At 40.8% G+C, this 72,089-nt stretch overlaps 2 protein-coding genes and 1 pseudogene across 8 annotated transcripts; all 3 read left to right on the top strand.

The window, feature by feature from the left end:
• The first annotated feature begins 12,814 nt into the window (after positions 1–12,814).
• On the top strand, positions 12,815–40,837 carry LOC117656638 (lebercilin-like protein). Of its 6 annotated transcripts, XM_087895172.1 has the most exons (10): positions 12,815–17,814; positions 20,936–21,028; positions 24,758–24,885; positions 25,972–26,126; positions 27,535–30,130; positions 33,745–34,226; positions 35,111–35,622; positions 35,832–35,969; positions 39,986–40,107; positions 40,699–40,837. In XM_087895172.1, exons 6-9 carry the CDS (start codon positions 33,803–33,805, stop codon positions 40,019–40,021), a joined length of 1,110 nt encoding a protein of 369 aa, XP_087751298.1. In that variant the 5' UTR covers positions 12,815–17,814; positions 20,936–21,028; positions 24,758–24,885; positions 25,972–26,126; positions 27,535–30,130; positions 33,745–33,802; the 3' UTR covers positions 40,022–40,107; positions 40,699–40,837. The 6 variants fall into 6 exon arrangements, with proteins under 6 accessions (XP_087751298.1, XP_087751292.1, XP_087751296.1 ...); XM_087895166.1 differs by lacking the exons at positions 39,986–40,107; positions 40,699–40,837 and having other exon boundaries at positions 35,832–36,300; XM_087895170.1 differs by lacking the exons at positions 39,986–40,107; positions 40,699–40,837 and having other exon boundaries at positions 24,748–24,885; positions 35,832–36,300.
• On the top strand, positions 40,121–41,404 carry LOC132712486 (lebercilin-like protein). Its single transcript, XM_087871543.1, has 2 exons — positions 40,121–40,140; positions 40,732–41,404. Exons 1-2 carry the CDS (start codon positions 40,121–40,123, stop codon positions 41,273–41,275), a joined length of 564 nt encoding a protein of 187 aa, XP_087727669.1. The 3' UTR covers positions 41,276–41,404.
• Positions 41,405–51,198: 9,794 nt separating this feature from the next.
• LOC148113377 (lebercilin-like protein) lies at positions 51,199–58,761 on the top strand (annotated as a pseudogene). The gene is made up of 6 exons (XR_015734476.1): positions 51,199–51,572; positions 53,970–54,451; positions 55,334–55,835; positions 56,045–56,182; positions 56,818–56,911; positions 58,136–58,761. The product of XR_015734476.1 is annotated as a lebercilin-like protein (transcript).
• Positions 58,762–72,089: the final 13,328 nt, after the last annotated feature.

Raw genomic sequence — 72,089 nt, 5'->3', positions numbered from 1 at the left:
CACAGTAAGACTGAACTGCAATTTAGCCGAAGGACTGCCTGTGTTAAAAAGTAAAAAGAACAAGGCAGAGAAGGCTTGCAGGATGGCTGTTGAATTCAAGGAGAGCCCTCTGCCTCAACTGGGACAGAAGAATTATATCATTTGGGCTGCAAAAATGGAATGCTTCCTGAAGGTTGAGGAGCTCTGGGATATTGTTGGTAAATCACCCCAGGGGCCATTAGCAGCAGCAGATCAAAGGCAGCACGATAAGGCACTGGCCTACATCATCTTAAGTTTAGAAGATGAACAATTCCTGAATGTAGCTAATTTAAAAACTGCAAAGGAGGTTTGTCTGAAATTGAGAAGTAAGTGCATCAGCATGCAATATTGTGCAATTATCGAGACAATTATACAGCACCCATTTGCAACCACGAGAGAGTGTGGAAAGGCATTTGCTGCATATACAAACTTTATTTATTGAGTTGGTACACTGTGGCATGCAGATCCCTGAATCTCAGAAGGAACTGTTGGTGTTAAATAGTCTTGATGGAACATGGGACCTTGTTTCAGCTGTTTTTGAGTGCAAAGCAGAACAGGACTTCAGAATGGAAACTCTTACAGCCTGTTTGATTTCAGAAGAAAACAAACAGCATTTTATAAAAAGCCATGAGGAGAAATTCCTGAGGTGGGGGCCCAAGGAGCAGAGAGAGAGCAGCAACAGACAGCATGTCTGTAGAGACATGTCTGCAGAGACCAGAGTAACAGATGAGACCAGATTACAGTCCAGCAAAGATTTTCTATCAAGAAAGCAACAGTACAGCGGTGTCTCATCTGTGATGATAAGACTCATTTGAGGAAAGACTGTTTACAAAGAAAAGATACAACAGATGGGCAGGCTGCTGTTGCAAAAGTTAGCTATTGTAATAGCAGAGACAAATAGTTAATAGATAGAGGGTTAGTCAAAGAATTGTTAATAATTCTAAATTGTTTTTCAGAAGGGATCCAGCTGGAGGAGATGCAGTAGCCTTGGCGAATGGCCAGACAGCTAAAGTCATTGGAAAAGGCAGTGTGGTGATTCAATGTCTGAAGGAAAAGTTGAGCAACATATTATGTGTGCCTGAAATGGAGCATAATTTACTGAGTGTCTCTAGTCTAGACCAAAAAGGGTTTGAGACCACATTTGTAAATGGGAAGTGTCTCCTAAAGAGAAATGAGAATGGATGTGCACAGGGCATAAAGCAGGATAATATTTATGTGTTGCAGGGAGAAAAGGTTCAATGCGCCCAAACATTTGGAAATGTAGCACAACATGATTCATGTGTTCATTTCTTGCACAGAAAGCTTGGCCATGCCAGCTTCAGAGTTTTGCAAAAGATGCAACAGTTTGGAGAAAGGTTGAACTTAAAAGGGTGTAGTCATCAAAGTCCAAGGCATTCCCAGTAAGCAAGAGTAGCACAAGGCAGACAACAAAAGTTCTAGAGCTGGTACATGCAGAGTTGGTGGGGCCAATGCAAGCCAGTTTGGGAGGAGCAAAGTATGTGCTGGTCATTGTAGATGACTACAGCAGATTTTGTTTCTGCTATTTATTAAAGAGTAAAATACAGGTGCTACAGAAATTTAAGCAATGGGTAAGCTTCGTAGAAAGAAGGTATAAATAACAGGTATTTCAGCTGCAAACTGAAAGAGGTTCAGAATGCATGTCAACAAGTTTTCAACAATGGTTGGGACAGTTAGGAATAAAACACAGTCATAGAAATCTGTACCCAGCAGCTGAGAATGGTGTGATTGAGAGACAGAATGGTGTGTTACAAACAATGAAGGACTCACTGCTGGAGGATTATGGTCTGAGGAGGTCATATTGGGGAGAAGCCATGTTGACCGATAATTATTTAATCAATTGGCTGTGGAGTTCCTCAATTAATGATATTCCATATGCTGTTCTATATGGGAGAAAGCCATCTCTGGCACACTTAAGGGTTTTTGGAAGCAATGCATGGGTGCATATTCCAAGAGCAATCAGGAGAAAAGGTCAACCAAAGGCTAGAAAGCTCAGGTTTACAGGCTATGAGCCTGACTCAAAGAGCTATTGATTTAGCGATGGGAGCAAAAGAATAGTCATTTCCAGGTCTGCTAGCATTGCAGAGCAAAATTGGAAAAGAATTGATGCAAGTTTTGGAATGATCCACTTAGTGACGGTAACTCACTTAGTGATAGTGTAAGTGTTCAGGGAGGAGAAACTAAAAGAGAGCAAGAAAAGGAGTCAGGAGAAGATGATGACTCGGATATGAAGCAAGAGCGGGTTGAAACACAAGAGCAGTCAATGCCACGCAGGTCAGAGTGATGGAACCACCTGACACCTGTTCTGCTAATGAAATTTGGGCGAGGACAAAAGTGAAGCCTGTGATCAAGAGATATCTCCGTCTGAAATAGGGAGCTTGTTATATCTGTCACAGTGGTCCAGACCCGACATAGCTTGTGCAGTAAGCATCTTAAGTCACTTTACTGCTGCTCCAATGCAATTGCACTGCATGGGTATAAAAAGAGTTCTCAGGTATTTGAAGGGAACTGTGAACTTGGGTCTTCAAATACAGGTCTCTGAAGAATTGTAACTACAATGGTAGATTGAAAGTGATTATGCCAATAATGTAAAAACCAGAAAATCTAATTCTGGGATTGTGGTATTGTTTGGAGGCACTTTAATTGGTCAGAAGTCCAGAAAACAAATAACTGTAGCCATATCTATGGCAGAGGCAGAATTAATTGCTCTGTCACCTTGCCAGATTAAAAGTTCTGAAAAACGTGAAAAATTCTTTTTTTTTATCGTAGATTGCCCAATTAAGTGTTCCTTTAACATATATTTGACTATTCTTTCTATCCTGTATAAATTTATACCTTTCATAAATTTACCCCAGAACAAATTTCATTGTATTGGGTGGAACCTACACTAACATAAGCATGCATATCTTTACATACTTTGTTTTGGCTTGCCTGATAGGACAGATATTTCCCAGCACAAAATATAATATTTCTAAAATCCTCTAAAAATTGTGGGTTTACTTCTGTTTGTTTTTTTATTAAATCACGGAAAAGGAGCTCGTCCTCTTTCACAGCCCCAGATTGAGGAGTGTTTTGCTCAGTAGAAAAACATAATTTATGGAATGAGGAGTGTGAAGGAAACTGGAGATGATGGAATGATGAAAACACCTCCCTAACATCTGCCATTTTACCTTTTCCTTCCATTCAACTTTGCCCTACAAGTCCCATGATGCTCAGAGACGAAGTTCTCTAGTTGCCATAGTAGCAAAGATCTAAACAGCCACTTCTTTGCCAATGAAGCCCAAGAACCGGTAACGTGAATAAACGGACCTCGGGTAGAAGCCTCTGTCTGGGCATCGTGGGGAGGAAGTTTAAACCCTGCGTGCTTGGCGGGAGCTTCGACTTCTGTTCTCTGGGCAGTCGAGGAGTGCTTGGTTCGGGTTGTGGGTAAGCAAAGAAAGCAACAATTAAGGGGAAGCAAAAACAGGTGGAAGATAAAGGCCTGGTGGAAGAGCTCCTCTAAGGGACCCGGAAAATGAAGCAGCTACTTTTCCCTTCCAAGTTGAATTGTGTTGCCAACTTCCATTATGTACTGTTTTTATAGTTCATTTCTCATCAATGGTAACTGAGCCCTAACTGCACAATCTCTGCCTCAATTAGTTTTCTTCCCTTTTCTCCAGGGCTCTGGAGGCGTTGCATTCTGTGAATGAGAATGCTAAGAAAGTAGCATATTAATTAATCAACACATCAGTTCTTCGAGAAGTGAATAATATAATGCTAGGAACCAAAATTGTGGTGATCTTTTTGGTACAGAATCAGAGCAAACAACTTTTAAATGTATTGGATGAAGGCTTAAGTAAATGTTTACATCATACATTGTTTCTTTTTCTGACTACAGTGCCATTTCCTTTGGGAAATAAAGTATAATTGATAGACTTCCCTGCCATTGGTGGAATGATGGCTTCTGATCATACAGCCCTTCATCATATTGTCCAAGAGGATAAAACGTCTCGGCAATGCAGAAAAAGAGGAAGCTCAAACGATTCTCCAGGTAGGCTTAGTAAGAGCACCAACAGTCAAGACAGTAGCTGTAGCAAACATTCCAGCAAGTCTGGAAGTGCTCAGTTTACCTACTCTAATGACTTTCATGATAATGCTTCAAGAACAGCTGTCAATGGCAGCAAGAACAGCATTTGTTCAGAAGAGAACATCTGTGGAACGTCTCTGAACTACTATCACGAAGATTTTCAATCGGATGCCTCTGAAACCTCCATAAGTGAAGAGAGTGGCAGCTACATCATCCCATTGCCCGAAACACCAAAAACTAAAGAGCGGAATTTAGCGATGGATGTAGTTCACCAGTTATCATGGTCATACAGATGTCGGTGTCACATGGTTTCAATAAATAAGCCAAGGGCCAGGGAATAGGTTCCAATATTAACAAAAAAAAAGAAAGAAAGAAAGAAAAGAAAAGAAAAGAAAAGAAAAAGTTGGCAAATTTTAATGGTCACACTTCCATTCGTTTCAGTCTATTACATTCATTATTTTATCATTATTTGGATATGGTATGTACGCATGCATATGTATATCTATCCATCTGTCTGTCTAGGCAGTTTGGTATAGTAGTTAGGCTGCTGGCTAGCAATCCTGCTTTAGGCATGTCTGGCTGAGGAATACTAGGAGTTGAAGTCAATGTATCTTAAAGCTCTCTAAATACTGTCTTAGCATATTATGTGAGTATAGCAGTTATGTCTTACGGAAGCTAATATCATGAGAGTTCAGGTATGATTTTTCACAATAGGTCAATCAACCAATAGTTGTAACAGAGATTGTCTCAAGATATTACATAACAGGAAGTGAATCTATGCCGTGAATACATACTTGAGCATTTGGCTCTGAAGCTTATGTAAAATGATCTGATTCTTACTTTGCTCAATCTTATATGCCATCTTCCAAGAAGCTGAGAGAAGTTCAGGCAGAACACTTGAAAACAACGGATGCCTTGCGGTCATTGCAAAATCTTTGTGAAGACAAAAAGCTTGAAGAGAGAGAAGAACTTCAGTGTAAATTAACATCATTTACCCAAAAATTGGAAGATAGGGATAAGAAAACTCAGGTAACATGCAACATAGATTGCTTAGAACTACATAGCAGGGCTCTGTGTGACTGTGAAAAATTGTGAGTATTATAACTGAGATTGAGGATTCTCACCTTTTTGGCAACATTTGCTAATATTTCAGTTGCCTTCCTCTAATTTCTAATTCAATATTATATGATTGCAAATATTGAATAATCTTATTGATGGTTTATTTCTAATGTGTTTAGGATTTGGAAAAGCAGCTTTCATTGAATACTGATTCTTTTAGACATCAATTAGCAGTTGAGAAAAAAAAGACTACTGAAGCTCAGTCAATCACAGAAAATTTACACGTAGAAATCGAATCGCTGAAGCTAAAACTTAAGGTATTTAGATGCTTAAATTACATTTCTCTTACCGCAGAAGGCATCCAAGATGCTATTCACTAAAGGCTCATTTGAGGTGAGCCTATCTTGTTTTGTGGGGCTTTCTTTCAGCCTATAACTATCTAAACTCTAGTTTGCAGAAATGTATTAATTTATTTTAGTCCATTTCCACATTACCAAGAACAGACGCTTTGAAAAGTGTCTCCCAACATAAAAACGTATTAATCAAGGTCTGTATTGATAGAAAATTGAGAAGCAGTTAATATTTACATTGTAATTATAGTACATATTTAATACTGCATACTTGGTTAATGTCATAACTATTTTGTATCAAAACATTTCGGAAGGACCTTTAAGGTCAAATTTAATTAATTGTTTATGAATTCTAAAAGTAAAAAAAAAATTGATCACAAACTTCACAGTTCCAGAAAAAAAGGATATTTATCTTTCAGAATCTTTAGAAAAAGAAGTATTTGACCAAATGATGCCTAATGATTTTTCCCCGTCCACACACACACACAAACACAGCCAGCCGAGGGTTAAGAAAGTACTTGGCACGCACACAGGTCGTTATCTCAAACTTGGCAGCAATATAATCACCGTCTGCCAAGAGCTTTTACTGCAACAGATAACACAAAATTACATACGCATTGCAAATAGTCCAGCAAAACAATATTCCTTTCGGCAGCTTCAGACATTGTTCAAGTGACTAGCCAGAGTTAGTTTTTGTTCGTCACGGAGTTTTACCAGCCACCACCCTCTCTTATATAGTCTCTGGGGTGTGGTCCAGTGACTCAGTTCTAATCCCTAGCACGCCACCTTAACTGCTGCAACCGTTTATCACGCCTTCGTTGGCGTGCGTCCAGGAATGACGGCAATCCTTCGCTCTCATCCGAGACACCTGGCTCCTGGCTAATCTCCTCTCCCTCGGCCGGCACCTGAGACAGTGCCAGAGGGGAGGGGCCTGGAGAGGGAGGCCTGGCTGACTCCTCTTCCTCATGTTCGGAGCTTTCTTCCTCCGATGAGGGCTCAGAGGGCGGGGCCACAACACCTAAGCAAATATTTAAAATACAAATAAATAAAATGAGATACTGGGGGGAGTTACACGGTGAAATGTATGATCTCTGAAGAACTGACATTAATACAATAAACTATATTATCAATATAAATTTAATAATGCATTTCGTTGGGAAGAGAACGAGAACTAAGCATTACAAATATTTATGCACACTGGATGCGCAAAGGTCAGCCAGAGAAAGCCAATTCATGTTCTTCTCCAAAAGGTAGAACAGGGTTTGTATCCTACTTTATTGTGAAATAAGAAATATGATAATTCTTTGACTTGTCAAAAATATTTCAAATCCTTGCTCTATTTTCTTTTTTTAAATGGCAATACTGCATTTTGTGAACTCTTTATGTAGTCATGAGTCCTGATTAAACAGGATCATTCTCATCGTTTTCTCTAGATGGGAGAGATAAGGGGATAAGAGTTTTATGGGTATTTACTAAGAAAGCCCACTAAATTCAAAAGTCCTTTGTTACAGGATTTTAGTGTATATGTCTGTTATATAGATCATAGCTAAATGATACCTAGATATAATCTCACTTATATTTTGATGACTTCTGGAGCCATTAATTTGGGATATAAGCCTGGCTTTGGAAATGAAATTACTTTATTCCCTCATGCCATACTGCCATTATAAAAATGAGTTAAATCATGTATTTTGAAGCAAAAAGTATTAATAAGAGGCAAATTTATTTATATTTTTGTCAAATTTATATAACGTAGTTGCCCATCTCTCTAGAGCTACATGCTCAAGATCACATTATTGCTGTTTCTTCCTCCAAATTTAATGCCATGGTCATTTTTCCCCAATCCCGCCTCCCTCATATACATATGTCATATAGACTGAATTAATAAGGAGAGTGTATGTCTCACCCCTTGGTGTACCTCTGTATTTTTGAAGGAAATACAGGAGTGGTTTACCATTGCCTGGTCCCATGCAGTATGAAATAACCCCCTTGTCATTGCCACTGAAGGGATTACCTAACATCTTCCCATCATGCTGCTGCTATCCAACATACACAGTCCTCAAATTATGACTGTAATAGAGCTCAGAATTTCCATTGTAACTTATGATGTTTGTAAATAAAGGCATCCCCTGACCAACCTGATTTTACCTCAATTGTAATACAGATGCTGCAATCATTAAGCAAATATTCTGGTTGTTAAGCAAGTTAGTGCATTCTGTGCCAAAATCTGATTCCTTTTTCATCAAATCGAACTGGCTATTTGCATTACTAGTGATTAAAATGCAATAAAAGTGATATGACAGCATACGTACTAAATCACTTAAAATATGTAAGTAAAATAGCACTTGCCTTTCAGTAATGTCAGTCATGAATGTATCATGTTTATTTATTTATTTATTGGCTTTTCATAGTTTTCAAAGTCAACAAAGCAATTCAGGTAAATATCAGCCAAAAAACCACAACTCTTTGGAAGCCTGAGCCTTATTTAAGTCCAATGATCTTCCACGAGGTATGGAACAGCTGAACAATACTTTTATCATTCTTAACTTCTGATCCTTTGTAAGCTTGGTTTCTGCTGATAATTGCCTGCTTGTAACATGCATCTTATACTAAGATTTTATAACTTTGTTATAAATATAACTTCGTTACTGAAAAGGGAACTAAAGGATACAACTTTAAATTTTATTATTGTATTAATAGGAAATCCTTGTTAAGATATGGGACAATGTATGGATTATGATAATATTTTATACTGATCCATGGCTTAATTATGGTTTGCTGAAGAAATAATGGCTAGTTCACCCAACATGCCAAGAGAAGGCCAACCACAAAAAGAGTTGAAGCAATTTTCCAAACAAAGCTATTTCCAATCCACTTGCGTGCCCAAGTATAGATGTTGATGGAGGGTTTTGGCGTACCTGCCATTTTTTTGAGGAGCTGGGAGTCTGGCAGTTCTATCTTTATTAACTTTTGGGAATCCTTAAAATATGGTTTTGTCAGTGGGCTTGGTGATCCTACAGAAATAGGGAACGGGAAATGGCTATATTTCATGTAAGATGTTTAAATGAACTCCCCAAAGACTTTGATAATATTTATAGTTTTTTAGTTTTTTTAATGGCTTATAATGGCTTGGACTGAATTTTGTGTGTTGCCCAGTCACATGCATGACATAGGCAGCTTAATAAATATGTTAAATAAATAAATTAAACATCCCTGCAAGTATTCTTTCTCTCTTTCCTGGCTTGTCTGAGATCCCGATAGGGCTTATTGTGCTAGCAATGGTTGCATTTTTCCTTTCTTTATAACTTTGTGCTTCTTTTGGACAAGGTCTTGGCGACTCCATTCATGAAGGTAGTCAGAACGATATCTGTATCCTATTAAAGTTTGCCTGTTTGTCTCTCTGTAAATTTTAACTGGGCAGAAGTGTGCATCATAGGGCAATCATTTTTCAACCAAGGTAGCTGAAATGGGTTTACTTAGTCCAAAATCCGGAACCCATGGCTTCTGTGGAATTGAAATTGGACAAATTTCATGACATAAAATTATAATAAGACAAAAAGTCAGAAAATATTTCCTGGGGTCAGCTGTTGATTTTTGACCATTGTATACAGTTCAACCTGGCTATTTTCAAGGCAGATACATGTTTGAATATCTTCCTGAATTGTTAGGAACTTTTCTACTGAAGACAGTACATTAGAAGCACTGTTATTGTTGAAGGCATTGAGGAATGTGGTAAGGTGGTATCTCTGAAACAATGACCAAAGGAGTCGTGGGTTCTCTGGTATTAATTAAAATGCTGAATACCTCAAGGGAATTCTAGGTTCAAGTCCATCTTGACTCGCAATGCCATAGGCAACTTTGCTTTAGTGACTATTAATCAAATAATATGGAGTTTCTATTGTAAAGAAATTTTGGAAGAAATATGGAAGACTTGAAGGAGATATAAATCTAAGAAATAAATAAAACAAAGCCCTTATTTATTGATGTTTTCCTATTTTGGATTATAATTTAAAACTATGTTAATTCAATATTGGGAGACTTTAGAGAGACACTTTATTAGACAGAGAAAAACGAAATGGAAGGGAGCATATTAATGGAGATTTAACAACACTTTATCACTTATACACGTAAAAGGTAACATGCACTTACAGATATCTGCTTTTTTTCTCTGACCTTTTAGGAATTGAAAACCAACAGAGAGGTGAAAGAATTAGTTAACATGGCTACAAAACTTGTCCCTGAAACAGGAGTTCATCTCCCTGAAATATTACCAGTGCACAACATTTCAAAGAGGACATTCATGGGTAAAAACCATAAATTATTATAAATATTGAAATGTAAAAATCGCAAGACATACCTTTTGCTTAAGGAGTCAAACATCGTGCTATAATGCTTTATTTATAACTGCTCTGTTATTGTGAATAATGTCTGCTCTTCAGAAGAAATACAGAATGTGGCATGTTTCTTGGACAGTTTATTTTAACTGAAGGTGCCAGTTTAAATAATTTGTGACACTAGATAGAATACAGGTAGTCTTTGACTTACAACAGTTCATTTAGTGACCATTCAAAATTACAAGGGTACTAAAAAAAGTAACTTATGACTATTTTTCTTACTTAGGACCAGTGCAGCATCCCCATGGTGACATCATCAAAATTCAGATGCTTGTCAACTGGTTCATATTTATGACTGGGGTCATGTGATCCTTTTATGCGACCTTCCAACAAGCAAAGTCAATGCGGAAGCCAGATTCACTTAACAACCGTGTTATTATTCACTTAACATGGTCGTATGTCAAGGACTACTTGTAATATACTTTTGTCACTGTTATTTTCTCTAACAAATAATGTATGTTTCTAAACAGTTACTGTTGAAATAACACTTTTTCCAGGATTACAAAGTGAAGAGATCTGCCCAAGGGTAGAAAAAAATACCCAGTATGAAAATATAGAAAGACACAGGAACAGGACAGAAAGGCAAGGGAAGAGCCTGTAGTACAGTGAAGTAAAGCACTGTTATTAACATCTGCTGCTTGCAATTACCGCAAGTTCAAATCTCACCAGGCTCAAGGTTGACTCAGCCTTCCATCCTTTCAAAGGTAGGTAAAATGAGGACCCAGATTGTGGGGGCAATAAGCTGACTTTGTATAAATATACAAAAGTATGAAGGCTATTGCTTAACGCATTGTAAGCCGGCCTGAGTCTCCGGAGAAGGGCGGCATATAAATTAAAGCAAAAAAAAAAGGGGGGGGTTGGTCCTATTGAATGCAGAATTTGAGATATTAAAGACCAAACCAGTTGAAAAACAGGAAAATGAAGAAGAGAAAGTGGTAAAAGAAGCTGTTTGTGACATATTAACAATAGAAAGGCAGAGAACACCATCTGCCTCTAAAGAACAGTAAGTATATTCAGAGGCCATTCAAAATTTACATCAGGGATATCCTTCAACAGGTCCAAAGATAACGTGCAATAGAAGACGAAGGAACAGGCAACAGGGTGATATAGCTGACTTTTTAGGTGATTCTGTCAACAAGTATAAGCCCTCATTTGCCAAATTGCCCAAGAAAAGACAAAAAGACACCGCTTTCACTCCCAGTGAAGAAACCAGTCCCGTGATATTGCCGGAAAAGAAAAGGCTTCTTTTGGAAAAACTGTTTGGTCCAAATCGCATCTTGAGTAGCAATGATCCAAACTCTAATTTAAGCACGGAGGATAAGGAAAAAACAAACATTTGCCCAGTAAAAAAACCCCATGATGACATTTGATACAAAAATGATGGCTTGCATTGGGGGATTCCAGTCAAGCCCATAGAACTAGTAAATATTAGATGCTGGATAGTATTAGTACTAGGAGATATTAGATAGCAGATGTTAGTATTAGAACTTGGATATAATAGAGAGTAGATAGTATTAGAACTAAGCAATATTAGATAACAGATACTAGTATTAGAACTAGCATATATTAGATAGTAGACATTAGATATTATTAGGACATAGTAGATTGTAGATAGTGGATAGTATTAGAACTAGGCAAATTAGATAGTAGACATTAGAACTTGGATATATTAGATAGTAGATATTAGATAGTATTAGAACTAGAATATATTAGTAGTTTCACTTTAGATTGACCGGTTGTGAGGGGGGAAAGGGGTGCTCAGCTGGCAGAGGAGGGGAATCATTTCCTTAAGTGTATTTTGCATGTTGAAGCAAAATGTGCTAATATCACGCTCATTTGTTTATATATCTGTCAAATGGATATAATGTAGTTGCTCATCCCACTAGAGCTATACAAGATCAAGATCACATTACTGCTGTTTCGTCCTCCAAAATTAAAGCCACACTCATTTTTTTCTAGTTCCACCTCCCTCGTATGCATTCAACATATAGGTTTCTCACCCTTTTGTGTACCTCTGTATCTTTGAATGAAATAAAGGAGTGGTTTATCATTGCCTTGTCCCATGGAATATGTAATGCCACATCACCAACTTTATATTACAACCTTTTTTGTGGTATTTGTTAAATGAACACCTCAGTGGTAAACAAACAATTAAGATTAATATTAAAAAAATCATTAAGCAAAGACTGTGGTTGTTAAGGAAGTCAATGCATTCTTATGGCCATTTTTTGGCAGAAACCGACTCAAAACATCAGCTGCCTATATTTGACCATGCTCTACTGTCATGGAGGTTAAATCAATGTACCGTAAAACCTTATCTCTATAACAATCTACTATAACAAATGAGACTTACTAGCAGTTCACAATAATCTGTTTTTACTTACATAATAATAAAAACAATATCTATTCAAATACTAAATAGTATGTTATTCTTTTTCTTAAATATCCTGTCAGATATATATACAGTATGTAATCACTCTATATGACTATAGTTCTGGCAATTCTTCCTCAGAAGAAGGAGTCTTTTAATACATCAGATCTACCTCTGATTCCTAATCAGAAACCTCCTAACTGCCAACTTACTGATGACTGTTTTCAGAACTGCCTTTCAACTGCATACTGACTGGAGAACTGCCCTTTAGAACTGGCCTCTAACTGCCCTCTAACTGACATTAGAACTGCAGAACTGCTCTCTAACTGACAACTAACTGACTACTAACTGATAACTAACTTTCTGTCAGGAATCTCCTTTTATACTGTCCCAGTGAAAGTTAGGGGAGGGAATATAAAAGCCAGAGAGTTTCAAACCCATTATCCGCTTTCTGATTGGCTTATTTACTTGTCCATTCCAAATGCCATTAATAGGCACAGCAAATGAGAAATAACTTTTCTCTAACATATACAATTCAAAATACCTATTTTCAAGGCAGATACATCTCTGAATATCTTCCTGAATTGTTAAGAACTTTTCTAGTGAAGACAGTACATTAGAAGCTCTGTTATTGTTGAAGGCATTGAGGAATGTGGTAAGGTAGTATCTCTGAAACAATGACCAAAGGAGTCGTGGGTTCTCTGGAATTAATTAAAATGCTGAATACCTCAAGGAATTCTAGGTTCAAGTCCACCTTGACGCGCAATACCATAGGAAACTTTGCTTTAGTGACTATCAATCAAATAATATGGAGTTTCTATTGTAAAGAAATTTTGGAAGAAATATGAAAGACTTGAAGGAGATATAAATCTAAGAAATAAATAAAACAAGGCAGATATTTATTTATGTTTTCCTATTTTGGATTATAATTTAAAACTATGTTAATTCAATATTGGGAGAGTTTAGAGAGACACTTTATTAGACAGAGAAAAACGAAATGGAAGGGAGGATATTAATGGAGATTTAACGATACTTTATCACCTATACACGTAAAAGGTAACATGCACTTACAGATATCTGCTTTTTTTCTGTGACCTTTTAGGAATTGACAGAGAGGTGAAAGAATTAGTTAACATGGCTAAAAAATTTGTCCCTGAAACAGGAGTTCATCTCCTGAAATATTACCAATGCACAACATTTCAAAGAAGACATTCATGGGTAAAAACCATAAATGATTATAAATATTGAAATGTAAAAATCGCAAGACATACCTTTTGCTTAAGGAGTCAAACATTGTGCTATAATGCTTTATTTATAACTGCTCTGTGTTATTGTGAATAATGTCTGCTCTTCAGAAGAAATACAGAATGTGGCATGTTTCTTGGACAGTTTATTTTAACTGAAGGTGCCAGTTTAAATAATTTGTAACACTAGTTAGAATACAGGTAGTCTTTGATTTACAACAGTTCATTTAGTGACCATTCAAAATTACAAGGGTACTAAAAAAAGTAATTTATGACTATTTTTCTTACTTAGGACCAGTGCAGCATCCCTATGGTGACAACATCAAAATTCAGATGCTTGTCAACTGGTTCATATTTATGACTGGGGTCATGTGATCCTTTTATGCGACCTTCCAACAAGCAAAGTCAATGTGGAAGCCAGATTCACTTAACATGGTCGTAGGTCAAGGACTACATGAAATGTATTTTTCTCACTGTTGTTTTCTCTAACAAATAATGCATGTTTCTAAATAGTTATTGTTGAAATAACATTTTTTGCAGGATTACAAAGTGAAGAGATCTGCCCAAGGGTAGAAAAAAATACCCAGTATGAAAATATAGAAAGACACAGGAACAGGACAGAAAGGCAAGGGAAGAGCCTCTAGTACAGTGAACATTTTACTTCCACTGAAACTCACATTGTTGTGTACCAATTGTCCTGTTAAAATTCGGTATTTCTAACACACCAGGAAATATAGACAAATTTCTCACAGGCTACTGCTGTTATTTGGTGGACCTCAGGCTAGAAAAAATCAACTGCCAATCTTCTTTAATCTAGTCTTGCCAACTGTTCTTCTCTGGAAGCTTCTTGAGGTTGTCCTCATGAAAGCCAGCAAGCAATGAAATCAATTACGTGTGACTGCAACCAGTTTGTTTAGACATCTCACTGTGACAGATCGCAAAGCCAGGATATTAACATAGGAAAGCTTAAAATAACCTTATAAGAAATTGGAGGTAACATGTGTATAGCTGTAGAAAGAAGCCCCTTAATGTATCCACTGCATATTTCTATTAAGCAAAAGTGTTTTCTCCACTAAGGTAATCAATCGTGATTGTTATTCTCTTCCAAACATGTGATTAGCATACTTCAAGCAGTCCTTACCAAGGTTGCTGAAAATAAAATACTAACATGCTGTGCATTTTCCGTCTGTATGAAATAAATATTGTGTATTTTCACTACATGGGGAATTGACAAGAATTGACAAGCTAGAAAGAAAATACTTCTCCAATACTCTGGGCATTAACTTTGGTTGCAAATATGGCCTAACAAGGCTGCACCCTAGGAGAATTTCAAAGTGTGTGTGGAGGGAGGGGGGAGAGGGAGGAAAGGAGGGAGAGAGAGAGAGAATTGGGAACACATCTTTTATCATGGGCTCAGACCTCGGAGCAGCATCATGGCCATCTTGAAGAGCAAGCAAGCAAGTAGCTTTGGAAGACTCTTCTACGGAGAAGCATAAATCACATGCATATGTTGTCACTTTAGATTGACCAGTTGTGAGGGGAGAAAGGGGTGCCCAAGAGGGGAGGAGGGGAATCTATTTCTTTAAAGGTATTTTGTACGATGACCTCCCTCCTATGCATTCAACATATACCGGTAGGTTGAATTAACAAGGAGTGTGCATATAGCCATGTCCCACCTCGTGTATCTCTATATTTTTGAAGGAAATATAGAAATGGTTTACTGTATCATTGCCTTGTCCCATGCAGTATGAAACAATCCCCTTGCCATTGACACTGAAGAGATTTTCTATCTTCCTATCATGCTCCTCAAATTATGACTCTAATGGAGCTCAGAATCAAGTTATGATGGTCGTAAATCAAAGCACCCATGTGACCAACCTGATTTTGCAACCCCTTTTCTGATGTTTGTTAAGTGAACTCATCAGTTATAAAGCAAATTACTATTAAGATTAATATTTAAAAGACCATTAAGCAAATATTGCAGTTGTTAAGCAAGTCAATGCATTCTTATGTCTATTCTTTGCCAGAAACTGGCCCAAAAGTCTGACTATAAGCAAAAAACATTGTAATTGGCCATAAAGAGAGTCATGTGACAGTGGGGGGGGCAGCATCAGAACTCTGGAATTGGCTCATAAGTACTTTGGGAGGAGCATCATAACTCTGAAGGCAAAGCAACTATTGGTTAAGTGAGGAAAATGTGAGACTAGGCCAAAGCCATGTAAGCAGTATGGAGAAAAGCCTGGAAAAGGAAAGAAAAGGACAAAAGTTGGCCCTGAGCGAAGCTCCTCCCAAGTATGTATGACTTTTTATCCTGTATGACTTTTTACACAACTATGTAATGAGGAAGATTTTGGTGATTAATTACTTCTATCAATCAATGAAATCAAAATCTCTAGATATAAAAATAATATTATTGGAAAAGAGGTCTATAGGAAAACAAGGGGAAGATTATAATTAGACGTGTGGAATTGTGTATTAAAATTGGTATGGGCAGCGTAGCTAAGGTAATTTCTTATGAATTTTATTTTCACCATATGATCAGAGATGAATGTTGAAAAACACTACCTGGGTGTTTTGAATGGATGTTGAGCCAAACTTGTTGCTTTTCACACTTCTTTTCATTTTTGCATATTAGACTCAGTTTTATAAAAAATTGAGATGTTGGGAAAAATGACTCTTCCTTTAACTAGTCAGTTGAAATATTCCATCACTAATGACATGAGCCTAGGCAGCACATTGAAAACGATATAATTGCTAAACCAACCTTACTTAGCATCATAGAAGGCAAAAAATAAAGCATATTAGGGCTTTATTAAAATTGAAATGAACCAAATTTCACTTTTGTCTTCTCCTCCTCCTTCTCCACACAGTTTTATGTCAGCATTATGTTTATCATCTGAAGAGTACAGTAAAACTTCTAATGTTGGTATATTAAATAAAAAATACTTCTTTGCTTTATTGTTATGATGAATAAAATCTAATGTTCTCTTATTTACATTTATCGACTATAGCGATCTTAATTTAAGGATTGGGAATAGTTATTTCTTCCACCAATAAATAGAAATTAAAAGTATATATTGTAACTTGCAACTGGATCTCTATCTATTTCTTTTCTCCTTAATCTGCATAACATTTTGTAAGCATCATATGACATTATTTTTGATTACACAGATTCTTTTCTCAGTTTTTCTTTCAAAATGTGGGCCTATATCTGTTTGAAAAATTTTGAGTATTATAACTGCAATTGAGGATTTTCATCCTTTTGGAAACATTTGCTATTTCTAATTCAATATTGTATGTTTGTAAAAATTCAATAATCTTATTGATAGTTTATTTCTAATGTGTTTAAGATTTTGAAAAGCAACTCTCATCGAACACTGCTTCTTTTCGTCATCAATTAGCAGTTAAAAAAAAAGATCATTGAAGCTCAGTCAATCGCCACAAATTTACAAGTAGAAAACAAATCACTGAAGCTAAAACTTAAGGTATTTAGATGCTTAAATTACATTTCTCTTACCACAGAAGACGTCCAAGATGCTGTTCACTAAATGCTCATTTGAGGTAAGCCTATCTTGTTTGGTGCATCTTTCTTTCAGCCTGTAACTATCTAAACTATAGATTGTAGAAATGTATTAATTTATGTTAAGCTATTTACATGTTACCATTTCTAGAAACAGATTGAAAAGTGTCTCCTAACATGAAAATAATATGCTTTTGAAACATGTTAATCAAGGCCTGTATTGATAGAAAATTGAGAATCAGTTTATATTTTACATTGTAATTATAGTACACATTTAATACTGTATATTTTGCTAATGTCATAACTATGTGTTTTGGAAGTGTCAAAGTATTTTGGAAGGAACTTTAAGGTCAAATTTAATTAATGGTTTATGAATTGTAAAAATAAAAAATAACTGGTCAAAACCTTCACTTCCAGAAAAAAAAAGATATCCTTCAGAATCTTTAGAAAAGGAAGTATTGGCCAAATTATGCATAAGCAAACATTTAAAATACAGATAAATAAAATGAGATACTGGGGGGACTGATGGAGTGAAATGTATGATCTCTGAAGAACTGAGATTAACACAATAAACTATATTATCAACATAAATTTAATCATCCATTTCTTTAGGAAAGAGAAAGAGATGTAAGTATAACAAATATTTATGCACACCAGATGCGCAAAGGTCAGCCAGAGAAAACCGATTCAAAGTAAACACTATATGAAAGTTCCTGGATGGCTATCCACAATGGAGGCGATGATACACCCCAAAACCCTGGCAATTCAAAAATGGTAAGATATTATGAAATATTAGATCCCCAGGCAATACTAAAAACACAAGAGGAACTCGGAGAGCAAGGAATACAGATAGACTGGTGGCCCTATTTACAGATAAAAACAAGATACAAAAAAGACCAAGAGGAAGGAGGAATTGAATTAAAACCAAATTGGAAGAAGCAGAAGAATTAGTAAAGGGACAAATGATAGCATGGGCAAGAAACATTGGACATAACATAGAATTGGAGGACTGGGAAAGAGTGTGGGAAAATAATTATATTATAACAAAATCAGTGGTTTATAAAGAGAACCAGTATAAAATGTGGTATAGATGGTATCTGGCCCCTTCGAGATTAGCAAAAATGTATTTGAATTTAAGTCCAACTTGCTGGAAGTGCAAGCAGGCACAGGGCACTTTTTTCCGTGTCTGGTGGCTTTGCCCCAAAATTAGGAAGTATTGGGAAAAAATAAGGATTTGGCTAATAGAAATAACATCGGAAAAAATAGAACTCAAACCAGAAATTTTTCTACTAGGGATGATTAAAGAAAATTATAAGAAAGAAATAAAGTATTTAATACTACATATAGTCACTGCAGCCAAATTGGCGCTAGCTCAATTTTGGAAAACTGATCATCTGCCAACCGAACAACTGATAATTCAAAAAATCTATAATTGTGTGGAAATGGATAAATTAACATTCAAATTAAAAGATAAGGCAGACTCAAAATATTATATAGCATGGAATAGATGGTATGATTGGATAATTCGGAGAAATGAGGGCAAATGTAAAATTCTGAATGATAACAAAAAAAATTTTTTTTTAAATGTACCGTCAATAAGATAACGGATATGTGACTAAAGTTACCTTTTCTTTTTATGTAGTGTTGTTTGTATTGATATATATGTTTTGTGTACACATGGTGTAGTATTTTGCTTGACTTCTAGAGCCTTTTAATTAAACTGAATTTAAATGAAATTGTTTTATGCTCTCATGCCATGCTGCCATTATACAAATGAATTAAATCATGGTTTTTCATTGCCTTGTCCCATGCAGTATGAAATAGTCCCCCTGCCATTGCCACTGAAGAGATTATCTAACATCTTGCTGCAGCTATCCAATATACACAGCTGTCAAATTATCTCTGCAATGAAGCTCAGAATTTCATCATAAGTTATGATGGTCGTAAATCAAGGCACCCACAAGACAAACCTGATATTATAACAGTTTCTGTGATGGTTCTTAAGTGAACGCCTCAGTTGTAAAGCAAATGCAGTGATCATTAAGCAAATACTGTGGTTGTTAAGCAAGTCAATGCATTCTTGTGGCCATTTTTTTTTCTAGAAACTGGCCAAAAAGGCTGGTTACTAGCAAAAAAATCCCAATGCAATTCACCATAAAGAGAGTCATATGACATTGGGGGGGCGGATGGCATCAGAACTCTGGAATTGGCTCATAAGTACTTTGGGAGAAGCATCATAACTCTGAATGCAAAGCAACCATTATGCAGGGAACATGTCAGACTAGTCACCGAAATGCCTTCACCACTTTCAGATGTTACATGGCGCTCCCATGTAACACCTCTCCTACATGAGCTACACTGGTTTCCGGTGGTCTTCTGGGTGTGCTTCAAGGTTTTGGTTCTCACCTTTAAAGTGCTCCATGGCTTAGGGCCTGGATATCTACGAGACTACCTTCTGCCACCGATAACCACCCACCGGCCAATACGCTCACACAGAGAGGGTCTCCTCAGGGTCCTGTCGGTCAAGCAATGTCGACTGGCGACCCCCAGGGGAAAAGCCTTCTCTGTGGGGGCACCCGCCCTCTGGAACGAACTACCCCCAGGGATACGACTGATCCCGGACCTCCGTACTTTCCGCCGGGCTCTGAAGACTTTCTTGTTTCAGCGAGCCAGGCTGGCTTAAGATTTTAATTGATTAATTTTATGGGTAAGGGGTTTTAAAATTGGGAAGACAAATTGATTTAATTATTTTTTAAATTATTTTAATTTTCATACTGTATGTATTTTAACCCTGGCTGTTCACTGCCCTGAGTTCTTCGGGAGAAGGGCGGTATAAAAAATTTAATAAAATAAAATAAAATAATAAATAAATAAATAAATAAATAAATAAATAAATAAATAAATAAATAAATGTATGTATGTATGTATGTATGTATGTATGTATGTATGTATGTATGTATGCAGTGTGGAGAAAAGCCTGGAAAAGAAACTGAGTCATTAAGGAAAGCAAAGGATAAAAGTTGGCCCTAAGCCTATGGCAAGCCCCTCCCCAAGTCTCACCAACAAAGGAGTTGGGCCTGCATGGGAAGCCCCTCCCCACCAACACTGGGGGATAAAGCCTGTCCAGCCTATTTTTGATCCCAGATTTGGTGGCTTCCATCCCTGGGCTAGTGCATGGTAGCAAAGCTGTGGATGTTGCCTAAGTGTGGATGAATGTATGTTTTGATCATCTTGCCTTAGGTGGCCTTGCTGGAAGTATAGACTCTTCGTTTTTTTAACTCATCCCTCCCAGGAACAGTCTCTCCTATCACACGCCTTCTTTCTAGAGAGTGACTATCCTAAAATTCACCAGTTAATTTCTGAGCCAAAGTCTGATGCCTCATTCACCAACTCAAACTAGCTATTTGCATTAGTAACCAATAAAATTCAATAAAAGTGATATAACAGCCTAAGAATTAAATCACTTAAAACAGAGGTGTCAAATTGGATTTCTTCGAGGGCCAGATCAGCATTGTAGTTCTCCTCCATGGGCTGGCAGTGGGGCGGGGAGCAGTGGGGGGGGGGAATCGGACGGACGCCTCCTGCAATATGCAGCTGGCCAAAATGGGGCACGTGGGGCCTTGCATGGCCCATTTTTGGCCTCCTGCAGCACTCTGCTTGCCAAAAATGGGCCATATGGAGGGTGCTGCAGTAGGCCGTGGAGGTCGAAAACGGGCCATACACGACCTTCCGCGGCCTGTTTTGCAGGCTGGCCCTTTGATATTTCCAGGCCAGCCTTGTGGGCTTTGAGTTTGATACCCCGACTTAAAACATGTAAGTAAAATGCCACTTGCCTATCACTCATGTCAGTCATGAATCTGTCATGTTTCTTTGTTTATTTTTGGGGGTTTTATAGTTGTTAAAGTCAGCAAAGCAGCACAAGTAAATAGTAGCCTAAAAGACTCTGTGGAAGTGTGAGCCAGAAGGAAGTCCAATGACCTTCCATGAGGTATGGAACACCTGAACAATACTTTTATCATTCTTAACTTCTGATCATTTGTTAAGTTTTGTTTCTGCTAATAATTGCCTACTCGTAACATGCATCTTATAGTAACATTTTGGGAGGGTTTTTATAACTATCCTTATATACTCGAGTATAAGCCAACCCAAATATAAGCCGAGGCACCTAAATTTACCACAAAAAACTGGGAAAACTTATTGACCCGAGTATAAGCCTAGGGTGGGAAATGCAGCAGCTACTGCATTTCAAAATTTCAAAAATAAAAATAGATACCAATAAAGTTACATTAATTGAGGCATTAGTAGGTTAAATGTTTTTGAATATTTATTTCAAAGAAAAACAGTAAACTAGCTCTGTAAGTGGAAAAGAGGGTCAACAAAAACAATATGGTATCAAAGCGTCTTCTGAAGCCACATCTAGTGCCAGGGTTTGTAGTTCCTTCCTTCCAACTCATTCTTTCTTTCTTTCTTTCTCTCTCTCTCTCTCTCCCTCCCTCCCTCCTTTCCTCTTCCTTCTTTCTTTCTCTCTTTCTTGTCTCTCCCTTCCTCTCTTTCTTTCTCTTTCTCTTTTTTGTCTCTTTCTTTCTTTTCACTCTCTCTCCCTTCCTTTCCTTTTTCCTTTCCTTCTCTTTCTTTCTTTTTCTCTTTCTTTCTTGACTCTCCCTTCCTCTTTCTTTTTTTTCTCTTTCTCTCATTTTCTTTGTCTCTCTCTCTCTCTCCCTCTCTCTCTTTCTTTCTTTCTCTCTCTCCCTCCATCCTTCAAAATCTAGGAGAGTGAGACTGGAGGCCTGAGATAAAATGCCTGGCGGCGGCGACACCAGCAGCAACAGCACCCAAAACAGGAGCTTCAGGCGGAGGCAGGGGTGGAAACGGGAGCTTGAGGCAGCACTCCCCGAAACTTTTCCTGCACGGCTTTTGCTGCGGCAGGAATCTGCGGCAGTGGTGGCAGGGAGTCCCGGAACTCCCTGAAACTTTTCCTACGCAGCTTTTGCCGCTGCAGGCATCGGCGGCGCCGGGGAGTCCTGGAACTCCCCGGGACGTTTCCTGCGTGGCTTTTGCGGTGTCTGCCTTCCTTTACATGTGGTGCACATGTGCAGCAGCCCTGGGAAATCCGCTTGCCTTGCCACAGCACCGCTGCTGCCGCTGCCCCCTCAACCCCATCGCAACGGCTCCATCTCCCCGAAGGGCCGCCCACCCACCCACTGGCCGGGCCGGGCCAGAAACAGCACGTCTCCCATCACAGGCCCCATGTGTGTCCTGACCTTGGAAGGCAAAGGCGTGGAGGACTGCCGGGAAGGCCACATGGAAGGCAGGCAAGCATGTGAGGCCGTAGGGAAGGGAGTAGGCTGCCATTTTACTTTTTCTTTCCATTCAGCTTTGCGCTACAAGTCCTATAATACGCAGAGAAGAAGTTCTCTATTTGCCGTAGTAGCAAAGATCTAAACAGCCACTTCTTTGCCAACGAAGCCCAAGAACCGGTAATGTGAATAAATGGATCTCAGGTAGAAGCCTCTTCCTGAGCATTGTGGGGAGGACGTTTAAACCCTGGGCGCTTCGCGGGCACATCAGATTCTGTTTTCTGGGCAGTCAAGGAGTGCTTGGTTCAGATTGTGGGTAAGCAAAGATAGCAACAGTTAAGGGGAAGCAAAAACACTTGGAAGACAAAGGCCTGGTAGAAGAGCTCCTCCAAGGGACCCGGGAAATGAAGCAGCTACTTTTCCCTTCCAAGTTGAATTGTGTTGCCAACTTCTATTATGTCCTGCTGCCAGTCAGCAAAGTAGGGATTTGTACCACCGAAGCATTATCTGTGGACATAATTACACGGCTCATTGAAACCATGTGATTCTGATAATACATTTTCTTGTCAGACAGATTTAATTAAACGAAGTCAGAAATATGTCAAAATGTTAATGTTTATCAATATTATATAACAAAGAATAGTTGGAAACTATTTTTATGTTTTTTTTTCCTTCTTTCTAGTTTGTATCTGTGTGTGAGTGTATGTGTGTGATCTGCATTTTTAAATAACAAAGTGAAAGACTCGGATCTTTTTCCATGTTGTTAAAATAATTTAATGTACTGTTTGTCGAGCGGCACGACGCGATCGACACCAACCGCACAGCACTCGAGTCCAGCCGCTGCAGCCTGAGTGGCGCGCTCGATGGGGGGGGGTGGACATGGGTCACTGGATGCTGGTGGAGGGGTTAGCGTACCGGCTAGGCGTTCCTGTGCACGGGGTCTTGATGGGGACGCGTGGGCATAGAGAGCTATCTACAAACAACACGACTCCGGCGACACCCGGGATGAATGACGTCATCTCTGCGCGGCCGGAATGACAGCTGCGGGAACTTTGAATCGCCCCAGCTGGGAGCACTTGGCGCTCGCTCTATATATGGACACTGTTACAAGCTCCCAGCAGCCGCGTCTTTGTATGGTTTGCAATCCGGTTTCCACCGAGAGCTGTTGTTGCTGATTAAACCAAGATACTCCGATTCAGGCTCGAGCGTGCTTCTTGTGCATCAGCAAGCCAGGGTCCGGGGAGGCCGAGAGGAAGACGCGGCTGCTCTTACTCACCGGGTTTCTCAGCAGCAGAGCGCTATGGCAGAGGGCGCGGACGCCCTGCCTGAGGAGACGTTCCCTGAGGGGAAGGAGGAGGAGGAGGACGAGGGGGCCACCGCCGCCAACCCGACGGAGACCAGCGAGCAGCCGGTGGTCAGGCCGAAGCGACCGGAGCCGCGGAAGGAGGGCACTGGAGCAGTCCCAAGGAAGGGGGGTCAGGAACCACAAGGCTTCGAGACGACTACTCAAGTTAGTGCGGGGCATTGGTGGCACAGTTCCGCCCTACCTGGGACGCGGGTGCAAACCCCACCCCACTCTGGCGCTCAGTTCCAGGGTTGGAGGGAGCGGCAGTGGATTGAAGAAGAGGAAGGGGACTGGAGTTACTCTACGGGACCAGGAGCGACTACCATGGATGTTCTACGAGATAGGTTCGGGGAGGCTAGCTTTCGGGACGCACCCTCCTGGCAGCCATGGGCCCCCGGCGGAGACCCCTCTGAGATGTGGCAGGGGGGCGGGGCCATAAGCAGTGGTTCTGGGGCCATCAGACCCCGCCTCGCCAGTCCGAAATTTAAACTGGAACAACGTGCGAGACGGGCCAGCGGGGAGCGCCAACCCCCAGGGAGAGGCAGTACCATACAGCCCGCCGGGGGGGAGGGTCTCCATGCACCTCTTAGAGCTCCTCCACGACCCGGTAGGGATAGGATAGTGGTTCACGCCACGGATAGTCAACATGATCAGGGCGATGCAAGGCAAAGACCAACCCAACCCCGCCAACCGGAGCCATTGCCGATGTGGGGACCCGGGGTGTGGACCCCTCAGACCCCCTGGGGGCTACCCCCCGTACAAGCTACGTTTGACGGGTCAGCAGAAAAGGTGGCATTGTTCCTCAGTCAAATAATCAGCCACATGGATCTGTACGGGCGGTTGTACCCCCGCAATGGAACTGAGGAATTTGTTCCATTCCCCAATTCATGATTAAACCAAGATACTCCGATTCAGGCTCGAGCGTGCTTCTTGTGCATCAGCAAGCCAGGGTCCGGGGGAGGCCGAGACTGTTTTTTATAGTTTTATAGTTAATTTCTCATCAATGATATCTGAGCACTAACTGCCTCAATTAGTTTTTTTTCCTTTTTCTCCTTTCATTTGTAGAATAGAATAGAATAGAATAGAACAGAACTGAATTGAATTTTTTTGGATCAAGTGTGATTGGACACACAAGAAATTTGTCTGGGTGCATATGCTCTCAGTGTACATAAAAGAAAATATACCTTCATCAAGAATCATAAGGTACAACACTTAATGATAGTCATAGGGTACAAATAAGCAATCAGGAAACAATATCAATATAAATCGTAAGGATACAAGCAACAAAATTACAGTAATACAGTCATAAGTGGAGATGGGTGGTGGGAACGATGAGAAGATTAATAGTAGTGAAGACTTAGTAAATAGTTTGACAGTATTGAGGGAATTATTTATTTAGCACAGTGATGGCATTCGGGAAAAAACTGTTCTGGTGTCTAGTTGTTCTGGTGTGCAGTGCTTTATAGTGTCATTTTGAGAGTAGGAGTTGAAACAGTTTATGTCCAGGATGCAAGGGGTCTGTAAATATTTTTACAGTTTATTCATTCCTTTTTTATTTCTTTTTAAAGAAGTGAAACTTCTTTTTCACTTTTGTGCTTTTTAAATTTATTTTAAATATATATTTAAATACATGTTGGGCTCAGAACCTTCTTTCCAACTGCTTTGTCCTTTGTCTTTTTCAAAATTTCCTAGGTCATTTATTTATTTTTTTTATCTGCATGTGAATTTATTTCAGCAATGGGGACTAATCTTTTCTTCTTTTTCATTCCCTCCGCTCTAAAAACCTCAGACTGCTTTTTTATTTTTATCTTAAATATTGGAGGGTTTCTGAACCAGGAAGGAATAACTTGCTCCTTGCTTTATCAGGAAAATATTTTCTCTGTCTGATGTTTTCCATGAGTAGCTGAGTGAAAGAAATAATGTTGTATGCCTGCTTGAGCAGGGGTTTGGACTAGAAGACATCAAAGGTCCCTTCCAACTCTGTTATTCTATTATTTGAATGTCAGTCCAGGGTTTCTGTGAAATGTAATATTATTATTTTAGTCTTTTTAGCTCCTTGAAAGAACTCAGGGCTCTGTAGTCATTGTATTCTGCGAATGAGAATGCTAAGAAAAAAGCATATTAATTAATAAACACATCAATTCTTCAAGAAGTGAATGATATAATGCAAAGGATCAAAATTGTGGTGATCTTTTTTGGTACAAAATCAGAACAAACAACTTTTAAACCTATGAGATCAAGCCCTAAGTAAATGTTTACATCATACATTGTTTCTTTGTCTGACTACAGTGCCTTTTCCTTTGGGAAATTTAAAGTAAAATTGACCATCTTCCCTGCCATTGGTGGAATGATGGCTTCTGATGATACAGTCCTTCATCATACCATCCAAGAGGAGAAGACATGTGGACAATGTTCAAAAAGTGGAAGCTCAAACGATTCTCCAGGTAGGCTTACTAAGAGCACCAACAACAGTCAAGACAGTAGGTGTGGCAAAAGTTCCAGCCAGTCTGGAAGTGCTTGGTTTAACAATTCCAATGACTTTCATGATAACACTTCAAGAACAGCTGTCAATGGCAAGAACCGCATTTATTCAGAAGAGAACAAAAGTGGAACTTCTCAGAAGTACTATTACAAAGATTTTCACTCAGGTTCCTCTAAAACCTCCACAAGCGAAGAGTGGGGCAGCTTCACCACACTTCACAAAAGAGCTTCACTCAGCTCTTTTGCTGAGTTACCCTGACACTTCTACATTGTAGAAAGTACACTATATTATTGGAAGTCATATGAATGTTATTAAACTCATTTAAATTGTATGTTCTTCCTTAATATATTAATGTAGCGCTTTCAACGCCATATATATTTATTCCAATTTATTTCTTATATACAACTTCTACTACTAATGCCATTCCATTAAATCAACATAATACTGCTTTGATTCCTTTCTAAGATATTTTTTTCTTTCCCTTTTTAATCATTTTCTTTTAAGCTCTCCTGGAGGGAAATAGACAAGGGCCTGGGGAGGAAGCCATTTTCCCTCCAACAGCCAAACAAACCTAGGCAAAAAGCCAGCCCTCACCGGTGCCCTGCTTCACTGACAGTGGGCTTGGAAAGGGCAATTGTGAGCTTCCGTCTGTGTCAAGCTAGATTGGGGAGGGAGAACACAAGCAGTGGGACGAGGGAAGCCAGGCAAAGGGACGAGTGAGGGGCGTCCACAGCATGCCATAGCACATGTACTTTCCCTCAGCCTGGCAGACATTCTAAAGGAGGGAGAGAGGGAGAGAAAGAGAGAGATCTGACCCAACCTCTGTGTGTGTGCGTGTGTGTGTGAGAGAGAGAGCGATCCAATCCAATCTCAGAGAGTTATATCAGGCTGGCGGCACTGTGCTCTCTCTCTTTCTCTCTCTCTCTCTCTCTCTCTCTCTCACACACACACACACAGAGAGAGAGAGAGAGAGAGATTGGATCTTTCTTCCCTCCCACCTCACCCACCGGAGACTCCTGGATTCCCTCCCCTACCCCACTTGGCCCATACAAACACCACCCACATGAATGGCATAAAGGTCGCCATGCCCACTTAGCACATGACCCAGCCAGCCATGCTCACCCAGCCAGTCACTAAGAAGAAATGATTGTTAAATTATTTCAATCCCACCACTGAGCTTAGGTTGTCATTTTTCAGAATAAGTCTATCAACAAATAGTTGCATCCGATTGACTCAAAAAGTTATATAAAAGGAAGCGAATCTATGCCGTGAATACATATTTGAGCATTTGGCTCTGAGGCTTATCTAAAATTATGTGATTCTTTCTTTGGTCAGTCTTATATGCAATCTTGATATTTCTTTTAATGCAGGAGGTAAAATGTTGCCTAAAAAGAAACCTCAGCAAAAGAACTCATTTATTACTGACCATACCATCAATGTCCAGGAGAAAAATAACATGGCTTGCCGTCTATTGTCAGCAAGAGACCATTAAATTAAAGAACTGAAAAACGAAGTGGCTGTTCTGCAGAATAAATTGGAGACCTGTACTACAGAAAATAAAATCTTGAAGCATCTTCAGTCCCACAATTTAAAAGCAATCATGAAATATGAAAATGCAGAAATTAACCAGCCTGATCTTTTGACCATGCAGTCTAGTGAAGTGCAGACTCTGAGAATACTTCTCAGGAAATCTCAGGAAGAAGAGCGCAAGGCTTCCAAGAAGCTGAGAGGCATTGAGGCACAACTCTCAAAAACAAGAGGTGCTTTGCAGGCATTGCAGAAACTTTGTGAAGACAAAAAACTTGAAGAGAGAGGAAAACTTCAGCGTAAATTAACATCACTTACCCAAAAATTGGAAGCTAGGGATAAGAAAACTCAAGTAACATGCAACATACATTGCTTAGAACTACATAACAGGGCTCTGTGAGATCCTCTATAAAGAAATGCTTTAAGCTGACTTGCTTCAGCATGCAAGCCCTGCCACTCATCTGTGCAACCTCCTAGTCCTTCCTCCACAATGCCAGAAGCTGCACCAGCCTTGCTCTTCCTTTCCTCTTTCATTGGAGCTAACTGAGTTGTAAACCAAGCTATCTTTGTGAAGCCCCTGGTCCCCGAACACACTCACACTTGACTGCCACCCAGTGGCCCCAGCGGCTGCTACTCCCCCTCCCTCTGGTCCTGGTAACAGATCTGCGAGGCCCCATAACTTGTGGAGCAGCCACAGTACTTATTTTTAAAAAAATCTTGCACAGCACACTGCCCCTCCAGTACCATTGCTTCTGCCTAACATCCAAATGGCTGGGGGCTATTTGTCCCGTGCAACCAAAGGCCCAGGTCAAATGATGTTTGGGCAAATGGGCAGAGACGTAGGGTGAATGGTGAAGGCCGTTGGCCCATTGGTTGTGCACAATGGCTGGGAGAGGGCCAGCAAAGGAGGAAAGCTGGCTGTAAATGGGTTGAGGCAGATGGCTGGGGGCAAAGTATGCGCAGCCAAGTGTTTGTGCCTAAACGTCCTAAATCCCTCTGTGAGACCCCTATAAAGAAAATCTTTAAGCTGACTTGCTTCAGTGTGCAATTGGGACCATTTTCTACAGGCACCATCCTCAAGTCCCCAAGATTCATTTGATTGAAATTAACAGAAAAACTGCTCAAGCAGGAACGCATACAAAATTTAGAAACAAGAATAGCTTCCTCAAAGTTCTATTTTACAAGGAAATCCATTCCTATTCAGATTCTTAAATTGTTACCCAGAAATCACACTTCAGTTCTGTGGGAGTTTGTTATTTAAAGGAACAGATAAGGATTTCATACATCATTGGTAGAATACTTTTCGCCATCTTTACCAATAAAACATAATCATGATAGGCGATGACCAGTCTAGGTTTACTTTACTGACACAGTCTCTAGATTGTCCAGCTGGGAACTGTATGATTTTTACCAATGACTTCTTCCTTCAGCTCAGCTCTAGGAAAACAGATCCAATAGGATGTTTTTGTATAATGCCAGCTTTTTACAAATCTTGTATCAGTTCTGAAACACAAAGAGAAGCTGCACAACTATGCAATGAGGAAAGTTTTAGTGATATTTTTTCTTATGAATCAATGAAATTAAAATCTCTAGATATAAAAAAGACATTATTGGAAAAGAGGAATGTAGGAAAACCAGGAGAATATTATAGTTAGAAAGGTGGAATTATGTATTAAAATTGGTACGGGCAAGCTAGCTAAGCTAATTACTTATGAATCTTATTTTCACCACACGATCAGAGATGAATGTTGAAAAATACTACCTGGATGTTTTGAGTGAATGTTGTGCAAAACTTCTTGCTCTTGACACTTCCTTCCATTTTTGCATATTCAGCTCAGTTGTATAGAAAATTGAGATTTTGGAAAGAATGACTCGTGCTTTAATCAGATGAAAAAGTCCATCTCTGATGACATGAGGGTAGCCAGCACATTTAAACCTGTATATTGACTAAACCTACCTTACTTTGCATCCTACCCAGGCAAAAATGAAGCATATTCAATTAATTTAATTGATATGAACAAAATCTATCTATCTATTTATTTTCTCCTTAATCTGCAAAACAGATTGTGAGCATCATATGAACTTATTTTTGGTTATACACATTATTTTCGATATTTTTCTTTCACAATGTGGGTTGATTCCCATTTCAAAAATTGTGATTATCATGACTGAGATTGAGGATTTTCATCTTTTTGGAAACATTTGATAATATATCAGTTGCCTTCCTCTAATTTCTAATTCAATATTATATGATTGCAAATATTGAATAATCTTATTGATGGTTTATTTCTAATGTGTTTAGGATTTGGAAAAGCAGCTTTCATTGAATACTGCTTCTTTTAGACATCAATTAGCAGTTGAGAAAAAAAAGACTATGAAGCTCAGTCAATCACAGAAAATTTACACGTAGAAATCGAGTCGCTGAAGCTAAAACTTAAGGTATTTAGATGCTTAAATTACATTTTTCTTACCCTGGGAGGCATCCAAGATGCTATTCACTAAATGCTGATCTGACAGAAGCCTATCTTGTTCTGTAGGACTTTCTTTCAGCCTCTAACTATCTAAACTGTAGATTGGAGAAATATAATAATTTATTGAAAAAAGTTTTTCAAATACAAATTCCCCCCCCCCCTCCTCCCTAACCCCCCCTTGCCCTCCCCTCCCCCTGTGGCTTCTTCAGGGTACAACCCAAATTCATAACAGATTATATAATACCATCCCCTTGCTCCATCCCCCATATGCTGACCCTTTCTTTCTAATAATATTATTATATCCCCCTTATACTACACATTTCGAAATAACATTCTACTATAACATTATATAATAACTCCTAATTTAGCATAGTAATATTATTATATCCCCCAATTTAACAATTTCTACTCATGATCTACTCTTTTACTCCTCCCCCATACATATATCTCTTAAATCAAATCTTTTTTTATATATTAATATGACATTTCAAAGCAACCTTCCACTATAAAACTATATAATAAATCCTAATTTAACATTTATTCCTCCACCCCATAGATATATCTCTTAACTCAAATCTTTTACATATATTCATATCTAAACATAATATCCCTTTTCTTCAACTAAACAATCAGTAAGCTAACCTATTTCCACCCACATTCCCACAGAACTACCATACATAATAGTTCTTGATCTCTCTATTCTTCTGCCCACACCACTAAGAAGTATTCCCTTATATAAATAAAATCCTCAAATGACTTTAAGCTTATAATCCATATGATATCTTCTGTAGTGTCTTTCAGCTGGATTGTTAACTCCATCACCCATATTAGGGTAACATCACATCCTAATTCCAACAGTATGTTCGGTATCTTCAATTACCATCTGCCCCCATCAACCATAGATGTCTTGATATATAAAAAACAACCACCCGAGTGACTTTATATTAGTATTCCATATAGTGTCTATAGTAGTGTCTTTCATCTAAATTATTAATTCCAACCACCATAATAGGGTAACAACCAGATCTTCTGCGTGCCCCAATCCCATAATTCTCTTGCCTTGTAGCTCAACATAAACGTAATACATTTATCAAACAATCCAAAATAGATAATTCCAATCCATTCAGTTTAAGGCCCTTTTGACATCCCAAAAGTACAGCACTGCAGAGGTCTGTCACTGTCCTCAGGATAATATAGATCAATACTTTGCCTCAGCTATCTTTTCATATATTCAATCGTCTCTTAGATAACTGGCATTGCACTGTTGTTTAGTTTAAAAGTTTTTGTTTTTGTGAGACCTGCTTCTTCTTTTCTTGACTTTTTGTGGGTTAGATCTCCATCCTGATTTCCTTTCTATAAATTGTGTATCAACTGTTTGGTTTTCATGCTGATCTATAACTTGATCTTGTTGGTTTTGCTTTTGTGGCTTAAGTCTCCATTCTGGTTTCTTTTCTTTGAGTTGTATGTCAACTGATTGATTTCTATGCTGATCTGTAACTTGATGGATCATCAGATTAGAATCCAAAGCCGCCTCTCTTCTATTTATAAATAGTCCAGCTGTAACCTCTGAAGGAGAATCCAGAAGCTGTAAATCTACAAAGTCCTTTGTAACTTGTTATGTTTCCATTACTTCCATCTCTTTCTGCTTATCCTGAATTTCTATCTCTTGCTGATTTTGCTTTTCTTTATTCCACTCATGTATTATACATGAAGATGTTGAACCCATTTTAAGAATCTTATAGTAAAATTCTTCCGCTTTTTCAACAGAATTTAGTTGATATCTTTCTCCTTGATATCTCAATATTATGCCAACTGGGACATCCCACCTGAATGAGATGTTTTGTTTGTTTAGCTCAGTCACCAAAAATCCGAATTTCTTTCTATCTTTTAATATCTTGGGTGGCAACTCTTTATATATCCAGATCTTTCTTCCATACAGTTGTAAAGTAGAATTAAAAGATTTTTGCACAATATCATTTCTTATTTCTTTATCTGTAAAATAAATCACCACATCTCTAGGCAATTGCCTTTGCTTTGCAATCCAAGAATTTACTCTATAGGCCTTCTCGATCTTGCAAGATACCTCCTCTGGGTGAATCTTTAAAATCCCAGCCAGAACTTCAGCAGATATTTTTCTTAAATCTTCTCTATAGTTTTCCTGTAACCCTCTCATTCTAACCGCAAATTCTGTGAGCCTGTATTGTATCATTGTAACTTCTCTTTCAATCCCTTGTTTTATATTTTCCATATTGTAAATCTCGTGATCAGCTTGCTTTTTAGACTTTACTTCAGAGCTATTGTCTTGAATGTTTATCAGATCATTTTCCATTCTTTGTATTTTATTGTTCAAGTTATAAATCTTATCATCAACTTTCTCCATTTTAGACTCTAATAACTTGATATTTGTATCCATCTTTATAACTATTTCTGAAAAAGCATTAGTCACTGTTACAATCTTTCTTTGTAAGTTATCATACTTTAATTGTATGAATTCTTTAATTTCCTGCTTAAATTTTTCAAAATTCTGGTTCACAATCTCGTCATGTCTTGCCATTTCCTTTAAAACAAATTCTTTTAAATTAAAACCATCCTTCTGGGTCTGTAAACTCGAAACTTGCTCACACAATTGTAAATGGGGGAAAAACCCCCCCGCTGCTTGTTTGTCTGGCTTTGTTAATTTTAACACCATCCTGCCACACAGACAAACTCTTTTTGAAGAAAGAGGACTTCTCCCCAACAAGATCAGTATCAGATCTCCAAGGAAAAAAAGAAACTTAGAATAGAAATTTTTTCTTTTCTCTATTCTAGCCAGCACTGTTTGCTCCGCTACTTTGTAACTTCTTACGGAAGGTCTTTCACTTTCGGCTACTTCTCAAGCCTCAGCGGTCGCCATTTTAAGCTTTTTTTTTCCTTCGCTTAGAAACGCTTATAAAATCATTAAAAATACTTGCAATTTAGGGTCCCAGATCTCATCCTCTTTAATTAAGCAATCTGTTATTTTCATTGAAAGGCTTGATCTCGTCGCCTGGCTCTGCAAGAAGCAGAGGTCTCCCGAAGCCCGGAGCAGTGGCGAGGGAAATAGGGAGCCTCATCCTGCTTCGTCCCCAAGAGTAAAGAAAAAACTCTGCGGACTTCACAGAGGGCTCTACCTGCCCCCGCCTGCTCTATCTCACATTTCCTTATGGAAATGGAGTTTTTCGAGCCGCCTTTCAAATGTAAAGGCGGCTCTTTACGAGCTACGGGGCTGGCGGTCTCAAAGGACCGTCTGGTGGCGACGAAAGTCAAACCGGAAGCCCTCAAGAAATGTAATAATTTATGTTAGGCCTTTTGCACACTAACATTTCTAGGAACAGGTAGTATTTGAAACGTGTCTCCTAACATGAAAATAACATGCATTTTAAACATGTTACTCAAGGCCTGTATTGATAGAAAATGGAGGGGGGCGACACTGGTCAAAACTTTCACACTTCCAGAATATTTATCCTTCAGAATCTTTAAAAACCATATTGGATGTATTAAATGTATTGGATGAAGGCTTAAGTAAATGTTTACATCATACATTGTTTCTTTTTCTGACTACAGTGCCATTTCCTTGGGGAAATTTAAAGTGTAATTGATAGACTTCCCTGCCATTGGTGGAATGATGGCTTCTGATCATACAGCCCTTCATCATATTGTCCAAGAGGAAAAAACGTCTCGGCAATGCAGAAAAAGAGGAAGCTCAAACGATTCTCCAGGTAGGCTTAGTAAGAGCACCAACAGTCAAGACATTAGCTGTAGGAAACATTCCAGCAAGCCTGGAAGTGCTCAGTTTACCTACTCTAATGACTTTCATGATAATGCTTCAAGAACAGCTGTCAATGGCAGCAGGAACAGCATTTGTCCAGAAGAGAACATCTGTGGAACTTCTCAGAACTGCTATCACAAAGATTTTCACGCGGATGCCTCTGAAACCTCCATAAGTGAAGAGAGTGGCAGCTACATCATCCCATTGCCCCAAACACCAAAAACTAAAGAGCGGAATTTACCAGAAAAGAAAAAGAAAAATGATGTCCATACAAAAGGTAAGAAGGCAGTTGCTCACTTTGAACACTACTGCATTCGCTGTGCTTGGCAGATTTCAACCGAACTAATGGCAGCTAAGCCTTTCCTAAAAATCAAGCAGTTGTCCTATAACTCCGCTTTTGCTTAGCTATCCTGACACTTCTATACTCTAGAGACTACACTATAATTTTGGAAACCATATGAATGTTGATAAAATGTTTAAATTGTATGCAGTTGATTAATATATTAATGGACTGCTTTCCACACCCTGTCAGTAATTCCTCTATCGAGGAATGGGACTTGTAGCGATGGATGTAGTTCACCAGTTATCATGGTCATACAGATGTCAGTGTCACATAGTTTCAATAAATAAGCCAAGGGCCAGGGGAGAGGTTCCAGTATTAAAAAAAAAAGAGTTGGCAAATTTTAATGGTCACACTTCCATTCTTTTCAGTCTATTACGTTCATTGTTTTATCATTATTTGGATATGGTATGTATGTATGTATATGTATATCTATCCACCTGTCTGTCTAGGCAGTTTTGTGGAGTGGTTAGGGTGCTGGGCTACCAATCCTGCTTTAGGCCTGTCTGGCTGAGGAATTCTAGGAGTTGAAGTCAATGCATCTTAAAGCTTTCTAAATACTGTCCTAGCATATTATGTGAGTATAGCAGTTATGTTTTACGGAAGTTAATATTATGAGAGTTCCAGTATGATTTTTCACAATAGGTCAATCAACATATAGTTGCATCAGAGATTGACTCAAAAAGTTAGATAAAAGAAAGTGAATCTATGCTGTGAATACATATTTGAGCATTTGGCTCTGAGGCTTATGTAAAATGATGTGATTCTTACTTTGCTCAATCTTACATGCCATCTTGTTTTTTGTTTTTTTTTTAATGTAGGAGGCAAAACATTGCCTAAAAAGAAACTTCAGCAGAAGAAAACATTTATTACTGGCCATACCATCAATGCTCAGGAGAAGAAAAATAAGATAGCTTGTCATCTATTGTCAGCAACAGACCATACAATTAAAGAACTGAAAAACGAAGTGGCTGTCCTGCAGAATAAATTGGAGACTTTTACTATGGAAAATAAAATCTTGAAGCGTCTCCAGTCCCGACATGTAAAAGCAATCAGTAAATACGAAAATGCAGAGATTAACCTGCCTGATCTTTTGGCCACGCACGCTAATGAAGGGCAGACTCTGAGAGCAGATCTCAGGAAATCTCAGGAAAAAGAGAGCAAGGCTTCCAAGAAGCTGAGAGACGTTCAGGCAGAACACTTGAAAACAACGGATGCCTTGCGGTCATTGCAAAATCTTTGTGAAGACAAAAAGCTTGAAGAGAGAGAAGAACTTCAGTGTAAATTAACATCATTTACCGAAAAATTGGAAGATAGGGATAAGAAAACTCAGGTAACATGCAACATAGATTGCTTAGAACTACATAGCAGGGCTCTGTGTGACTGTGAAAAATTGTGAGTGTTATAACTGAGATTGAGGATTCTCATCCTTTTGGCAACATTTGCTAATATTTCAGTTGCCTTCCTCTAATTTCTAATTCAATATTATATGATTGCAAATATTGAATAATCTTATTGATGGTTTATTTCTAATGTGTTTAGGATTTGGAAAAGCAGCTTTCATTGAATACTGCTTCTTTTAGACATCAATTAGCAGTTGAGAAAAAAAAGACTACTGAAGCTCAGTCAATCACAGAAAATTTACACGTAGAAATCGAGTCGCTGAAGCTAAAACTTAAGGTATTTAGATGCTTAAATTACATTTTTCTTACCCTGGAAGGCATCCAAGATGCTGTTCACTAAAGGCTCATTTGAGGTGAGCCTATCTTGTTTTCTGGTGCTTTCTTTCAGCCTGTAACTATCTAAACTCTAGATTGCAGAAATGTATTAATTTATGTTAGTCCATTTGCACATTACCAAGAATAGACAGTACTTGAAAAGTGTGTCCCAACATGAAAACATATTAATCAAGGTCTGTATTGATAGAAAATTGAGAAGCAGTTAATATTTACATTGTAATTATAGTACATATTTAATACTGCATACTTGGTTAATGTCATAACTATTTTGTATCAAAACTTTTTGGAAGGACCTTTAAGGTCAAATTTAATTAATTGTTTATGAATTGTAAAAATAAAAAAACTTGATCACAAACTTCACAGTTCCAGAATAAAAGGATATTTATCTTTCAGAATCTTTAGAAAATAAAGTATTTGCTCTATTTTCTTTTTTAAAATGGCAATACTGCATTTTGTGAACTCTTTATGTAGTAGTCATGAGTCATGATTAAACAGGATCATTCTCATCGTTCTCTCTAGATGGGAGAGATAAGGGGATAAGAGTTTTATGGGTATTTACTAAGAAACCCCACTAAATTCAAAAGTCCTTTGTTACAGGATTTTAGTGTATATGTCTGTTATATAGATCATAGCTAAATGATACCTAGGTATAATCTCATTTATATTTTGATGACTTCTGGAGCCTTTTAATTTGGGATATAAGTCTGGCTTTGGAACTGAAATTGCTTTATTCCCTCATGCCATACTGCCATTATAAAAATGAGTTAAATCATGTATTTTGAAGCAAAAAGTATTAATAAAAGGCAAATTTATTTATATTTTTGTCAAATTTATATAACGTAGTTGCCCATCTCTCTAGAGCTACATGCTCAAGATCTATTATTATTGTTTCTTCCTCGAAATTTAATGCCACAGTCATTTCCCCCCAATCCCGCCTCCCTCATATACATACATCATATAGGTTGAATAATTAATGAGAGTATATTTATTTTATTTATTTATTTATTTATTATTCGAATTTCTATACCGCCCTTCTCCTTTCGGACTCAGGGCGGTGAACAGCCAAAATAAAAACATTTATACATAAATACGATTAAAAATAGATTTAAAATAATTAAATTTGGCCCATAGTTTAAAATTTATCAATTTAAAATCCATATCAAAATTTAAAACCAACCATAAAATCATAAAATCAAGAGAGACCGGCTAACTGAAAGAGATGAGTTTTTAGGGCCCGACGAAAGGTCCGGAGGTCGGAGATCACTCGTATCTCTGGGGGTAGATTGTTCCAAAGGGTAGGTGCCACCACAGAGAAGGCTCTCCTCCTGGGGGTCGCCAGCCGGCATTGTCTAGCCGACGGCACCCTGAGGAGGCCCTCTCTGTGGGAGCGAACTGGCCGGTGGGAGGCTATTGGTGGCAGAAGGCGGTCCTGTAAGTACCCTGGCCCTAAGCCATGGAGCGCTTTAAAGGTGATCACCAACACCTTGAAGCGCACCCGGAAGTCCACCGGAAGCCAATGCAGCTCGCGCAGGAGAGGAGTCACATGGGAGCGCCCAGTCGCTCCCATAATCCCCCACGCGGCCGCATTCTGCACCAGTTGGAGCCTCCGGGTGTACCCCAAGGGGAGCCCCATGTAGAGAGCGTTACAATAGTTCAGACGAGAAGTGACGAGTGCTTGAGTGACTGTGCGTAGGGAGTCCCGATCCAGAAAGGGGCGCAACTGGCGTATCAGGCGAACCTGATAAAAAGCTCCCCTGGCCACGGCCGTCATATGCCCTTCTAAGGACAGCCATGCATCCAGGAGGACGCCCAAGTTGCGGGCCCTTTCCGTGGGGGCCAATGATTCACCCCCAATAACCAGCGATGGCGTCAGCTGGCTATACCGGGACGCCGGCAGCCACAGCCACTCGGTCTTGGAAGGGTTGAGTCGAAGCCTGTTTCTCCCCATCCAGACCCGCACGGCCTCCAGGCACTGGGACATCACTTCCAAGGCATCGTTGGGATGGTCTGGGGTGGAGATGTACAGCTGAGTATCATCAGCGTATTGATGGAACTCCACCCCAAAACCACGGATGATCTCACCCAGCGGCTTCACATAAATGTTGAACAGGAGGGGTGAGAGGACCGACCCTTGTGGCACCCCACAAACAAGGCGCCTCGGGGTCGACCGCTGCCCCCCTGTCAACACGGATTGCGACCGGTCGGAGAGATAGGAGGAGAACCACCGCAAAATGGTGCCCCCCACTCCCAGTCCCTCCAGCCGGCACAACATGATAACATGGTCGATGGTATCAAAAGCCGCTGAGAGGTCTAACAGGACCAGGATAGAGGAGTAACCCCTATCCCGAGCCCTCCAGAGATCATCCACCAACGCGACCAATGCCGTTTCCGTGCTGTACCCAGGTCTGAAACCGGACTGGAGCGGATTCAAATAGACAGCTTCATCCAGGTACTGTGGAAGCTGTCGCACCACCACACTCTCAACAACCTTCGCAATAAAGCGAAGGTTGGAGACTGGACGATAGTTAGCCAAAACAGCCGGATCCAGGGATGGCTTCTTGAGGAGAGGCCTCACTACTGCCTCTTTCAAGGCGGCCGGCAGGACACCCTCACTCAAAGAAGCATTGATAATTCCCTGGAGCCAGCCTCGTGTAACCTCCCGGGAAGCCAGCACCAACCAGGACGGACATGGGTCCAATAAACATGTGGTGGCGTTCAGCCGTCCCAAGATCCTGTCCACGTCCTCGGGAGCCACAGGATCGAACTCCTCCCAGATAACATTCTCAAGGCCTGCCTCAGTCATCTCGTCTGAACTAACCCAGTCAGTGGCCAAGTTTTCCCGAATCTGAGTTATTTTATCATCCAGATACTGTACAAAATCCTCAGCTCGGCCCTGCAAGGGGTCCTCCCGCGCTCCCAGATGGAGAAGGGAGCGGGTCACCCTGAACAGGGCGGCTGGGCGATTATCTGTCTCACCCCTTAGTGTACCTCTGTATTTTTGATCCCATGCAGTATGAAATACCCCCTTATCATTGCCACTTAAGCGATTATCTAACATCTTCCCATCATGCTGCTGCTATCCAACATAGACAGTCCTCAAATAATGACTGTAATGGAACTCAGAATTTCCATTGTAAGTTATGATGTTCGTAAATAAAGGCATCCCCCTGACCAACCGGGTTTTACTTCAATTGTAAAACAGATGCTGCAATCATTAAGCAAACATTCTGGTTGTTAAGCAAGTTAGTGCATTCTATGCTAAAAACTGATGCACACGGCTTCTGAGGAATTGAAATTGGACAAATTTCATGACATAAAATTATAATAAGACAAAATGTCAGAAAATATTTCCTGGGGTCAGCTGTCCATTTTTGACCATTTTATACAGTTCAACCTGGCAATTTTCAAGGCAGATACATGTCTGAATATCTTCCTGAATTGTTAAGAACTTTTCTAGTGAAGACAGTGCATTAGAAGCTCTGTTATTGTTGAAGGCATTGAGGAATGTGGTAAGGTGGTATCTCTGAAACAACGACCAAAGGAGTCGTGGGTTCTCTGGTATTAATTAAAATGCTGAATACCTCAAGGGAATTCTAGGTTCAAGTCCATCTTGACTCGCAATGCCATAGGCAACTTTGCTTTAGTGACTATCAATCAAATAATATGGAGTTTCTATTGTAAAGAAATTTTGGAAGAAATATGGAAGACTTGAAGGAGATATAAATCTAAGAAATAAATAAAAACAAAGCCCTTATTTATTTATGTTTTCCTATTTTGGATTATAATTTAAAACTATGTTAATTCAATATTGGGAGACTTTAGAGAGACACTTTATTAGACAGAGAAAAATAAAATGGAAGGCAGGATATAAATGGAGATTTAACAACACTTTGTCACTTATATACATAAAAGGTAACATACACTTACAGATATCTGCTTTTTTCTGTAACCTTTTAGGAATTGAAAACCAACAGAAGTGAAAGAATTAGTTAACATAGCTAAAAAACTTGTCCCTGAAACAGGAGTTCATCTCCCTGAAAAATTACCAGTGCACAACGTTTCAAACAGGACATTCTTGGGTAAAAACCATAAATGACTATAAATATTGAACTGTAAAAATCGCATGACATACCTTTTGCTGAAGGAGTCAAACATTGTGCTATAATGCTTTATTTTATAACTGATCCGTGTTATTGTGAATAATGTCTGCTCTTCAGAAGAAATACAGAATGTGGAATAAGTTTCTTGGACAGTTTATTTTAACTGAAGGTGCCAGTTTAAATAATTTGTAACACTAGATAGAATACAGGTAGTCTTTGACTTACAACAGTTCATTTAGTGACCATTCAAAATTACAAGGGTACTGAAGAAAGTAACTTATGACTATTTTTCATACTTATGACCAGTGCAGCATCCCCATGGTGACATCATCAAAATTCAGATGCTTGTCAACTGGTTCATATTTATGACTGGGTCATGTGATCCTTTTATGCGACCTTCCAACAACTAAAGTCAATGCGGAAGCCAGATTCACTTAACAACCGTGTTATTATTCACTTAACATGGTCGTAGGTCAAGGACTACTTGTAATGTACTTTTGTCACTGTTGTTTTCTCCTACAAATAATGGATGTTTCTAAATAGTTACGGCTGAAATAACATTTTTTGCAGGATTACAAAGTGAAGAGATCTGCCCAAGAGTAGAAAACACAAAAACAGGAGAGACAGGCAAGGGTTGGTCCTATTGGACGCAGAATTTGAGATATTAAAGACCAAACCAGTTGAAAACCAGGAAAACGAAGATCAAGAGGTAAAAGAAGCTGTTTGTGACATATTAACACTAGAAAGGCAGAGAACACCATCTACCTCTAAAAAACAGCATGTATTTTCAGAGGCCATTCAAAATTTACATCAGGGATATCCTTCAACAGGTCCAAAGATAACATGCAAGAGAAGACGAAGGAACAGGCAACAGGGTGATATAGCTGACTTTTTAGGTGATTCTGTCAACAGTTATGAGCCCTCCTTTTACAAATTGCCCAAGAAAAGACAAAAAGACACCGCTTCCACTCCCACTGAAGATAACAGTCCCAAGATATTGCCGGGGGAAAAAAGGCTTCTTCTGGAAAAACTGTTTGGTCCGTACCGCATCTTGAGTAGCAATGATCCAAACTCTAATTTAAGCATGGAGGGTAAGGGTGGAAAAACAAATCTTCACCCAGTAAGAAAACCCCATGATGAGGTTTGATAGACAAATGATGGCTTGCATTGGGTGATTCCAGTCAAGCCCATAGAACTAGTAGATATTAGATGCTGGATAGTATTAGTACTAGGAGATATTAGATAGCAGATGTTAGTATTAGAACTTGGATATAATAGATAGTAAATAGTAGATAGTATTAGAACTAAGCAATATTAGATAACAGATACTAGTATTAGAACTAGGATATATTAGATAGTAGATATTAGATATTATTAGGACATAATAGATTGTAAATAGTGGATAGTATTAGAACTAGGCAATATTAGATAGTAGACATTAGTATTAAAACTTAGATATATTAGATAGTAGATATTAGATAGTATTAGAACTAGAATATATTAGTAGTTTCTATAATTATTATAATAAACATCACAAAACCCTATATTTTGTGAACTTTTTGCGCATTTTTATAACACATAAATATTAGAGCTTTTTGGGATGAATATAGAGCAAAAATACATGATGTAATTCAGGCAATGAGAACAAAGCTTGAACTGCATTCTAACCACTGAGCCATGGCAGTGCAGTGATTAATAAAATAGAATAGAATAAAACTTTTTATTGGCCAAGTGTGATTGGACACACAAGGAATTTGTCTTGGGGCATATGCTCTCAGTGTACATAAAAGAAAATATACGTTCATCAAGAATCATAAGGTAGAACACTTAATGATAGTCATAGGGTACAAATAAGCAATCAAGAAACAATATCAATATAAATCGTAAGGATACAAGCAACAAAGTTACAGTCTTACAGTCATAAGTAGAAGGAGATGGGTGGTGGGAACGATGAGAAGATTAATAGTAGTGCAGACTTAGTAACTAGTTTGACAGTGTTGAGGGAATTATTTGTTTAGCAGAGTGATGGCATTCAGGGAAAAAAAACTGTTCTGGTGTCTAGTTGTTCTGGCGTGCAGTGCTCTATAGCGTCGTTTTGAGGGTAGGAGTTGAAACAGTTTATGTCCAGGATGTGAGGGGTCTATAAATATTTTTACAGCCCTCTTTCTGATTCATGCAGTATACAGGTCCTCAATAGAAGGCAGGTTGGTAGTAATTGTGTTTTCTGCACTTCTAATTATCCTCTGAAGTCTGTGACTGTCTTTTTGGGTTGCAGAACCAAACCAGACAGTTATAGGGGTGCAGGTGACAGACTCAGTAATTCCTCTGTAGAACTGTATAAGCAGCTCTTTGGGCAGTTTGAGCTTAGCTGAACAGTTTAGCTGAACTCTGCCTTGTTTATCATTATTTTAGGTAGTAATTTATCAAATAAAAAACACAACATGGAAAATCTGCAATAATCTTTATATTTTGGTTAACTATAAGTTCAAAAAACAGAGGTGAATTTGTGGAATGGAATCATTTCTCAAATGAAGCTGCTCAGTGAAACAGAATCTTTATAATTGGCATATCTTTGGAAAATACAGCTGATGTGAAAATGCTAAATTTATATAATGTATTGTGTATATATGGTGTTTGCAATTCATAGCACTTATTTATTAATCAAGCCAATAATTAATATTTCATAACTGGAAATAGTTCTTGAAATCCACTGCATTTATTAATAAACCCTTATTAATTTTGTTAATGTGGTCATTGGACAATAGGCGGTTATAAAAATGGACTGTATATCCAAGGTGCTCCCATATCTACAAAACGCATGAAAAGAAACATCTGGTTTTTGTTAAGTTACTGTTAAGTGATTATAAACAGGCAGGTGCAAAAGTTATCCTCGGAGGAAGACAAAGAATATGTCACAGGTTTTAGAGCTATGATATAAAAGGTACATGTCAGAAAAGATGCTTGCGGAATGGCTGGGAATGGTGTTGCTCAAGCACTTTATGTAAATAAAGATCGTCCTTGACTTACAACCATTTGCCTAGCAACTGTTCAAAGTTATAGTGGTGCTGAAAGAAGTGATTTAAGATTGGTCTTCGCACTTATGACCAGTGGTGGGTTGCTACTTGTTCAGTCTGGATCTTGCAAACCGGTAATAACTTTGGTGTTCCAGTGGTTTCTTTTTTGGCATTTTATTACCCAGTTCTGCAGTTATCATGGTGGCTGTGCGGTACATTAGCTGGTTTGTGTCACGTATTATGCTAGATAGGATGGAAGTTAAAATGTTGTTCAGGGCATTTAGTAGATCTTTCTCTCATTTGCTATGCACTTCCCGAATGGCAGGCAGTCTTTTTTTCCCTGTGTTTTCTTTGATGTTGTTTTCAATATTTTCCTTCATCGTTTTTGCTAGATCACTTAGCTCTACACTTTCGAGTTGTTGCAGAGGACGATCTTTATCCTGTATGTTGGTTTCTTCCGCTGGTTGGTCAGTTTGTTCAGGTGTTGGAACAATTTCTTCAGCCTGTTCATCATTACTTCTTGTTTTCTTTTTAGCCAATGTTTCTAGATATTGCATTTCCTCATCTGTAAAAACTTTATTACAGATGATGAAATGTTTGATCCATTAATCGTTGTTCAGTTACATCACTTTCCGAATGTTTTTCCTTCCACAGTTGCATCATTCTTTTTTGAAATCAGACTGTTGGTTTTGCCTGGTAGTAACATTTTATGATTTCTCGATTTTCTTTGGCTGTCCAGGTTTTGCGCTTTTGTTCCAGTCACTTTGCAGTTGCACACCCTGGTTCCCCAGTAGTAACAACTGAGCCCTGTAGCCCATTTTTTGACAGAGGTCCAGGAGCCATATCATCTGACATGGCCCTTATTGATCTGGGCGACGACTGATCCGGTGTGGAATTTTCTTGATTTCTTCTCATCACTGATGATGGTAGATGCCTGGGTTGGATCATGGTGGCAAAGCCACTACCAATCCGAAGACCAGTAATCCCATAACCATAGGGACTGCACCGGACAGCTCTCCAGGCCCACCTACGGTGGGGGAAGGAGCAGCAGCTCAACTGCCTGTATGCTGTTAGGAAGGCAGGATCAGGTGTGGGGTAGGGGGAGTGGCAGCCCAACTGCCCTTTTGGTGTCAGGAAGGCAGGATAAGGTATGGGGTGGGGGGAGGAATGCAGCCCAACTGCCCCTTTGGTTTCAGGAAGGCAGGATCAGGGGTGGGGAGGGGGAGTAGCAGCCCAAGTGCTCATTTGGTGTCAGGAAGGCAGGATCAGGTATTATTATTAGTAGGTGGGGGGGACGGTGAGCGGGTGGCCATCAGGGGAGAGCACCACACTGTTTAGTAGCTCCAGCGGCTACAGCACAAACATTCATGCTCCCTTGAGTCTTCAAGATTCTAGTGACAAGAAATGTGTTACTTTTGGGGAGACTGCGAGATTGCTCTGCCTCACCGCTAGCCAGCTGGTCTTCGGTGTGTGGCTCGTCAGCCTCCAGACATCAAATTCCCACCACCAGTTCGGGGTTCCTTCCTCCCCCCCAGGGGACAGAGAGAGAGAGACAGAGACACACAGAGACAGAGACAGAGACAGACAGAGACTTGTTGATTGCAATTCAGAAGAATTGCTGGAAAACTGAGTTTCCTGAAGTGCACCATGAGGCTCCTAATCAACATAAAAATGATCCAGTAAAAAGAAAAGTAAACCAAAAGAGCAACATGCAGATTCTAAAAGAGACTTAATTTACACAAATACTTAAGACAGAAATACCCCTTTTCTTTCAAGAGAATAAAACAACGGGGATGTCACTACAAATAATCTGGGATACCGCCAAAGCTTTTATAAGAGGTCTTTGCATTAAATATATGGCCATTAAACATAAGAAAGAAGAACAAGAAAGGGGTGAGTTAATAAGCAAATTAATAAAAGTCGAGGAACACTTACAAGATAATCCACTCTCGGTAAGAGCAAAAGAACAGATAATAATTTTAAGACATCAGCTTAATCTCCTGGAATTGGATAAATTGAAAGATAAGATAAAGTTAGCAAAACAAAAACACTTTGAATCAGCAAATAAATTAGGAAAATGACTTACATTTAGATTAAAAGAAGAAAAACAGATTAGACGAATTGATCAATTAGAAGACAAGGAAGGGAACTTAATAAAAGATAAATTATAAATTATATAGAGAATTTGGATTTACCCAAGTTATCGAACTTAACGAAAGAAATATTAGATGAAGAAATTACTTTAGAAGAGATTGAAAAAGTAGTAAAGAAACAGGGGAATCTAAAAACGCCGGGCACAGATGGACTTCCAGCAGAATTATACAAAACAATGTTTGAGACTATGGGAGAGCATATGAAGGACCTATTTAATGAGATAGTGGGGAAAGCGGAAATTCCCTACTCATGGAGAGAGGCTAAAATTAGTTTGATTCCTAAAGAATTCCAGATGGAGCCATTTCCTGAGGCTCTGGCACACGCCTCTACTGGAGACCTAGTGGCCGCCTGGGATAGGGCGGCCGCTGGAGCTCTGGATCGGGTCGTGCTTTGCGGCCTCTGACCCGGCGCCGATCTCAGTTGGCTCCCTGGTTTACCGAGGAGCTGAGGGAGTTGAAGCGCTGGAAAAGACACCTAGAGAGTAGTTGGAGGGCCAGTCTTTCTGAATCTGACCAGACACTAGTAAGATCCCATATTACGAATTACTTAGTGGCGATAAAAGCAGCGAAATGTAGCTATTTTGCTGCTCTTATTGCGTCATCAGATAACCGCCCGGCCGCCCTCTTTAGGGTGACCCGCTCCCTGTTCCACCAGGAAGCACGGGAGGACCCCTTGGACGGTAGAGCCGAGGATTTTGTTCAGTATCTGTATGACAAAATCACTCAGATTCGGGAAGATTTGGACTCCGACTGGGTAGTCTCAGGGGGAGAGACTGGGGCAGGTCTTGAGAATGTTATCTGGGATGAGTTTGATCCTGTGACCCCTGAGGTCTTGGACAGGATTCTGGGCAGACTGAATGCGACCACTTGTTTATTGGACCCGTGTCCTTCCTGGTTAGTGCTGGCTTCCTGGGAAGTGACACGAAGCTGGCTCCAGGGGATTATAAATGCTTCGTTGGGTGAGGGTGACTTTCCCGCCGCCTTGAAAGAGGCGGTGGTGAGGCCTCTCCTCAAGAAGCCTTCCCTGGACCCGGCAATGTTGGTAAACTATCGTCCGGTCTCCAACCATCGCTTTGTGGCAAAGGTTGTTGAGAGTGTGGTTGCGCATCAGTTCCCCCAGCACCTGGATGAAACGTCGTATCTGGATCCGTTCCAGTCGGGCTTCAGGCCCGGGTACAGCACGGAAACGGCATTGGTCACATTGGTAGATGATCTCTGGAGGGCTCGGGACAGGGGTTGCTCCTCTGTCCTGGTCCTGTTAGATCTCTCAGCAGCTTTTGATACCATCGACCATGGTATCATGCTGCACCAGTTGGAAGAGTTAGGGGTGGGAGGCACTGTGTTGCAGTGGTTCTCCTCCTTTCTCTCTGACCGGTCGCAGTCTGTGTTGACAGGGGGGCAGAGGTCGACCCTGAGGCCCTCATATGTGGGGTGCCACAAGGGTCAGTCCTCTCACCCCTCCTGTTCAACATTTATGTGAAGCCGCTGGGCGAGATCATCCGTGGTTTTGGGGTGAAGTACCACCAGTATGCTGATGACACCCAGCTGTACATCTCCACCCCAGACCACCCCAACGATGCCCTTGAAGTGATGTCCCGGTGCCTGGAGGCCGTGCGGATCTGGATGGGGAGAAACAGGCTCAGGCTCAACCCATCCAAGACCGAGTGGCTGTGGTTTCCGATGTCCCGATATAGTCAGTTGACGCCATCGCTGACTATTGGGGGCGAATCGCTGGCCCCCACGGAGAGGGCTCGCAACTTGGGCGTCCTCCTGGATTCACGGCTGTCTTTAGAAGAACACTTGACGGCCATGACCGGGAGGATTTTTCATCAGGTTCGCCTGATCCGCCAGTTGCGTCCCTTTCTGGATCAGGACTCGTTACGCACAGTCACTCATGCCCTTGTCACCTCCCGCCTGGACTATTGTAATGCTCTCTACATGGGGCTCCCCTTGAGGAGCACCCGGAGGCTCCAACTGGCGCAGAGTGCGGCCGCGCGGGTGGTAATGGGAGCGACATGGCGTTCCCATGTAACACCCCTCCTGCGCGAGCTGCACTGGCTCCCGGTGGTCTTCTGGGTGCGCTTCAAGGTTTTGGTTACCACCTTTAAAGCGCTCCATGGCTCAGGACCTGGGTACTTGCGGGACCGCCTACTACCACCAATAACCTCCCACCGGCCGGTACGCTCCCACAGAGAGGGGCTCCTCCGGGTGTCGTCGGCCAAACAATGTTGACTGGTGGCCCCCAGGGGGAGAGCCTTCTCTGTGGGGGCACCTACTATCTGGAACGAGCTCCCCCTGGAGATACGGAGGATCCCGGATCTGCGCACCTTCCGCCGTGCCTTAAAGACCTTTTTATTTCACCAGGCGGGCCTGGCCTAATTTTCTCCCTCTTTTATAAAAGATTTTTAAATTTTTAATATTTTTTAGTATTTTATATATTCAAATTTTAAAATTGGTTTTAAATTGATTAGGGTTTTAATTTGTTTGGGCCAAAACTATTTAATTCAATTTTAATTCCACTTTTAAATTTTGTATGTATGTATTTTATTGTTTGGCTGTGCACCGCCCTGAGTCCTTCGGGAGTAGGGCGGTATAGAAATCAAAAAAAAAAAAAAAAAAGAAGACCCCCCCTCATCAGACATAAAAAACTATAGACTAATTTCCCTTCTGAACTCAGATTACAAAATTTTTACCACAATTCTAGCAAATAGACTAAAAGGATTTTTGAATGAATTCATACATTCTGACCAAAAAGGATTCTTACCATCATGACAATTAAGAGACAATATGAGAGTTATGTTAAACGTACTGGAATACTATGAAGAACACCCTGGCAAACAGGTTGCTTTAGTCTTTATAGATGCCCAGAAGGCATTTGATAGAGTTAACTGGGACTATATATTATTACAGCTAGAATATATGGGCTTTGGGCAGAGGTTTATAAATGCGATTAAAGCTATCTACACTAAACAAAGGGCCAGATTATTGATAAATGGGGACTTGACAGAAGAATTTTCTATTGATAAAGGCACAAGACAAGGATGCCCCCTATCCCCCTTACTTTTTATTTTATCATTAGAAACACTACTACGTAAAATAAGGAATGAGGAAAAAATCAAAGGCCTTACAATTGGACAACAGATATATAAAACCCAAGCTTTTGCTGATGATATGGTTTTTATTTTGGAAGAGCCCGTAGAATCTTGTTTAAATTTATTAGAGACAATTGAAAAATTCGGAGCTGTAGCAGGGCTATCAATAAACAAAAAGAAAACAAATATAATAACTAAGAACATTTTAGAAGAGTCAAAAAGAGATCTACAGAAGATAACTGGATTAAATGTAGTGAATAAAGTTAAATACCTGGGAGTGTGGCTTACCAATAGGTATTCGAGTTTACAGGAGGACAATTATAACAAACTACTAGCCCAAACCAAAAGAGATCTAGAAAAATGGAGCAAAATACAACTCTCATTACTAGGACGAGTAACAACAGTAAAATCTTATCTTTTACCGAAGTTCAACTTTTTATTCCAAACTGCCCCAGTGAACCTATCTAAAAAAAATTTATGGAGCTAAACCAATTAACAACTAAATATGTCTGGCAGGGGAAGAAACCGCGGATCAAAAGAAAGATGATGCAAGAATTAAGAGAAAGAGGAGGTTTAGGATTATCTTGTTGGGAGAATTATCATTCGGCTGCATTATTAACTTGGGTAAAAGAATGGATTACCTTATGTAACAGTCGTCTCCTTAAAATAGAAGGGTTTGACCTTCAACAAGGTTGGCATAAGGCACTTTGGCGTGAGAATACCCCACAAAGCAAATGGTTTACCCGACACTACTTAAGAAATATCTTAATTCGAAATTGGGAAAAAGTCAGTAGAAAATATTATACTAAAACACCTTGCTGGTTAGCACCTCTAGAAGCAGTGACATATCCCAACCTTTATAATGTAGCCAAAAAATTAACATATAAAGATTTGATGAACATACAAAGGAGATTAAAATCTAAACAGGAATTAAACTCCCAAGGGGTGCAAATAGATTGGTGGGGTTATTTGCAGATTCAATCTAAATTTCAAAAGGATAGAGATGGGAAAGGCATTAATGGTGATACACAAGAGCTAGACAAAATTCTGATGGGCCAAGAAAAAGCCATGAGCTCAAAAACTTATAAATTGCTTATGAAAATAGAGATAGGTGAGGAAATAGTTAAAGACACCATGATCGCTTGGGGAAAAAATTTTGGGTACCCAATATATTTAGACAAATGGCAAGAGATTTGGTGCGATAATATGAAATTAGTAGTATCCACGGCTTATAAGGAAAATATATATAAGATGATATATAGATGGCACCTACCCCCCGATAGACTAGCAAAAATGTTCCTGGGGCATGCGGCAGAATGTTGGAAATGCGGGTGGGAGCACGGCACCTATTATCATCAGTGGTGGACGTGTCCGAAAGCAACGGAATTCTGGGGGAAAATAAAAAAATGGCTTAATGAGATTTTAATGGTAAAAATAGACTGGAGCCCAGAGGCATGCCTGCTCGGGTCCAAGCCGGAAAATATAAAAAAGGATTTGTGGTATTTGGCTTTACATATCATCACAGCGGCAAGATTGACATACGCCCAATTTTGGAAAAACCAGAATATCCCAACAGAAGAGGCTATTATTAAAAAAAATCTTAGAATATGCGGAAGCAGATACACTAACCAAAAAATTAAAGGAGAGAGAACAAACACAGGGAGGTTTAGCTTGGGATAAATTTTATAAATGGCTAGAAAAGAGGAAATTACAACCCATATTAGAGGAGGAATGATATTTATTGAGAAACCTATTCTATATAAGACAAGTGAGGTCGGATAGACCTAATTGATATATTAAGGCATATAAATTGTTTTGTCTTCTGCGGATTATAATGTAGAGATATAGTACCGAATATTTGTGTATTAAGGTACTGTAAAGAAGCAAAGAAGTATGCTTGTTTATTGTTGTATTGCTTTTTGTGTGTTTTCTTTTTACGTTGTGTTGGTTTTATGTTTTTTAATGAAAAATGTAAATAAAGATTATTTTTCAAAAGAGCAACATGCAAACAAAAGCAAATAAAACACTTCCAGGAGCAAAACAAATTAAAGTTTAATTTGTGTGTATGGTTTAATGGACTGCTAAATTGGTGAAATGGACTGCTAAATTGGCCACGCCCACCCAGTCACATGATAAATTTAGCCATGCCCACCCAGTCACATGATCATCTAGCCATGCCCACCCAGGCGGTCCAGCCCCAAAACAGTTGGAGGGACCATGAATTGGCCCCTTGTTTAAAAGGTTTGAGGACCCCTGTTCTACTGCAAGGAAATGTGGAAGGGAAAAGTAGACAGCGACCAAGCCCTTCTTGGTGATGGTGGATGGACTCAGTTGCAGGAGTGAAGAGTGCATCATTGGAGGACCAGAAGGACTAGATTACGAACGGATAATCATGAGGAAAATCTATCTATGTGGTTGCTAAAAATTCATAATGTAATCAATCAAAATCCTTTCTTCTTTTAATTTATCATCTTCCCAGATTAACAGTTCTGAAAAACATGAAAAACTATTTTTTTTATCTTTGATTGCCCAATTGAAGGTGTTCCCTCAACATATATTTTACTATTCTTTTTATCTTGTATAATTTTATACCTTTCATAAATTTATCCCAGAACAAATTTCATTGTATTGAGTGGAACCTACACTAACGTAGGCATGCATATCTTTACATGCTTTGTTTTGGCTTGCCTGATAGGACAGATATTTCCCAGTGCAAAATATAATATTTCTAAAATTCTCTAAAAATTGTGGGTTTATTTGTGTTTGTTGTTTTATTAAATCAGGGAAAAGGAGCCCATCCTCTTTCATAGCCCCAGATTGAGGAATATTGAGGAAAAACATAATTTATGGAATGAGTGGAATGAGGAGTGTGAAGGAAACTGGAGATGATGGAATGATGAAAACACCTCCCTAACATCTGCCATTTTACTTTTTCCTTCCATTCAACTTTGCCCTCCAAGTCCCATGATGCTCAGAGAAGAAGTTCTCTAGTTGCCATAGTAGCAAAGATCTAAACAGCCACTTCTTTGCCAACGAAGCCCAAGAACCGGTAACGTGAATAAACGGACCTCGGGTAGAAGCCTCTGTCTGGGCATCGTGGGGAGGAAGTTTAAACCCTGGGTGCTTGGCGGGAGCTTCGACTTCTGTTCTCTGGGCAGTCGAGGAGTGCTTGGTTCGGGTTGTGGGTAAGCAAAGATAGCAACAGTTAAGGGGAAGCAAAAAAACAGGTGGAAGATAAAGGCCTGGTGGAAGAGCTCTTCCAAGGGACCCGGAAAACGAAGCAGCTATTTTTCCCTTCCAAGTTGAATTGTGTTGCCAACTTCCGTTATGTACTGTTTTTATAGTTCATTTCTCATCAATGATAACTGAGCACTAACTGCACAATCTCTGCCTCAATTAGTTTTTTTCCTTTTGTCCTTTCATATGTTTATTCATTCCTTTTTAATTTATTTAAAAGAAGTGATAGGTCTTTTTCCCTTCTTTCCTTTTTAATTCTCTTTTAAATATATATTTAAATATATGTTGGGGTCAGAATCTTCTTTCAATTGCTTTGTCCTTTGTCTTTCTCATAATTTCCTGGGTCAAAGTTTTTTATCTGCATGTGAATTTATTTCAGCAATGGGAACTAATCTTTTCTTCTTTTTTATCCCTCCAGTCTTAAAACCTCAGACTATTTTTTTATTTTTAAAACTGCTATATTTATTCCTTCTTTTGTTCCTTCTTGTATCATCCAGTTTCATTTTTCAATGGCCTCTTTTCTGCCCGCCTCTTTTCCTTAAGCCAGCTGTACATCTATATATGATACATATGTATCATTCAGCTTTTCTCTCCTTAAATTCTTCTAAAAATTGATGGGCTTATTCCAAGGCAAGTGGATAACAAGACAAGGGAACTAATCTCTGAGAATTCCATAGGGCTTCTTTTGAAAAGATGACTAGAGCATAAGTGCTCCTCTCACATTCTGACAGTTAAGACTGTTTAACAAAGTTGCCCGCTGAATCTGGAAGTTTTACAAAATCTAGAAACGTACATTGTGACATCACAATGGAAACTGCTCCTCTTATGTACAATAGATGCCTGTTTCCAATGCAATGATGCAGATATAAAAGGGGCAGAATCTACACAGCAACCTCTCGTCTCCTCCCAGTGAAAGAAATAAGGAAAACAGAGTCTCCATTTTTGATTTTCAGAGTCATTTTGGGGCCTAGGGACAAAATGAGTGTTATAAGCCTTGTAGGGTTTAAGGAACTATCTTTTGAAGTAAAATTCCTCAGAGAAACAGATCCTGCCCATTTCTGGAGGGCTTCTCTTGCTTGTCTGTTTATTCAGTGTTGCTGTTCTGCCCCACCTATGCACCCCAAAGAACGCAGCACACACAAAATCTGTACAAACCTTAGTTTACTAAAATAAAATCAGTTTTTCAAACAAAGGCTGTTAATTAACTTTCTTAACAGCCTACAAGAATCCTAAGATAAAGTAATCACGATGTTACTGTGGTTGGCAGAAAGCCCAAAAGCAATTTGCAACGAACTAAGAGCAAGGCACGAAGGAGAGTGAACAGCTGTTCCCTGCAAATAGTTTCAGTCGGTGTTCCTCCTTAAATAGGCTAAGGGAGTGGCCAATTAGCCCCAAGCCTTACTCTCGAGGAGACCTCCTCCTGAGGAGCCACTCCTGCCTTTTGGCAGCTCTGCGTGCCCGAGCATTGAGAAGAGGCTCCTCCACTTCGTCCTCTTCACTTAAGGGACCTTCTGGAGGTTCTGAAGCCCCTGGCTGAATCCCTGCCTCTGGCACCACATCTTCTCCAGCTTCCTCATTGTCTGACTCGAGTGCCACCTGCACAGGCAGCTAGCGCAGCACCACACCAGCCTCCTCATTGTCAGAATCAGCTAAAATCTACACAGGCCGCTGACGGGCCACAACAGTTGCCATATGCAAAGCCTGGTTCAGCTCCCACATCAAAAAGAACTCAAACTATCTGAAATAAGTGTTTAAAAATAGGTAGGACTAACCAAAAGGCATTCTGCACCTATTTTAATGTTTCCTTAACATATTTTAAAATGTACATGTTTTTAAAATGTGTAGAAATAAGGCCAATCTTGAATGTTGGAGGGTTTCTGAACTAGCAAGGAATAATCTGCTGCTATTTTGACTTTGATTTATCAGGAAAATATTTTCTCAGTATGATGTTTCCCATAAGTAGCTGGGTGAAAGAAATAATGTATGCTTGCTTGAGCAGGATAATGGACTAGAAGACCTATAAGGTCCCTTCATGCTCCATTATTCTATTATTTGAATGTCAGTCCAGGTATTCTGTGAAATGTAACACTATAATTTTACTCTTTTTAGCTCCTTGAAAAGACTCAGGGCTCGGGAGGCATTGCATTCTGTGAATGAGAATGCCAAGAAAGTAGCATATTAATTAATCAACACATCAGTTCTTCAAGAAGTGAATAATATAATGCTAGGAACCAAAATTGTGGTGACCTTTTTGGTACAGAATCAGCGCAAACAACTTTTAAATGTATTGGATGAAGGCTTAAGTAAATGTTTACATCATACATTGTTTCTTTTTCTGACTACAGTGCCATTTCCTTTGAGAAATTTAAAATATACTTGATAGACTTCCCTGTCATTGGTGGAATGATGGCTTCTGATCATCCAGCCCTTCATCATACTGTCCAAGAGGATAAAACATCGGGGCAATGCAGAAACAGAAGAAGCTCAAACGATTCTCCAGGTAGGCTTAGTAACAGCACCATCAGTCAAGACAGTAGCTGTAGCAAACATTCCAGCAAGTCTGGAAGTGCTCAGTTTACCTACTCTAATGACTTTCATGATAATGCTTCAAGAACAGCTGTCAATGGCAGCAAGAACAGCATTTGTCCAGAAGAGAACATCTGTGGAACTTCTCAGAACTACTATCACAAAGATTTTCACTCGGATTCCTCTAAAGCCTCCATAAGTGAAGAGAGTGGCAGCTACACCATCCCATTGCCCCAAACACCAAAAACTAAAGAGCGGAATTTACCAGAAAAGAAAAAGAAAAATGATGTCCATACAAAAGGTAAGAAGGCAATTGCTCACTTTGAACACTACTGCATTCACTGTGGTTGGCAGATTTCAACCGAACTAATGGCAGCTAAGCCTTTCCTAAAAATCAAGCAATTGTCCTATAACTCCGCTTTTGCTTAGCTACCCTGACACTTCTATACTGTAGAGACTATACTATAATTTTGGAAACCATTTGAATGTTGATAAAATGTTTAAATTGTATGCAGTTGATTAATACATTAATGTACTGCTTTCCACACCCTGTCCGTAATTCCTCTATCGAGGTAATAGGGCTTGTAGCGATGGATGTAGTTCACCAGTTATCATGGTCATACAGATGTCGGTGTCACATGGTTTCAATAAATAAGCCAAGGGCCAGGGAATAGCTTCCAGTATTAAAAAAAAAAGTGTTGGCAAATTTTAATGGTCACACTTTCTTTCAGTCTATTACATTCATTGTTTTATCATTATTTGGATATCGTATGTATGTATGTATATGTATATCTATCCACCTGTCTGTCTAGGAAGTTTTGTGTAGTGGTTAGGGTGCTGGGCTACCAATCCTGCTTTAGGCCTGTCTGGCTGAAGAAGTCTAGGAGTTGAAGTCAATGCATCTTAAAGCTTTCTAAATACTCTTTTAGCATAATATGTGAGTATAGCAGTTCTGTCTTACGGAAGCTAATATTATGAGAGTTCCGGTATGATTTTTCACAATAGGTCAATCAACAAATAGTTGCATCAGAGATTGACTCAAAAAGTTATATAAAAGGAAGCGAATCTGTGTGGTCAAAACATATTTGAGCATTTGGCTCTGAGGCTTATGTAAAATGATGTGATTCTTCCTTTGCTCAATCTTACATGCCGTCTTGATTTTTTTCTTTTTTTTTTAATATAGGAGGCAAAACGTTGCCTAAAAAGAAACCTCAGCAGAAGAAGACAATTATTACTGACCATACCATCAATGCTCAGGAGAAGAAAAATAAGATAGGCTGTCATCTATTGTCAGCAACAGACCATACAATTAAAGAACTGAAAAACGAAGTGGCTGTCCTGCAGAATAAAGTGGAGACTTTTACTACGGAAAATAAAATCTTGAAGCGTCTCCAGTCCCGACATTTAAAAGCAATCAGTAAATACAAAAATGCAGAGATTAACCTGCCTGATCTTTTGGCCACGCACGCTAATGAAGGGCAGACTCTGAGAGCAGATCTCAGGAAAAAGAGCGCAAGGCTTCCAAGAAGCTGAGCGACGTTCAGGCAGAACACTTGAAAACAAAGGATGCCTTGCGGTCATTGCAAAATCTTTGTGAAGACAAAAAGCTTGAAGAGAGAGAAGAACTTCAGTGTAAATTAACATCATTTACCGAAAAATTGGAAGATAGGGATAAGAAAACTCAGGTAACATGCAACATAGATTGCTTAGAACTACATAGCAGGGCTCTGTGTGACTGTGAAAAATTGTGAGTGTTATAACTGAGATTGAGGATTCTCATCCTTTTGGCAACATTTGCTAATATTTCAGTTGCCTTCCTCTAATTTCTAATTCAATATTGTATGTTTGTAAAAATTTAATAAACTTATTGATGGTTTATTTCTAATGTGTTTAGGATTTGGAAAAGCAGCTCGCATCGAACACTGCCTTTTTTCGACATAAATTAGCAGTTGAGGAAAAAACGATCATTGAAGCTCAGTCAAGCAGAGCAAATTTAGAAGTAGAAATCAAGTCACTGAAGCTAAAACTTAAGGTATTTAGAAGCTTAAATTACATTTCTCTTACCGCAGAAGGCATCCAAGATGCTATTCACTAAAGGCTCATTTGAGGTGAGCCTATCTTGCTTTGTGGGGCTTTCTTTCAGCCTGGAACCATCTAAACTCTAGATTGCAGCAATGTATTAATTTATGTTAGTCCATTTGCACGTTACCATTTCTAGGAACAGACAGTACTTGAAAAGTGTGTCCCAACATGAAAACATATTAATCAAGGCCTGTATTGATAGAAAATTGAGAAGCAGTTAATATTTTCATTGTAATTATAGTACATATTTAATACTGCATACTTTGTTAATGTCATAACTATTTTGTATCAAAACATTTTGGAAGGACCTTTAAGGTCAAATTTAATTAATTGTTTATGAATTGTAAAAATAAAAAAACTTGATCACAAACTTCACAGTTCCAGAAAAAAAAAAGGATATTTATCTTTCAGAATCTTTAGAAAAGGAAGTATTTGGCCAAATGATGCCTAAGCAAATGTTTAAAATACAGATAAATAAAATGAGATACTGAGGGAATTACACGGTGAAATGTATGATCTCTGAAGAACCAACATTAATCCAATACACTATATTATCAACATAAATTTAATAATGAATTTCTTTAGGAAAGAGAACGAGAACTAAACATTACAAATATTTATGCACACCGGATGCGCAAAGGTCAGCCAGAGAAAGCCGATTCACGTTCTTCTCCAAAAGGTAGAACAGAGTTTATCTCATACTTTACTGTGAAATAAAAATATGATAATTCTTTGACTTGTCAAAAATATTTCAAATCCTTGCTCTATTTTCTTTTTAAAAATGGCAATGCTGAATTTTGTGAACTCTTTATGTAGGAGTCATGAATCTTGATTAAACAGGACCATTCTCATCATTCTCTCTAGATGGGAAAAGAGTTTTATGGGTATTTACTAAGAAACCCCACTAAATTCAAAAGTCCTTTGTTACAGGATTTTAGTGTATATGTCTGTTATATAGATCATAGCTAAATGATACCTAGGTATAATCTCATTTATATTTTGATGACTTCTGGAGCCTTTTGATTTGGGATATAAGCCTGGCTTTGGAACTGAAATTGCTTTATTCTCTCATGCCATACTGCCATTATAAAAATGAGTTAAATCATGTATTTTGAAGCAAATAGTATTAATAAGTGGCAAATTTATTTATATTTTTGTCAAATTTATATAACGTAGTTGCCCATCTCTCTAGAGCTACATGCTCAAGATCTATCATTGCTGTTTCTTCCTCCAAATTTAATGCCACAGTCATTTCCCCCCAATCCCGCCTCCCTCATATACATACATCATATAGGCTGAATTAATAAGGAGAGTGTATGTCTCACCCCTTGGTCACCTCTGTATTTTTGAAGGAAGTACAGGAATGGTTTACCATTGCCTGGTCCCATGCAGTATGAAATAACCCCCTTGTCATTGCCACTGAAGGGATTACCTAACATCTTCCCATCATGCTGCTGCTATCCAACATAGACAGTCCTCAAATTATGACTGTAATAGAGCTCAGAATTTCCATTGTAACTTATGATGTTTGTAAATAAAGGCATCCCCCTGACCAACCTTATTTTACCTCAATTGTAAAACAGATGCTGCAATCATTAAGCAAATATTCTGGTTGTTAAGCAAGTTAGTGCATTCTGTGCCAAAATCTGATCCCTTTTTCACCAAATCAAACTGGCTATTTGCGCTACTAGTCAATGAAATGCAATAAAAGCAATATGAACAGCATATGTACTAAATCGCTTAAAACATGTAAGTAAAATACCACTTGCCTTTCAGTAATGTCAGTCATGAATGTATCAAGTTAGTTAGTGTATTTATTTATTTATTTATTTATTTATTTATTTATTTATTTATTCATTCATTCATTCATTTATTTATTTATTTATTTATTGGCTTTTCATAGTTGTTAAAGTCAACAAAGCAATTCAGGTAAATATCAGCCGAAAAATCACAACTCTTCGGAAGCCTGAGCCTTATCTAAGTCCAATGATCTTCCACGAGGTATGGAACAGCTGAAGAATACTTTTATCATTCTTAACTTCTGATCCTTTGTAACCTTGGTTTCTGCTGATAATTGCCTGCTTGTAACATGCATCTTATACTAAGATTTTATAACTATGTTATAAATATAACTTCGTTACTGAAAAGGGAATTAAAGGATACAACTTTAAATTTTATTATTGTATTAATAGGAAATCCTTGTTAAGATATGGGACAATGTATGGATTATGATAATATTTTATACTGATCCATGGCTTAATTATGGTTTGCTGAAGAAATAATGGCTAGTTCACCCAACATGCCAGGAGAAGGCCAACCACAAAAAGGGTTGAAGCAATTTTCCAAACAAAGCTATTTCCAATCCACTTGCATGCCCAAGTGTAGATGTTGATGGAGGGTTTTGGCGTACCTGCCATTTTTTTGAGGAGCTGGGAGTCTGGCAGTTCTATCTTTATTAACTTTTGGGAATCTTTAAAATATGGTTTTGTCAGTGGGCTTGGTGATCCTACAGAAATAGGGAACGGGAAATGGCTATATTTCATGTAAGATGTTTAAGTGAACTCCCCAAAGTTTTTGATAATATTTATAGTTTTGTGTGTTGCCCAGTCACATGCATGAGATAGGCAGCTTAATAAATATGTTAAATAAATAAATTAAACATCCCTGCAAGTATTCCTTCTCTCTCTTTCCTGGCTTGTCTGAGATCCCAATAGGGCTTATTGTGCTAGAAATGGTTGCATTTTTCCTTTCTTTATAACTTTGCGCTTCTTTTGAACTTGGTCTTGGGGATTCCGTTCATGAAGGTAGTCAGAGTGATATCTATATCCTATTAAAGTTCCGCTATTTGTCTCTCTGTAAATTTTAACTGGGCAGAAGTGTGCATCATAGGACAATCATTTTTCAACCAAGGTAGCTGAAATGGGTTTACTTAGTCCAAAATCCGGAACCCATGGCTTCTGTGGAATTGAAATTGGACAAATTTAATGACATAAAATTATAAGACAAAAAGTCAGAAAATATTTCCTGGGGTCAGCTGTCGATTTTTGACCATTTTATACAGTTCAACCTGGCTATTTTCAAGGCAGATACATGTCTGAATATCTTCCTGAATTGTTAAGAACTTTTCTAGTGAAGACAGTACATTAGAAGCACTGTTATTGTTGAAGGCATTGAGGAATATGGTAAGGTGGTATCTCTGAAACAATGACCAAAGGAGTCGTGGGTTCTCTGGAATTAATTAAAATGCTGAATACCTCAAGGGAATTTTAGGTTCAAGTCCACCTTGACTCGCAATGCCATAGGCAACTTTGCTTTAGTGACTATCAATCAAATAATATGAAGTTTCTATTGTAAAGAAATTTTGGAAGAAATATGGAAGACTTGAAGGAGATATAAATCTAAGAAATAAATAAAACAAAGCCCTTATTTATTGATGTTTTCCTATTTTGGATTATAATTTAAAACTATGTTAATTCAATATTGGGAGACTTTAGAGAGACACTTTATTAGACAGAGAAAAACGAAATGGAAAGGAGGATATTAATGGAGATTTAATGATACTTTATCACTTATACACGTAAAAGGTAACATTCACTTACAGATATCTGCTTTTTTCTGTGACCTTTTAGGAATTGAAAACCAACAGAGAGGTGAAAGAAGTAGTTAGCATAGCTAAAAAACGTGTCCCTGAAACAGGAGTTCATCTCCCTGAAATATTACATTTCAAACAGGACATTCATGGGTAAAAACCATAAATGACTATAAATATTGAACTGTAAAAATCACAAGATATACCTTTTGCTTAAGGAGTCAAACATTGTGGTATAATGCTTTATTTTATAACTGCTCTGTGTTATTGTGAACAATGTCTGCTCTTCAGAAGAAATAGAGAATGTGGCATGTTTCTTGGACAGTTTATTTTAACTGAAGGTGCTAGTTTAAATAATTTGTAACACTAGATAGAATACAGGTAGTCTTTGACTTACAACAGTTCATTTAGTGACCATTCAAAATTACAAGGGTACTGAAAAAAGTAACTTTTTGTTACTTTTGGATTGGCCTTGGTGAGAGACAGCCGCCCTGGAAACTTTTGGGGTTGAATGATATGCACTTCCTTAGCCACTGTTGTGAGAGGACAGTGGAGCTTGGCGGCCTGACCATGGACTGGAACTTTCCCTATGTCTGTAACATCAGCGGTCCCCCACCCTTGGACTGTTTCCCCTGATGACTATAGGTATTTGGTGTCGGAACTCCTCGCCCTGCGAGATTCTCCCCTCTCGCAGGTTTGGCCCTCCACATTATCGAGGGCCTATCTCGATGACGGACTTTGGAGTCTGGAGAGATGGCATGGAGCAAGGAAGAATTTATGGGGCTTTTAGGGAATTTTTTAAAGATTTTAAGGGGTTCTGGGGGGGGGAGGTTGTAATTATTCTTTTAAAGATACTGGGAAGACGACTATGGCGGATGGGGGGGAAAATCCACCAGGGTCAGAGCCGTGCCTGGCACAGGGTAACGATCTGGGGGGCACCGGACGAGGGATTGGGAAAGGGATGGGGGACGATATCTATGAGGGCTGTACCATCGGTACGGTAGATGGGAGGGGCAAATATGGCGGGAGCAGGGGACCACATCAGGTGTTGGGGGCTCGCACTCGCTGTCTGAGAGCAATTGCTTGCCCCGGTCCCCAAGGCTCTGCTCAGATACTAGGTGGCTTAGATACTCAGGAGCTGGGCCTTCGGCTGATGCTGTGCAATGCCAGGTCCGTGGTCAATAAGGCCCCCCTCATTCACGATCTTATACAAGAGGGAGGAGTGGACCTGGCGGGTATTACGGAGACCTGGTTGGGCCCGGAGGGTGGCGTCCCTCTGGTTGAAATGTGCCCACTGGGCTTCAGAGCATTCCATCAGCCGAGGGCCCAGGGGAGGGGGTGGTGGCAGTTATTATTAACGAGGATCTGGGTCCGAGGGAGACCACTGTGCCTCAGATAGCCGGATGTGAGTCCCTCCTTGTGAGGTGGGGCCGTGGGGTCCAGATGGGCTTGTTGCTTACGTACCTGGCTCCCTGCCGCGTGGCAACAGCCCTACCTGAGCTACTCGACGTGATAGCCACGGTGGGAGTAGATACACCCAGGCTTTTAGTCATGGGTGATTTCAACTTGCCATCCGTTGGTGAAACGTCTGAGGTGGCTCGGGAGTTCATGGCTTCCATGACGGCCATGGACGTGACCCAGTTAGTTCATGGCCGTACTCACAGGGGAGGTCACACTCTGGACTTGATTTTTGTCTCTGGCCAGTGGTTGAGTGGTCTTGTTATAGGGGATATAGACATGGAACCCTTGTCATGGACTGACCACTCACTCCTTCGCCTAGATCTTCGAACCGCGACCCCTCGCCGCAGGGAGGCGGACCCAATTAGATGGATCCGCCCCAGGCGCCTGATGGATCCTGATAGGTTCCAGACGGAGCTTGGGTCATTTCCTGAGGATCTAGCACATGACTCGGCCGGGGACCTGGTAGCCGCCTGGGATCGGGCGGCTGGTGGGGCCTTGGACCGAGTCATGCCTTTGCGGCCTCTGACCCGATGCCGATCCCGTGCGGCTCCTTGGTTTACTGAGGAGCTGAGGGAAATGAAGCGCCGGAAAAGACGCCTGGAGAGCGGTTGGAGGGCTAGTCTCGCTGAATCTGATCGAACACTGGTAAGGTCGCACATTAAGGCCTACCTAGTGGCGATAGAGACGGCAAAGTCTAACTACTTTTCCGCCTCTATTGCGTCATCAGGGAATCGTCCGGCCGCCCTGTTTAGGGTGACCCGCTCCCTGCTCCATCTGGGAGTGCGGGAGGATCCCTTAGAAGGCAGGGCGGAGGATTTCGGACAATACCTGTATGACAAAATCGCTCAGATCCGGGGGGATTTGGACTCTGACTGGGTAGATCAGGGCAGGGTGACGAGGAACAGTCTTGAGAATGTTATCTGGGAGGAGTTTGATGCTGTGACTCCTGATGATGTGGACAGGATTTTGGGGAGACTTAGTGCAGCCACATGTTTACTGGACCCGTGTCCCTCCTGGTTGGTACTGGCTTCCCGGGAGGTTACACGAGGCTGGCTCCAGGGCGTCATTAATGCTTCGTTGAGTGAGGGTCACTTCCCCACTGCCCTGAAAGAGGCGGTAGTGAGGCCTCTCCTCAAGAAGCCATCCCTGGATCCGGCAATATTGGCTAACTATCGTCCTGTCTCCAACCTTCGCTTCATTGCGAAGGTTGTTGAGAGTGTGGTCGCGCAACAGTTTCCGCAATTCCTGGAGGAAACATCCTATCTAGGTCCGTTCCAGTCGGGTTTCAGGTCTGGGCACAGCACGGAAACGGCATTGGTCGCGTTGGTGGATGATCTCTGGAGGGCTCGGGACAGGGGTTATTCCTCTGTTCTGGTCCTATTAGATCTCTCAGCGGCTTTTGATACCATCGACCATGGTATCATGCTGCACTGGCTGGAAGAGTTGGGGGTGGGAGGCACTGTGTTGCGGTGGTTCTCCTCCTTTCTCTCCGACCGGTCGCAGTTTGTGTTGGCAGGGGGGCAGAGGTCGACCCCGAGGCCTCTCATCTGTGGAGTGCCGCAGGGATCGGTCCTCTCCCCCCTTCTGTTCAACATTTATGTGAAGCCGTTGGGTGAGATCATCCGTGGCTTTGGGGTGAGATACCATCAGTACGCTGATGACACCCAGCTGTACATCTCCACCCCAGGCCACCCCAACGATGCCCTTGAAGTGATGTCCCAGTGCCTGGAGGCTGTGCAGATCTGGATGGGGAGGAACAGGCTCAAGCTCAACCCTTCCAAGACTGAGTGGCTGTGGCTCCGGGCTTTCCGATATAGTCAGTTGACTCCATCACTGACTATTGGGGGCGAGTCTTTGGCCCCCACTGAAAGGGCTCGCAATCTGGGAGTCCTGGATAGGCAGCTGTCCTTGGAGGAACATCTGACGGCTGTTACCAGGGGGACCTTTTATCAGGTTCGCCTGATTCGCCAGTTGCGGCCCTTTCTCGATCGGGATTCCTTGTGCACAGTCACTCACGCCCTCGTCACCTCTCGCCTTGACTACTGCAATGCTCTCTACATGGGGCTCCCCTTGAAGAGCACCCGGAGGCTCCAACTGGTCCAGAATGCAGCAGCACGGGTAGTGATGGGAGCAACATGGCGCTCCCATGTAACACCGCTCCTGCGCGAGCTGCACTGGCTCCCGGTGGTCTTCCGGGTACGCTTCAAGGTGTTGGTTATCACCTTTAAAGCGCTCCATGGCATAGGGCCTAGCTATCTGCGAGACCGCCTGCTGCTACCGACGACCTCCCATCGACCTGTACGCTCCCACAGAGAGGGCCTCCTCAGGGTGCCATCAGCCAAACAATGTAGGCTGGTGGCCCCCAGGGGGAGGGCCTTCTCTGTGGGGGCTCCCACCCTCTGGAATCAGTTGCCCCCGGAGATAAGGAGAATCCATGACCTCAATGCCTTCCGTCATTCCCTGAAAACCCATCTTTTTCAGCAAGCCGGGTTGGCTTAAGAAGAAATTTTTAAATTCTTTTAATTAGTCTGTGATTTTTTAACTTTCGGGCCAAAATTTATATATATTTTTAAATGTTTTAATATTTGTATTCTATGTTTTTTATCTTGGCTGTACACCACCCTGAGTCCTCAGGGAGAAGGGCGGTATATAAATTGGAAATTAAATTAAATTAAATTATTAAATTAAATTAAATTAAATTAAATTAAATTAAATTAAATTAAATTAAATTAAATTAAATTAAATTATTAAATTAAATTATTAATTAAATTAAATTAAATTAAATTAAATTAAATTAAACTTATGACTATTTTTCATACTTATGACCAGTGCAGTATCCCCATGGTGACATCATCAAAATTCAGATGCTTGTCAACTGGTTCATATGTATGACTGGGGTCATGTGATCCTTTTATGCGACCTTCCAACAAGCAAAGTCAATGCGGAAGCCAGATTCACTTAACAACCGTGTTATTATTCACTTAACATGGTCGTAGGTCAAGGACTACTTGTAATGTACTTTTGTCACTGTTGTTTTCTCTAACAAACAATGGCTGTTTCTAAATAGTTACTGTTGAAATCACATTTTTTGCAGGATTCCAAAATGAAGAGATCTGCCCACGAGTAGAAAAAAATACCCAGTATGAAAATATAGAAAGACACAAGAACAGGAGAGAAAGGCAAAGGTTGGAACTATTGAACACAGAATTTGATATATTAAAGACCAAACCAATTGAAAAAAAGGAAAACAAAGAAGATAAAGAGGCACAAATATGTTTATGACATATTAACAATGGAAACACCATCTACTTCTAAAAAACAGTATGTATTTTCAGAGGCCATTCAAAATTTACATCAGGGATATTTTTCAACAGGTCCAAAGATAACATACAGTAGAAGACAAAGGAACAGGCAACAGGATGGAAAAACAAACCTTTGCCCAGTAAGAAAACCCCATGATGAGGTTTGATAGACAAATGATGGCTTGCATTGGGTGATTCCAGTCAAGCCCATAGAACTAGTAGATATTAGATGCTGGATAGTATTAGTACTAGGAGATATTAGATAGCAGATGTTAGTATTAGAAGAGGCGTTGGACTTACCGTGAACGCTCTTTCTCCAGAGGATGCGGAGTAGGTCAGAAGTGGGATGATCCAGCCCGTCTGGCCAATCACTCAGTCGGATAATCTTGACCACGCCTCCTCAGGCCTCCATTCCTCCCAGTTTGTTCGACGAAGGGAGATCTGCAAAACAGTCTCAAGCCAAAAGGAAGCACAAGAGTAATCGCAGACGGGAGGGGCTGACCCACTCCGCATCCTCTGGAGAAAGAGCGTTCACGGTAAATCCAACGCTTCTTCTCCCACTAGGATGCGGAGTGGGTCAGAAGTGGGACATACCCAAGCTTGTCAATTCTTCGGGCGGGAGGTCTGCGATGGTCGATGCCGAGGTGCTAGGTGTACCTGTTGGAGGACCCTCCTGCCGAAAGCTGCCTCGGCAGAGGCAAAGGTATCCAAACGGTAATGCTTGATGAATGGGACAGGAGAGACCCAGGTAGCTGCCCGGCAAATTTCCTCGAGGGAGGCCTGCGTGGCCCAAGCAGCGGTAGTAGCTGCACTCCATGTGGAGTGAGCTGTAATATGACGTGGAATGGGGAGAGATCGTGAGTCGTAAGCCTTGGCAATGCAAGCTCGGATCCAACGTCCTATGGTGACTGAGGAAACTTTGGATCCCAGAGACGAAGGTTGAAATGAGACAAAGAGGGCTTCGGAACGTCTTGAGGATGCGGTCCGAGAAATATATATCTTTAGAGCCCTGCGAACATCAAGGGTGCACCATTTGCGTTCCAAGGGATGGGAGGGATTTGGGCAAAAGTTAGGCAGGATAACCTCCTGCTCCCGATGGAACCGGGAGTTAATTTTTGGCACAAATGCAGGGTCCAATCGGAGAATTACCCTATCTGGGTGTATCACGCATAAATCTGGCCTGACAGATAGAGCTGCAAGCTCAGAAATGCGGTGAGCTGACGTCACGGCCACCAGGAAAGCCACTTTCATGGTAAGGAATCTAAGGGAGGAAGTACAGAGAGGTTCAAAAGGTGGGCCTGTCAAGGCCGACAATACATGTGGCAGATCCCAGGTGGGATATCGGTGGACTACGGGTGGACGCAGATTCCGAACCCCATGCAGAAATCTCCGGATAGAATGGTGGTGAGACAGAGGCACGCTGTCCCTGGGCGACAATACCGTGGCGAGAGCTGTGACATGACGCTTGAGAGTATTATGTGCCAGGCCCTTGCTGTAGCCATCACGGAGGAACTCCAGCACCTGTGGAACAGAAGCTGACAATGGATTAATTTCGCGCGCAGAGCACCACGAGATAAATACCTTCCACGTGATGTTGTAGAGTCTGATGGTGGAGAGCTACGAGGTCGGAGAACCATGGTCTTCTTGGCCAATATGGAGTGACAAAGACGATGTCTGCTTCCTCGGCTATAATCTTGCGAAGGACCCGCGGGATCAATGGGATCGGCGGGAACGCATAAAGTAGCTCCCGAGGCCAAGGGCAGCGGAGCGCATTCGTGTTCTCCGCCCCTGCGACGGGTAGCGTGAGAAGAACCGACATAGCTGCGCGTTCTCCGGGGATGCAAATAGGTCCACCTGTGGCCGGCCGAATCGAAGACAAATGTCCCGAAACAGGTTGGGATTGAGACGCCATTCTGATGTGTCTATCGTGGTGCGGCTGAGATAGTCCGCCTGGAGGTTGTCTTTCCCTGCGATGTGATCCGCCCTGAGGGACTGAAGGTGGGATTCTGCCCACCTCCCCAGAAGAAGAGCCTCCTGCATCAAGGTCCTGGACCTTGTGCCCCCTTGGCGATTTACGTAGGCTTTCGCCGACATGTTGTCTGTAAGAACTAACAGATGGTGTCCCTGGACAGTCTGATGAAAGGTTTGAAGTGCCAGGCGGATGGCCCTGAGTTCCAGTAGGTTGATACTGGACCATGCTTCCATCGGAGACCACCGCCCTTGAGCTACCTGGGGACCCAGGTGCGCGCCCCAGCCAGTCAGACTGGCATCTGTTTTCATTATCAGAGGTTGCACGTCCAAGAAGACGCACCTTTGTCCAGGGCTGGGGATAGCCACCAGTGCAAAGATCGGCGCACCGACAGGGGGACCCTGATCCTGGATTTGGAGGCTGTGGTCCGTGACCGTTGATGAGGGAGCAGCAGCCATTGAAGGCTGCGGGCGTGAAGCCGAGCCCAGGGAACTATGTCTGTGCATGACACTAGCTTCCCCAGAAGGCGCGATAGGTCTAGTTTAGTAACTGTTGGGTCTCGAAGAAGATGCCGAATCAGGGACCTGAGGCTGTCTTTCCTTTCTTGTGAAAGGAATACCTGCCCTACCTGAGTGTCTATGGCCGCCCCTAGATGAGCTAGATGAGTCTGTGGGTCCAACTGGCTCTTGGGCTTGTTGACTAGGAACCCATGACTTTGCAATATTTGTAATGTGAGATGTACATTGGTCCTGGCTTTTTTGAGGGACGAGGCTTGTATTAAAATATCATCCAGATAAGCCTGAATTCGAATCGGTATTGACCTCAGGTGGGCTACTAAGGCTGCCAGGATCTTGGTGAAGCTGCGCGGGGCCGATGCCAGGCCAAATGGAAGGGCCCGGTATTGTAGGTGACGCTCTGTGTAGCTGAACCGAAGGTACCGCCAGTGAGCTGGCTCAATAGGAATATGAAGGTAAGCCTCGGAGAGGTTGATGGAGGCTCGGAAGTCTCCGGGTCGTATTCCCTCTAGGATAGATTTCAGTGTACTCATTTTGAATTTGTGGTACACTAAATGAGTGTTTAGGGATTTTAGGTTTAGAATCGCCCTCCAGCCCCCAGAGCACTTCGGTACCACAAAAAGTATCGAGTAAAATCCCTGTCTCCATTGCTCTCGAGGAACCTCCTCCACCGCGTTGATCTCCAGGAGGTGTTGGATGGCAAGCTCCATAAGATGGCGCTTGCTGAGGGAATTGGAGACAGGGCAAGGTACGAAACGGCTCGGAGGGCTGGAGAGGAACTCCAATGGGAGGCCGAATTCGATCGTATGAAGAACCCATTGGTCTGTTGTACAGCGAGCCCATTCGGAGAGAAACAGGCTCAACCTTCCCGCAATGGGAGCTGTCAAGGGCGAGTCATTTTTGGTGGCGGAACTGACGTCCGCCAGTTCCACGAAAGGGCCGCCTCTGAGGTGCGAAGGATTTGGGTTTATCTCTAAAGGAACCTCTATCCTGGGAACGAAAGGGACCCTGGGAGTAAGACCTCTGACTGGGACCCTCCTGAGGGAAATTGCGTATCGCCTGCCTACGATAGTAGGGGGTAGCTCAACGATCAGCCCTTTGAGTAATGGAAGGTAACACCTTCCTCTTATCCCTGTCCTCCACTAACAATGGTTCAAGGGAATTGCCAAATAATTTAGACCCCGAATAAGGTGTAGATGCTAGGCGCCATTTGGCCTTAAGGTCGGCATGCCAAGATTTCAGCCATAAAAGGCGACAGGAGGTGATCGAAGAGGCCATAGCATGCGAGGCGTATTTGGCCGCATTCAGTGTGGCATCAGAGGTGAATTGGGTGGCAACAATTATTTTATTCAAGTCCTGGTGGGCCCTGGCATCCTGCGCTGGTAAGCGGGACTGAAGTTGTTGAAGCCATAACAATGATGACCGGGAGAAGAACGAGGCTGCAGTGGCAGCCTGGATTGCCCATGCTGAAGCCTGGTGAGCTTTCTTAAAAGATGAATCAAACTTACGGTCCTCCAGCTTGAGGCCTTCTGAAGTGTCCCCTGAGATGAAAGGAGACGACGACGATAGCGCTGCCACTGGACCATCGACACCAGGGACCTGCAAAAGGTTAGTCAGGGCAGGGTCCATGTTGTAATTCCTGCGATCATAGCCACTAGGAGTAGGGAGAGAAGTTGGGTTAGTCCATTGTTTGCGAACCACATCAGTGAAAAGTTTTGGTGCCGGAACAAAAAGTTGTTCAGCGACTGGTTCAGAAAATATGCCCCGACTGGTGGAGGCAGAGGAGGTTGACGGGACAGAGACAGGGTCAACCAGGCCTGAAGTAATTTTGGCCTTGTGAAGAAGTGACTTAAAAAGTCCCTGAGGGAATAACCCTGTAAATGCAGGCACATCTGGAGCAGAGGATTCGTCATCAGATAGGTCCATTTCCCTCTGAGTTCCTCCTCCAGGTCTATGTCAACACTGCCTCTAGATCTGGTAGGAGAGTGGTCAGGGGACCCAGTAAGACTGGCGTCAGGGGAAACTCAAGATCTTCTGGAGTGAAGACTCTCAGATACAAGGGAAGTAGAACGGTGCTCCCTGATGCCTGCTTGAATGCCATGAGAGATGGCCCTGGCAATTAGGAGTTGTACTTACTCAGGAAGGTTCTCCAGATCCGACTTAGGTTGTTTATTTGGTGGAGGATCCTGAGCAGAGATGGAGCAATAAAAGGGATCCCCCTTTTGTCTAATTGGGGAGCCCTGAGAGCCAGAGGAGAGATCGTCCTGTCTTTCCGGGGAGAGGGCCCTGGTCAAATCAACCTCATCCAAAACCCCCAAATCTAGACCCGAGTCCAGAGTTGGCTTAGCTTTGTGTGCCTGTTCAGTTAGATCAGAACCATGCTGATGAGATTTTTTAACATGTCCTGATTTTGCTGAGGCCTTACGGCCAGAATCGGTCTTGCAAGATGACTGGTCTGCCATGGTGATGGTCAAGCTGTAATACAGCAGAAGATCTGTACGTAAATGGAACAATAATAAAGGAATCATCAATATTATCATCATTCTTAATGTTGGTAACAATAATAATAATGGGCAAAACATCAATAATAATTCCACACGTAAAGCGTAAGGTAGTTTGAAAAAAACCCCATTCTAACTTTGACCTTAAAATTGTTGCTAGGCAGAAAAACGAGGCCCAATCAAAATGGCCGCTGTAACAGCCATGAAGTGACAGCATAACAAATTCTTCTTTCTGAAAATAAGATGGCTGCCCGACAGGAGACTACCAGAGCTAGTCAAAATGGCCACCAAGGAGTTAAATTGAACCTTAATTGAAGGCCCAAGAATTCATTCCCCCCCAGACCTGTTTTTTTTTTTTTTAAATTCCTATCGCAGCAAGTTGTAATAAAAACCACCTAAGCACCAATGGGAGGCAGCGCACAGCTCACCGATTGTGCTGACAAGGCAGGTCTCAGCAGGCAAGCAAGGAGCGATGACAACAGCAGAAAATGGCGCCCGTTGGTGGCGGATGCAATAGCGGCTGTAATATGGCGGCTGCAGAAATTGGCGGGGAAGCGAAGGAGCCTCCCACGCCAAGCCAAAAGCGCCCGGAGACAAACTTTGCCTTCCCTGAGAGATGGGAAGGGCGGCGACGGCAGGAACAGCCAGAACGAAGCGCTGGTCTCCGTGGCGCGCTTTTTACTCTCTCCGCCCCTCAGCTGATGAGCGCTGAGGCGGCGGTGGCCAGTAGAGCGGGGCGGCGATGGCAGAATAGCCGGGACGAAGCGCCGGTCTCCGCGGCGCACTTTCACTCTCTCCGCCCCTCAGCTGATGAGTGCTGAGGCGGCGGCGGCCAATAGAGCGCGTCGTCGTCGTTTTCAGCCGAAACTGAAATGGCCCGTATGCACAGCGCTGAAAAACGGAGGGGGGCTGAATCCAGAAATAAACTCACGTTCCTCAGGTGTTCTCAAGGAAACAGAGGAAGCAGTAGTGCTGAGGCAGCGATTCCAGCCAAACTGCTAGCAAAAAACCCCAACTGGAATATCATGATCTCAATCAGTCAGAAGAGAGAGACTCAGCGAAGCGACTGGTCAGAACCACTGAGTCGAATAAACTGGGAGGAATGGAAGCCTGAGGAGGCATGGCCAAGATTATCCGACTCAGGGATTGGCCAGACGGGCTGGATCATCCCACTTCTGACCCACTCCGCATCCTAGTGGGAGAACTAGAATATATTAGTAGTTTCTATAATTATTGTAATAAGCATCACAAAAACCTAGATTTTGTGAACTTTTTGCACATTTTTACAACACATAAATATTAAAGGAATTTTGAAAGAAACGTTTTATGACTCGTGCTTATCAATGTCTACCTCTAAATAAAATTTCCTTGAAGCCTCTTTCTTTCCTATTTGAAATGAACAAGGAGAATATTTCTTTGCAGCTTATATTCACTGGTGCTGTTTCATCACATGAGGGAGCTAACGTCTGTAATATTTTAACTCCTCAGCAATATAATTATATTTACTAGACTAATTGGAATTAATGTTATAAAATTTTAATTTTTTAATTTTAGTAATGTTTTGGAACAATGGTTACACGTAAGAGAACTGATAGATCTGAAAGAAGATGATCAGGAGTAACTGACTCTTCAAGAGCTTTTTGGGATGAATATAGAGCAAAATTACATGAAGTAATTCAAGCAATGAGAACAAAGCTTGAACTGCATTCTAACCACTGAGCCATGGCGTGCATTGGTTAAACACAGTATCGCAGGCTAACTCTGCCCATAGCTAGAAGTTCAATCCCGACAGGGATCAAGGTTGACTCAGCGTTCCCCTATATCGTTCCCCTGTAAAATAAATAAATAGATAAACTAGGTGCTACAGAGCCATCCAGACAGGCAGCAAAATTTAACTGATTTACATAGCAGATCACAGTCACTATGGTATTGTTTTTGCATTTCCTATGATCTTATTTCTTTATGAAAATTTATATGGCTGCTCAGCTCATTCTAAGTGAAAGTTGCCTATTGAGACAAAGTGTTGTTAACTTCCACTATGTAACAACTCTCCTCTTGAAGAAATACTAAGTTCAAAAGGAAGCCAATGAATAAGGTACTAATCTCCTTGACCATTACTGTCCATACCCACTCCTCAGGGCAACATGCCATCATCTTCTCTTTTATCATGTGACTGCAACCAGTTTGTTTAGACATGTCACTGTGATGGATTGCACAGCCAGGATATTAAGAAAGGAAAGTTTAAAATAACCTTAAAAGAATTTGGAGAGCTGGAGAAAGGAACCCCTTAAAAATCCACTGCAAACACTTTAATAATTTTTGTGTTCGGCATGCTGTATGACGATGAAGACGCCGTATCCTGATTGGCTGGCATGAAGTTGCCGCAAAGCGCGGAAGTCTCAACAGAGCACTGGCAATGAGGATGGGATATGAGGCACAAGGGCAGGGTAGTCCATAACTGAATGGCTACGCTGCGATAGCGGCGGAATACCTCTAGGTCACACAGACACCAGTCTAAGA

Source organism: Pantherophis guttatus, chromosome 5 (assembly GCF_059756535.1).
Source record: "Pantherophis guttatus breed Tessera chromosome 5, ASM5975653v1, whole genome shotgun sequence".
Classification (NCBI taxonomy): Eukaryota; Metazoa; Chordata; class Lepidosauria; order Squamata; family Colubridae; genus Pantherophis; species Pantherophis guttatus.
This window is presented reverse-complemented; position numbering and strand designations above follow the sequence as displayed.

Bases quoted from the DNA above. Each gene is read 5' to 3' on its own strand.
- LOC117656638 (XM_087895171.1), top strand. From the start codon at position 33,803: ATGATGGCTTCTGATCATACAGCCCTTCATCATATTGTCCAAGAGGAA. The intron at 34,227-35,110 runs GTAAGAAGGCAG...TTTTTAATGTAG, and splicing joins AAATGATGTCCATACAAAAG to GAGGCAAAACATTGCCTAAA. The intron at 35,623-35,831 runs GTAACATGCAAC...TAATGTGTTTAG, and splicing joins ATAGGGATAAGAAAACTCAG to GATTTGGAAAAGCAGCTTTC.
- LOC132712486 (XM_087871543.1), top strand. From the start codon at position 40,121: ATGACTATAAATATTGAACT. The intron at 40,141-40,731 runs GTAAAAATCGCA...GCCCAAGAGTAG, and splicing joins ATGACTATAAATATTGAACT to AAAACACAAAAACAGGAGAG.